Source organism: Lynx canadensis, chromosome X (assembly GCF_007474595.2).
Source record: "Lynx canadensis isolate LIC74 chromosome X, mLynCan4.pri.v2, whole genome shotgun sequence".
Classification (NCBI taxonomy): Eukaryota; Metazoa; Chordata; class Mammalia; order Carnivora; family Felidae; genus Lynx; species Lynx canadensis.
Genome location: NC_044321.2, coordinates 89,862,622 through 89,934,710, shown reverse-complemented (window position 1 = coordinate 89,934,710; position 72,089 = coordinate 89,862,622). Strand labels below are relative to the sequence as shown.

The following is a 72,089-nucleotide window of genomic DNA, read 5'->3' as shown; positions in this document are numbered from 1 at the left end:
CACCCAGTCTATGCTCTTCTGTTATAGCAGCCTTAACAAACTTAGACATACATGCAAGTGGAATATTATTCAGCCATAAAAAATAAGGAAATCCTGTCACATGCTAAAACATGGATGAACCTCGAAGACATTATGTCATGTGAAATAAGCCAGTCACAAAGGAAGACAAATACTGTATGATTCCACTTACACAAGGTATTTAAACTAGTCAAATTCATAGGAAAAGGAAGTAGATTGATGGTTAATAGGGGCTAAGTACAAGGGTTCAAAATTTTCCACTTCCTCTCCAACCCTTGATATTTTCCATGGTTACTATTATCATTGTTAATATTATAGCCATTCTACTGAATGTAAAGTGGTATTGCATTATGGTTCCGATTAGCATTTTTTTAACTACTAATGAGTTTGAGCATCTTTTCATGTGCTTATTGGCCATTTACGTATGTTCTTTGGGGAAATACTACTCAAGTCCTTTGCCCATTTTAAAATTGGGTTGCTTGTCTTTTTGTCGTTGAGTTGTAAGCGTTCTTTGCGTATTCTGGATCCTAGGTCCGTATTACATATATGACTTGTGAACATTTCCGCCTATTCCGTAGGTTGTTTTTCACTCTCCTGATAGTATTGATGCACAAGTGGTTTGAATTCTAAAACGTCCAATTTATCGACTTTCATTTTGTTGCTTGTGCTTTTGGTGTTCTATCTAAAATATTTGGCCTAATCCAAGGTCATGAAGATTTATGCTTGCGTATTTTCCCATGAGTTTTATCATTTTAGCTCTTATATTTAGGCATTTGATCCATGTGGGGGTTCATTTTTCTATATGGTGTGAGATGAAGTAGCTTCTCTCTTTTACACGTGGACACCCAGTTGCCCTCAGTCAGCTTTTAGTTTCTTAACCACTTCATGCATTTTTATGACTTGAGGGCTCTTAATTTTGTTTCTTCTGTCTGGAAGTTTCTTATCTTGGAGCTTTGTATGCCTGGCTTCTGATCTTTTATATCTCTTGTCAGATATCATCTCAGAGCCTCTCCCAACTCCTGCATCTAATCTAGAGTTGCCCTTATTCTTACCCTAACTTCTTATCTTATGACCAAATTTTATTTTGCTTTCGAACTTACCACTCTATTTTATTCATTGTTCACTTGTCTTATTGGCTTTATTCCTTACTAGGATGTGAGTTGTAGGAGAGCAGGGACCTTGTCTATCCTGTTTTGTCACTGTATCTCGAGTGCCTGACACATAATAGGCAGTCAACGGACATTGTGGAATAAACACAGTGGTCCCATCAGTAGTGCGACACTGACAAAATGTCCTCCAGATCATTTTTCAACTTAACGTACGATAGGTCTCTGCAGGATATGAGAACAGTTTTTAATTTTCTCATGTTTGCCCCTTGATAGGAAAATTAAGTTCTGGGAAGGGTAAAAGTAACTCCCCCAAGGTCAAACAGAGAATCTTTGATTTGTGGAGTGATTCCCACAGCTTAATTCAGCTTGTGGCATCCCACAAGGTAAAGACGAAAGACACAGGAGACGGTTCAAGGCCAAATCCAAGGTGCTCGAACTTGCTTTCCGCCTCCCTGCCATTCCGCAGAATTTCTTTGAATTCCATGAAGAAAATCAGGTGGTACTAGTGTTGATGGTACTTTGCCAAGTACTGCAAATGTCAGTTACTGAGTGGACCCTTAAAAGGCATTAAAATCAAAAGCAACTTGTTAGACAAGCTGGAAGCACAATTGCATGTTTGAGTGAGACTGGTTTCTCACGGCTCATCCTTGGTTACCTCCGGACGACAGTTGGTCGATAAAGCACTTAACACTGAAGGACTTTTAACCACTCTGCCCCCTTCAACCTCCATTGTCCCCACGTCCTTCCTGAGACAGTTCTTCCTGAGCCAGCTCTTATTCTTGAGAGGCTGTGGTGTGTGGGAAACAGGACGGTAAGAGGAGGATTGAGCAATCTTTGTCTCCTTCACAGATCCTTGTGGATATTTATCAGGATTGTTTCTGTCCTTGGTCCACATATTTGGTAAGAACCTTGGTCCCATCATCTACTCTTCGGGCTTATGTCTTTTACACTTGAACTTTCAGCCAGGATTACCCATAGAGCCACCTGTGTACTATATGCTAGGGATGTTCCAGAGATGCTTCTGACCTAATAGCCAAGCTGAACACAATTACCTACTGCTCTTCACTGTCCTTCACCAAAGAGAAAGAGTGTGGGGAGATCAGACCGTAATCTGCCTTTATTCTTATCTTAAAGAAGGATCTCTCTGTGCGCCCAGGGTCTCAAAGCAAAAATGTAGGAGTCACCCGTCATCTCTCCCTTTCCCTCCTACTCCTTTTGGTGCCTTCCCTCTGTGCGCACCCAGCCTGTCTTCTGTCTTCAAGTCCTTATCTGAATCTGTCACTTAGTAGACCTAAGAACTCTCTGGCTTCACGGACGCCATGTAACTTTTCTAAGTCTCAGTTTCCTGCCCTGGAAATGGAGGTAATGCCTTCTTCATAAGGCTGTCGTGAGGATCAAATTTACTATTCAAATTTAAGGGACGGTTACGTGGGAAAAAGCAGGTCCTGTTAGCAAAGATGAGGCTCTATTTGCTCTGCTCACAGTTCCCAGCAAATATCCGTGATGACAGCCTCCTGGGCAAGTCTTCCAGACAGAAGGCATTTCAGAATCACGGATGGGCCTATGATGACTCCCCAGAAAGGAGAATTACATCCCGGAGAGAGATAGAACACAGTTCTTCAGCTGCCAATTGTATTTTACTCACAGCTGTCAAGAAAACACAGTGCATACTATAGGTCATTAGGCAAATGTGCCCAAAGGTGCCATTAGGTGGTCTTACCCCAGCACCCAAACGCCTAGAGAACATAGCGGAGGTTCATAGAGCAGAGACTTTCCCATTGTGTGCTCCTTGCTCCCTGCAGCTGTTGCTTCATGGGATTCCATTGGCAAGTAGTCTGGCTCATAGTGCCGTCTCTACTGGCCAGCCATAGCCCTATCAGATTGCTCCTGTGGAAAATGCTGTTGTATGTTTCCTGAGCTCTGCATCTCATTTCCTGAGCATATTTTGGTTACCCAGTAACCCTCACTTTTCCTTCAGCTTCTTAGCCAATACCAAAATGGTAGGAGAACACACTCACCCTTTCAGCTCTTTTAATGTCCTTCTGTAGTGTGGTTGCCCAGGTCTATTTGAAGCAGTTTGACTGGTTACACCACTAAGCAAAGCTAGTAAAGTGTAGTAACGCTATAATAACCAACTGGATACCTAGAAACCAGTCTTTGTTAATGAGGTCTCCAAATTGACAAAGCTCCGTGACTTGCTTCAGGAAGCAGAGGCAAGTATAATAAGGATTTCTTGGTTCTGGAATGCTGCTTCTCTTGTTTCATGGAAACTCTTATAAGCCAGTTAGATTATCCTCTGGAAAATGAATCAGGGTAGTTTAGAAAAACAGGCCACCAGTGGTCACTCCTCCAAATTGTTTGGCTGGCTATGAAGACAGGGGTGTTAGTGCTAGAAAGGCCTCAAAAGACACCGATGGCTTTGTGGTGGAATAGGTGAAATGGGGAAGCATGGCAGAGGAAATACTGTTAAGAGACCTGGGAGGAGACCGTTTGTTCTTTCAGCTATCTGGACCATCATTTAGGACACTGCCGTAGGAATAGAATTCTAGTCAAACCTCGAATAACTGGAGTGTGAGAGAGCGGATTTTCTGTTCCTAGGCAAATCAATCTCATAATTAGTTCAGCATCAGGTACCTTGAATGCAGGGGTCAAAAGGGAAGTGAAAAGTGAAGTTTGGAAGTTGTAAATGCAAGCTCATTACCAAGAGAAGAAGAGAACCTTGAGAATGACCTAGAAATGTTAAAAATTTCTATATTTGACAAGAAGATGGTTTTCACATATGAATCAGATAATGCTTGGGGCGCCTGGGTGGCGCAGTCGGTTAAGCGTCCGACTTCAGCCAGGTCACGATCTCACGCTCCGTGAGTTCGAGCCCCGCGTCAGGCTCTGGGCTGATGGCTCAGAGCCTGGAGCCTGCTTCCGATTCTGTGTCTCCCTCTCTCTCTCTGCCCCTCCCCCGTTCATGCTCTGTCTCTCTCTGTCCCAAAAAATAAATAAACGTTGAAAAAAAAAAAAAAAAAAAAGATAATGCTTTAACCCACATGGTGGCTTCCCGTTGCTCTGACTTAGGCCAGACCAGACCTCAAGCCTGGTCAAGGGTCAAAGACTGGTGAGGATAATGACTCAGAATAGGTCACGGTAGCCTAAGAAATAAAGTAGTAAACTTCAGGCCTAAGTAGTAAACCTCGGTTTACTACTAACAAATGTGTGAACAGTAGTACCTTGGAAGCCCTCAGATAAAAACAGGAGTTGGAGGCCACTTTCTCCTGTAGCTGCTCCTGCTTTCATAGAGGTACATCGAAAATTATGTTGTATTAGAGGCCTAGAGGCCTAGAGATCAGCCACATCAACAGCCTAGGGTTTACCCCATTTTTTCACAGTTACCAACGTTTACAACCTATTTTTGCATGTGCATGCCACACTGAGTTCATGGAAGGTCTACCCATCGTCTGTTGCTCTACTTAGAAGGAAATCCTACAAATCCCTACATGATCTACCCTCTGCTTACTTCTCCAGCCTTATAGGGTACCTCTCTTTGCTTGGTTCACCAGCCCTGCTGGCCTTTCAGTTTCTTACCATGCCATGGTCTTCCCCTCCTGAAAGCCTTTGAATTTACCATCTCCCAACTTTTCCAGCTCCTCTCCTGCTTCTCATCCTTCAGGTTTCTAGCTCCATGCTGTATCAGAGAAGCCTTCCCTGTTTCTTCTATTTAAGGTAAGCCTCCCTCACTCCCCCGCCCCGGCCATTGTTCCATTAATATCACTAATTTTTAATCACTCAGTATTCATCACTGTCCATTATTATCATGTTTGCTTGCTTGTTTAATCTTTTCCATTTCTTGAATAGAATTTATACTTCATAAGGGTAGGGACCTTGTCTATCTTCTTAACCCTTGTGCTTCCAGTACTGAACACAGTGCCCGGTGCATGTTGGTGATAGGAAATTGTTTGCAGGTTGCCTTTCTCCAAGAGGGGCAAGAATCAGCATGGGTGATGCATTCTCTTCATCTGGTATATCAGACTTCTTAAGAGTTTCATTAAATATCTGAATGAAAACTTTCTCTATTTTTCTTTTTAAAAGTTTATTCATATTCAATATACACTCACAGAACACTCAACAAACACTTACAGAAAGATACTCATAGTTGCTAATATAATGCAATTTACCTTAACTTACACCATACAATTTGGATTGAAAACGCGGTATATAATTTAAGTTAAAAATGGGGGGGTATTTACAACCTGGTTTATTTTTCATCCGTTACAAATATAATAAAGAGCATCTCTCAAAAGTTGTTAAAGCTGGCAGCAACAAATCTTTTAGGACACTGCCTTAGGAATGAAATTCTATTCCTTCTATATTCACGAACAATTTATCTTTGGTTTGCTTCTGTATAATACACACATTGCACTCTAAAAGCTTACAAATTGATACAGGAGCATATTTGTTAAATGTTTTAGTGGCAGCTGACTGTGTGCAGTGGACAGCCATCTATGTGTAACATATAAAAATTATCCTATTTTGGTTTATGTTGTATATGGTTTATAAATCAACACAAACTAAGACTGAAATAATTCCTTAGATCGGAGTTCCAGTGGTGTGCTGGAACTGGCTTGTTCCAGCTTGTGACAGTAGATTGTGTATGTATCTTCCCAACTCTACTTTTATTGACTTCAAGTTGGTAGCTTGCAATTGGCCATGGTGGGAGTACTTACACCATAGGAATAATCAAATGCCACAAATCAGGGCTCTCTTGCTCCCCTGCCACCCAAATCTAGTTATTAAATACTTATGAGCACATCACATCATTAGTTAACATTATCAGTTCATCTTCTGAGGACCAAAAAAAAAAAAAAAATCCACAAAATAGTTGTCAGTTCTGAGTTTTATAGAAAAGTAACTATAGGTTTCAACTCCAGGTTTTCAGTCTAGAACTGAAACTATGGCATAGGCAAGGTGTACCTTCTATGTTCAACCTGCATGGTTGACAGGTCGTGGAGTCTATGTGGCTTTAAATTTGCAAGCACTTAGATGCGAACTCTCCAAAGTTCAAGAGCAATGGTGGTCTAGAAATGCCTCTAGAAATAAATGGCTCCTTCTTTTTTTTTTTAAATCTAGATATATTTTTAATTTTAATGATAAACTCAGCTGGGGATTTATTTCCATAATACACTTAAAATTCCAGAGCCAAGAATTCTTTCTTTCTTTTTTTTTTTTTTAATTTAAATCTAAGTAAGTTAACATATAGTGTAATAATGATTTCAGGAATAGAACTTATTGATTCGTCACTTACATACAACACCCAGAACTCATCCCAACAAATATTTAGCCCATCCCCCCACCCAACACTCGGCCATCAACCCTCGGTTTGTTCTCTGTATTTAAGAGTCTCTTACGGTTTGTCTCCTTCTCTGTTTTTATATTATTTTTGCTTCCCTTCCCTTATGTTCATCCGTTTTGTATCTTAAATTACACATATGAGTGAAATCATATGATATTTGTCTTTCACTGACTATTTTGCTTAGCATAATACACTAGTTCCATTCACGTTGTTGCAAAGGGCAAGACTTCATTCTTTTTGATCACTGAGTAATACTCCATTGTATACATATATCACATCTTCTCTATCCATTCACCAGTTGATAACATTTGGGCTCTTTCCATACTTTGGCTATTGTCAGTGGTGTTGCTATAAACATTGGGGTGTATGTACCCCTTCGAATCAGCACTACTGTATCCTTGGGATAAATATCAAGTAGTGCAATTGCTGGGTCATAGGGTAGTTCTATTTTTAATTTTTTGAGGAACCTCCATACTGTTTTCCAGAGTGGCTGCACCAATTTGCATTCCCACGAGCAATACAAAAGCATTCCTCTTTCTCTGCATCCTCGTCAACTTCTGTTGTTGCCTGAATTGTTAATTTTAGCTATTTGCGCAGGTATGAGGTGGTATCTCATCCTGATTTGATTTGTATTTCCCTGTTGATGAATGATGTTGATCACTTTTTCATGTCTGTTGGCCATCTGGGTGTCTTCTTCGGAAAAGTGTCTATTCATGTCTTTTGCCCATTTCTTCACCGGATTATTTGTTTTTTGGGTGTTGTGTTTGATAAGTTCTTTATAGATTTTGGATACTAACTCTTTATCTGATGTGTCATTTGCAAATATCTTCTCCCATTCTGTCGGTTGATTTTTAGTTTTGCTGATTGTTTCCTTCACTCTGCAGAAGCTTTTTACCTTGATGAGGTCCCAATAGTTCATTTTTTGCTTTTGTTTCCCTTGCTTCTAGAGATCTGTCAAGTAAGAAGTTGCTGTGGCTGAGATCAAAGAGGTCGTTGCCTATTTTCTCCTCTAGGATTTTGATGGTCTCCAGTCTTATGTTTAGATCTTTCATCCAGTTTGAGTTTATTTTTGTGTATGGTGTAAGTGGTTAAATGGCCTTTTCTTGTAGACTAGAAAAGAACATGCACCCATAGTAACAAAAAACTTTATTTAAAATAAAAACAAGTAGCCCCCAATTAAGAAGCAGCTCTGACAAAAGAACAAAAAATAACTTAAAGTATATGCTAATGTGTATGAGGTTTAGTCTTGGGTTAATGAAAATGTTCTAGAATTAGATAGTGGCGATGGGTTGCACAATTCGGGGAATACACCAAAAAAAAAAAAAAAAACCTGAATTCTTCATTTTAAAAGGGTGAATCTTACGGTATGTGACTTAAATCTCAATGAAGTTGTCAGTAAAAAAAAAAAAAGCTAAGGTATATTGACAAACAACATAAACACAGGTTCAAAGGATAGTTAACAGAGAAATACATTTTAATGAACTTACTGAATATTTGACGTACACTGATCTCTAGTGTGTTGTTAACTTCACAGATTCTAAAATCTGGTGAGGGTTGACTCGCACATTAAGAAAGATGAAAGCAAGCAGGATTTCTTTTTATTTCACTCCGCTGCCCTTCCTTTTCAATCAATCCCTTTCTCCTAATAATTAACATAATGTGTCTGTTGGTGTGGGTTTAAATCAGGGGTCAGCATCTTTTTGTTTGTTTGTTTGTTTCTGTAAAGCACCAGATAGTAAATATTTTAGGCTTTGTGGACCATAAGATCTTTGTCACAACTACTCAAATCTGCAATTGTAGCATGAAAACAGCCATAGATGATACATAAATGAATAAGTTGTGGCTGCATGCCAATAAAACTACAAAAACAGGCAGCCTATTAGAGTTGGCGCATAACACAGTCTCTGGCTTGCTGACCCTTTGTCTAGACTGCAAAATGTTGTGGGAGTGTTGATTTTGCTTGGGAAATTCTATTGCATAGAGTAATGTTTTGCAAACTAGGGATGGGGGTGGATAGATATCAGAATCATCCATCACCATATCTTGTCTTTGCAGGATCTCTTATTCCAGACTGACCAAAGACAAAGTTTAGGTATTCCCTGGGTCCCTGACCAATACCCATTTTAGCATTATTAAAAATACTATATATCTTCTTATCCCTTAAATAAATGCAAGAAGTGTTCCCTTCTCAATCCTGCCCATGTGATCTTATGAAAGTAGGGCTGAAGAGCATTTTATTTTATTTTGTTTTATTTTATCTTATTTTATTTTATTTATTTTTATTTAATTTATTTTTAAATTTACATCCAAGTTAGTTAGCATTTAGTGCAACAATGATTTCAGGAGTAGATTCCTATTAAAGCCCCTTACCCATTTAGCCCATTCTCCCTCCCACAACTCTTCCAGTAAACCTCTGTTTGTTCTCCATATTTAAGAGTCTCTTCTGTTATGTCCCCTTTCCTATTTTTATATTGTTTTTGTTTCCCTTCCCTTATGTTCATCTGTTTTGTATCTTAAAGTCCTCATATGAGTCAAGTCATATGATATTGTCTTTCTCTAAGTTCGCTTAGCATAATACCCTCTAGTTCCATCCATGTAGTTGCAAATGGCAAGATTTCAATCTTTTTGATTGCTGAGTAATACTCCATTGTATATATATACCACATTCTCTTTATCCATTCACCCATCGATGGACATTTGGGCTCTTTCCATACTTTGGCTGTTGTTGATAGTGCTGCTATAAACATGGGGGTGCATGTGCCCCTTCGAAACAGCACACCTGTATCCCTTGGATAAATACCTAGTAGTGCAATTGCTGGGTCATAGGGTAGTTCTATTTTTAATTGTTTGAGGAACCTCCATACTGTTTTCCAGAGTGGCTGCACCAGTTTGCATTCCCACCAACAATGCAAAAGAGATCCTCTTTCTCCGCATCCTCGCCAACATCTGTTGATGCCTGAGTTGTTAATGTTAGTCATTCTGACAGGTGTGAGGTGATATCTCATTGTGGTTTTGATTTGTATTTCCCTGATGAGTGATGTTGAGCATTTTTTCATGTGTCGGTTGGCCATCTGGATGTCTTCCTTGGAGAAGTGTCTATTCATGTAGGGCTGAAGAGCATTTTCAATGAAAAATTACCTACAGCCACAAGATGCGAGCAATTTTTTTTCCTAAGACAATTATCAACTGTTAAACTAAGAACAGGAAACAAAACTTTGCCCAATAATTTAGAGAATTGTTTAGTAAACGTTTCAGTTTTCATATTATTCCACTTAAAGGAACTGGAAGAATAGGGAAAGAGAGGATAAAAAGTGATAAGTAAAAACGATCTCTACGTAGAGTTGCGAATGGTCATCAGTTCTCCAAATGACAGGTGTAGCCACTAAGCAAAGGGCCATATTTATTGGTGGAATCAATTATTTTTCCTATGTCAAAATTTTCAGCCATATCTTATACATAGTTATGATGTGGATGTTAATATTGAGTTATTTTTAGTGATAGAGGGTGTAACATTTCTCTTTATGCAGCCCTATATCTGAAGCAGTGATTCTTAAAGAGACAACAACTGGGAGATGATAAAACTTATCTCAGGAGCTCATGCTGCCAAAAATCTGACATTCTACCTAAGAGGTCATCTGTCCCTCCCCCAGAAACTGCCTTAGTAAGCCATTATTACAGATGGGAATGTGGTTTGTCACCGATAAAAGACAGAATGCCCACTTGTATCCACAGCAGGCAGGAAAAACTTTTAACTTCATTAAATAATTGTGGTACAAGTGTGTTGAACTGTTGGTTAATTTACTCTCCTCTTTTGAATGATTGCCACAGAGTGCTAGAAAACAGGCCCGAAAACCTTGATAGCATTCTAGGAAGGCAAGTAGGACATTATAGAAGTAAAGATACTTTGGACTAGTCTAGTATGCTCTATTAAGTTAAACTGGTTAGCATTCCTCCTTACAACTCATTTTGTTTAACAAATTTCCCTATTCACACAGCATCTGGGAGGGGAAATGAGACACATATGCAAAAAAACTAACACAAGGTAGAAGGTGATAAGTTTCCCAAAATAATATGGAGCGCCAGGGACATTCACAGGTGGGAGAGATGACATCAGGCTGGATCAGACCATCAGGCAGCACTCCAACAATCTCCAGACCTCTCAGCTACCTTCCCAAGCACAAAAGCGATTATTTAGACCCTGACTTTTGCTGGTGCTGTTATTTTTAGGAAGCATTATTTAGCTTTTTCAATGTGTGATTTTAAGTTTCTTAAATGTAAACTCGTTACATCTTGGAGTCATAGATTGCTCTGTTGGAACATCAGACAGTGGAAATTGGTTTGGGAAAAGAAGATTATTGTGTCTTACTCCATTCAGGCGTGTGTTTTCTGGCGTTTCTAGACATTTAGGTCTACTACCTGACATATATGGTGGGGACTATTTCGGGCTTTTGAGGAAAGTTGAGGAGAACCTTTATTCCTCGGCAGACACACACACACTCACACACACACACACGCGCGCGCGCACGCACGCGCGCGCCCACACACACAGCTGACTTGGCAGCTGTGAGGATGGAGGTGGGGGAGTCTGTGCCAGCTAAGCTACTTCAAGTGCCTGCATGTCTGAGGCTGGATCTGAAACCTCCAGCGTGTGTGGAGTTAATTCCCATTAGGTTGGACTCCGCCCCTCTCTCCCAAAGGTAAAGCAAGATTTTCAGGCATCACTGCAAAGAGCAGCTGGGATTCCCATCCCCTTCTGACAAGCTGTGAGGAGAAGTTGTTTCTCAGATTTGAGTCTGAAGAGAGGGAACAAGTCAATCAGCTTTCGTGGTCAGAAGGTAAATTTGCAACTTGGGCCAAATGCAATTGAAACAGCTGGATAAGAAACTGCCTGGCTCTCCCCCTTGCTCAGCCCCTCTTCTCCCTTTTCTTTCTCAGGCTTCCTGTACTTTCATCTCACAGCTCAGAGAAGCTGTTTTCTTCCCAAAGAGGGCCTGGTGCATTTTTACTTCCTCAGAGCCTGTTGTTTGCACAGAGGGTAAGAGGAATCTGGGGCTGGATTCCTGTTTCATATTGACATGGTTTGAGGACCTAAGGGTTAACTGCTAGCCGGATTCCCCAGGAGAGTTGGTAACTTGAGGAGAGGAAGTGCATGTCTCTGGGAGTGGAGGGAGGGATTTTGTTCTGACCTGTCTATAGAAGGGAGAGTGGATCCGCTTTGCTCGTGTGCTGGGTTGATCTCCTAGACTTGCCTAAATTGGGATTACGGGACTGAAATGGGGTGATGGGGTTAAACTGAAGTGCAGATGTTGAAGTCAGTCAGGCTGGAAACAAAAGATTGCATTCACTCAGTAAATATTTATGAGTTCCTACTATGTGCCAAGCATGATGATTTACAGGAAAACCTGCAATAGTTTAAACTATAAATCCACTCTTGAAAAGAACACTGGGCCCAGTGGTTCCATTTTGTGATGGGAAACTGAATGCAGAAAGAAGCCGAGGGGTAAGAAGTCACTGGGAGAGCGGGGCGCCTGGGTGGCGCAGTCGGTTAAGCGTCCGACTTCAGCCAGGTCACGATCTCGCGGTCTGTGAGTTCGAGCCCCGCGTCGGGCTCTGGGCTGACGGCTCAGAGCTTGGAGCCTGTTTCCGATTCTGTGTCTCCCTCTCTCTCTGCCCCTCACCCGTTCATGCTCTGTCTCTCTCTGTCCCAAAAATAAATAAAAACGTTGGAAAAAAAAATTAAAAAAAAAAAAGAAGTCCCTGGGAGAGGGGCTGGAGGAGAAAGAGTGGGGAAAGGAGGGATGTTCTACTTCTTGGGAGACTTCAAGTCTTCTCTCTTACTTATAGGGGAATGGAATCTCTTCCAGTAGAAGAGAGAATAATTGAAACCTGTCCTGTTGGGTATACCACAAATGTTATTTCTCTTAAACTATGTTTAATCACCTCCATTTTCTATATTTTTAAGTTTATTTATTTATTATTGAGAGAGAGTGAGAGAGAGAGAGAGAGAGAGAGCACAAGCTGGGGAGAGGCAGAGAGAGGGAGACACAGAATTCGAAGCAGGCTCCAGGTTCTGAGCTGTCAGCACAGAGCCTGATGCGGGGGGCTCGAACCCATAGACTGTGAGATCATGACCTGAGCCAAAGTGAGACACTCAACTGACTGAGCCACCCAGGTGCCCCTAATCATCTCCATTTTATAGATAAAACTGAAACTGTGAGGTCTTAAGTGATCCTCCGAAGTTCATATAACCTGTAAGGGGAAGACCTTGGGGCCCTATCTCAGATCTGATGCCAAAATCCAGGCCCTTTTCCACTAAAATGGTATTTCTCAATCATTAGCTCCCATCAGAATCAATTCAGAATTTTTTAAAAATGCAAATCTCATAAATTGGAATTCAGTGACTCTGAGAAGGAGTGTCACAGTCTGCATTGAAAAACAAGCATGGAGGGTGATTCTAATGCAGAGGCGTTGGGGCCCCCATTTTGAGAAACTCTTAATATGCCACACTGCCTCTTGTGTCTGCTGAAGTGATAGAAGTATCCAGCCCACCTTCTTCCTATACTGGCTAGTTTCACTGAGTAGAGGCGATCAGCTGTGGTGGCATTCTATTCCCCATTGAGGCCACAGGTAGAGGGTCTACTGGGCAACAGCAGCAAGGCTGGGACCTTGAACCTAAGGGTTTGGGGGGAGGCAGTACCAGTTAGTCCACTTGGATAGAGCTTAACAGTGTCTTTCCAGAGCAGACTGGTAGGACTCATTTCTAACTGGTGGAAGGTGTGAAATAGGACTCATAGCTGACCAACTGATCACTGAAGGTGGTGGCATCTGTCCAGCTGGAATAAGAACTGAGATGAAGAGCTCTAATTGATACCTCACTTTCCAAAGCAGAAGACAAATGGGGAGCTCAGTGAGCAGAATTTTTTTTAGGGAAGGGAGAAGTTCATATGAAATTTAGGGAAATCATTTCAATTCTTACCTTTCCAACCTCAAACTCTGGAGAAAGGGAATAACCCAGGACCTTCCGTGGAGAGTCTTTGTAAGGGCTCTCTCTGTCTCTGCATGGCCAACTTGATTATTTAGAATTGGTCTTCCAGGCTGTCAGTGACTCAGTTGGTCTTCTGTCTCCACTTACCCTCTGACTTCCTGCCTTGAACTGCTTTACCTGCTTGTGAGCATCTCAGATGCAAATGAATGAATAAACAAAGCCAACACAGCTAGTTTTTGCTAATCTTTCTACTCCAGAATAAAAGAGGAGTGAAGGAGGGACAAGGCTTAGAAAGAGGGTCAGCAAACATCAGCTCAGGAATTTGAAAGATACAGCTTAGGTCAAAAGTGAGATATTAAGCAGAGACAAGAATGGTGGTGCTAGGGGCTGGAGGGGAGGGGGAAATGGCGACTTGTTACTCAATGGGTATACGGTTTCAGTCGTGCTAGATGAGTAAATTCTAGAGATCTTCCATACAATTTTGTGCCTATAGATAATGGGACAGTGCCGTGCACTTTAAAATACATTAAGAGGATAGATCTTACATTGTATTCTTAACATACACATACACACACACACACACACAAAACCAATACAAGGAACTTTTTGAAGGTTACAAATATGTCCTAGTACCTTGATGGTGGTGATGGTAAAACAGATATAAGGAGATTTCAAAACTCACTGAGATATGTACACATAAAGCTTAAAAATGTGAGGTCGTCTTTGAGTCACCTAGACACAAATGGGAAGCAAAGCCCTTGGAATAGCTACATCATGAGATGATTTCAGGCACAGAACTAGGAGTAACTCCCATTGTGGCGATATACAGAAGAGGAATAACGTCTACAGGACTAAGGTGGTAGAAAATGAGAGAAATGTTTGGGAAGGGGTAGTAGATCCTTTTTGAGGCTGTGTCCAAAGCAGAAAGATCTAGAATGTTCAGGTTCAGGCCGCTTATATACCTAACTTGATCCAAGGCATCCCATTGGGCAAAGATATTTCTGGAGCATGGCTCTATTTACCACTGGAAACCTATGCCTGTGTCACTTTCTACAGAAGTCTCAGCACTGGGCATGATATATTTGTAACAGGGTTGGCAGGTAGGCGATGCACACCATCTGGGGGGCATGAGGAGAAAGGCCTGTTCATATTCCTTTGCCAACACCAGTGCCAACAAAGCTGCTCCTCACAGACCAGTAGTCTTTCGGCCATGTTTTCCTTCACAGCTGCAAATCAGGGACTCTCTGACCACTTTGCATTCTGGTCATTAACTCAATGGCTGCTTTTCCTGGACCCTGTTACATTTGTAATGCAGTGCTTTCCTTAACTCAGAAGATGTATGGCAAGCTTAACCGGGAACAAAAGCATTTGAGTCTTTTTCTGTGGGGACTGGAGAGAAAGTGAAGTAAAGGAAGGATTTGGTTTCTTTTCTTTCACCCGGAAGAAATAAGAGCGGTTTTTCCAGTTCCATTGATACCAAGTGCCCACATATGAGTAGAACCCATGAGAATGAAAAGGTGAGAACGAATGATTAGAGACTTGGCAATAAGACACCAAAAGAGAGAGGTAGAATGCTCACTTGGGGCGGGGGAGGGCTAAAAGTAAGCTACCAGCAATCTGAGTTGATTAAGGACTGTCATCTGGAAGACCAGCCAAGCTCTTCTCCATTCCCTCTGAGGACATGCGACCAAAGGAATTGCCCTTGCGTTGCAGCAGAAAAGGTTTAAAATGAGACATAATAAATGATTTATCGACAGGGAGAGTTGTTAAACTACTGAGAAAGTTGTGGATTCTCCTTCTATAGAGTTCTTTAAAAGCACTGTACATGACCATTGGACATGTACGGCTTAGGTAGGTTTCCTGCCTCAAAAGGTTGAAGTGATTCCTACCCACGAGTCTGCATTAGAATGACCACCATGTCTCTAAAGATTAGTGAACATCAGCCTTCCGTAAAGAACGGTAAATGCAGAAGACACTTCACGCTTCCACTCTGGTTGTTATAACTTTCTGGCTACACTCACTGCATCTTATATGACCACGACCACTCTCAGAAACAGGCATGTGACCCATTTAGGAGATGAAGAAACTAAGGGATGAGGGACCATAGGACACCTAAAGACAGAGGGTCATTAACAATCCTATCAATGCCTGGTTACCGGGCCAGTTATCAGGAGCACCAGGGTGAGTTCTTGGTTTCTGAAATCCAGTGTAGCTATGTGGCTAGAATTCTAGGGCAGGGAAACAAAGCCATTGTGTACATGACATATACAAGAAGAATAAAGATAGAATGAAGTATAGCACTGTGTGTGTGACTTTTTTTTTTATGTCATTGCAAAGAGACTTAGCTAGTTCCTGGGAATGAACTTGGATTGCTTTGGAGGAGTGTCACGAAGGGAAGTTACTCCACTGCAGGCAATACAGGGACTGAGAGCACTTGCTTGAATGCGCTTCCCCGCCTGGCGCATGTGACCATGTAGCAGTGTGCCTGCCTAGAGTCCACATGGCCCATGACCTCTCTGTCCAGCCACAGGAGAAATCGTTCTAATTCCTGAGCTGGGTTGGGGCTTATTCTATGCTCAGAAAATATGGGGCAATTGGATCTGTGAGATCTCTTCCTTGACTGCATGAGGTCTCATCTATGATCCAGAAAGGCTTACATTCAAAACACATAGGCTTCATCTCTCCCCTGTGTAATTTCATGGTCACTTCTGACTTTGTATTGTTCTCTCTGGAGAGAGAACATTAGAGAGTTATCTGTGGCAGTGATTCTGAACTTGCTGTCCACGGACGGTGCTGGCCCACCACACCTCTAGTACTAAATAGAATGACTAACTCTCCTAGTCTTATCACTGAGAGTCCCAGGAAATGCCTCAGTCCCAGGAGAACCAGCATAATTTGTCATCCCAGTGCTGAATGAAGGACAACGAGTCTTTTCTGAAGTTAGAAGTATTTAATTTAAGTTCTGAAAGCTGATGAGTTTCCCTAAAGCTAACCATGTGTAATTTAAACTGACTTTTGTGATTCTGCCATCTTACATCTCGGGTTCTAAATTCCACTTAAAAAACAAAATTGTGGCGACAGTGGTTGGCAGTATTGTAGTTTTTTAAACTGCTGGATTTTTCACAGATGATGATACTCTTATGTCAGAGCCCCACCTCTTATTTCGAGTATAGTCTAGGTACCACTCACTGATATAGTTTCTTTCTCTGCCTTCGATTCTCTGCCCTTCTACTGGTTGTCATACTGGAACCTTGGATCTCCAGGTGATCATGTTTTGGGGCAACCTATGGGGTTGGTTCTGACTACAATTGCTGAGCTTGGAAGAGCTAATGCTTTTGTTCTGCTGGTTTACACGCCGCTTAGAGGAAGTGGCCTTTCTCCCACCTTCCCAGTCTGCGCCTCTAATTCTTTCCCCATTCTTAAACATTTTGTTGAAATCCTGGATGGGAAACCATGGAGGCTTTTAAGTGTAATACTACTGGGGCGATAAAGGAGAACAATGGGGGAAGGTTGTGGGTGAATGAGCAGTGGGAAATGATGGCTGTGCATTACATCACTGTGTCACCTTGGGCAAGCCACTTAGCTTTCTGATACTCAGTGGGCTAATTTGTAAATCGGGAGTGACGCCTTTCTTACGGAACACAGATCGTTGGGCAGGGGACGTGAAGTGAAGGCTTTGGAAGGGAATTCGATGAAGCAGTCGGCAGTCTGCGTTGGTCAGTTTGTTTCCTTTCATCCTCCCGCCTGGGCTTCTTCACCAGGAAGTGAGCCCATAACAGAGCTCTGCTTGTACTTCTCATAATCTTACAAACGCTAATATAACAAGCAGAGGCATTACCTCATTGCGGCCAAGCATACCTGTTTTCTAACAGCAATTACTTAAAACTAGTTCCACTTCTCCTGTTGGCTTTCAATCCCTCATCACATCTTCTTCTCACTGCCCACCCCCCCCGCCCCCCAATCAGGCACAAAGCCTCCTTCCCAGGGGCTCAGCTCAGGGCACTTTCTTCCCAAGCCCTAACATTCCAACGTAAGCACCTACAATTTATGATCTCCTCTCCCTTCCTGCACAAAACACATAGCACACAATACATATGTTTCAGGAGGGGAATTGCGGTGGACTGAAAACAGAGCATTATGCTAAGAATCAAATAATTGGGCTCTGGTCTGGCCAGTGTACCTCACTAGCCCTTTTCCCTTGGGTAAATCACTTCCTCTCCGGATTCCCGTCCGTAAAGTGATGGTGGGGGGAAGGGATGTTAGGACTGTGTGGTAGAAAAGTAATGGCCCAGGAATAGGCAGATCGGGTTTCTTATCTTCTTATTCTGGTGTTGCCGCTTGCTAATTTACTCTATGACTTAAGGGAAATCATTTCTCCCCTTACTGGGCCGTGCCCCCCCATACATAAAACAAGAAGGTCGAATTAGGAGATTCATTAAGGTCCCTGCCAGCCTGGAAATTGGCTGCTTCTGTGAAATGGGTTTCATGAAACAAACATGAGTTGGAGCGCCTACTCTGTGCCGGGCACTCTGTAATGGTGCTTGTGAAAGGGCCCATGGCTGGGCACGGTCCCTGAGACCCTGAAAACAGCTGCTGCCAGCTCCTGACAATGTCTCCAATTAGCAGTATGGTAGCCCATACAGCCAGTGCCTGCGCAAGTCCCCCTTACCTTGGGTCCCCACCCCTGAAACCCTCTCCCACGACCTGTAGCCTTAAGCAATCGTGATGAATCATGGAGACGTTTCTGAAACATCCTCCACCATCTGCCTGCTGGAGACATTCACAGTGCTGTCATCAAGCTGCAGTGTGGTCTCTGGCTGCCCTAATTGCGGCCAGAAAGCAATGGCAGATTAATGGAGTTGGGAGGGAAGGGGTCGATTTTCAACAGAGGGGTCTGTGAAAGCCATTTGTGAGCTGGGCCGAGGAGATGAGATCTGAAAAGGCTCTCGGGGTCTTGAATCTGAGATTGCTTGTTCCGGAAGCACCTTGAAAGGTCCTTACAGCTATATATACACGTTCCTGCTGCCAGGCAGGGGGCACCTGATCCATGTCACAGAGAAGAGAAGCTTTGGAGCAAAGGATGAGGCAGGTTTTCTTAATAGCCGGTCTAGAGTCAAACAACGCTTACTGGTTGGAAAGTTGCCTCGTATTGCTTTTGGGGAAAAAGTGACTGATCAGTGCTCACTCAGTGATAAGAATGGGGTGTGAGAGAGGAACCCCATATTTTATTCTGCACATTTTTCAACCCTGTGAACGGCTCATATTGACGCCCTATTAGACATCCTACATAGGTCGTAGGGGCACATCCTGTGACCCCCCACAGTGAGCTCTCTTTCCTTCTTCTCCCTTGTAGGAGGGGCAGCCCCCTGAGGTGTCTTCCTTCTCCCTCACTCTCTGAAAACAACTTGCTTCCTGACCCTTTTGAGATACCATCTCCTTCCAGGCCTCCAGGCCAGTAAAGCCATTCCACCGGAAGCTGAGGATTCTCTGGGCAGCCTTGGTTTCATTCAGCCTTCCCTCCTGCCACTTGCTTCATGCTAGACGTCAAGAGTTGAAAGCTGTCTGATCAGGCTGCATTCCAGCTGCTGGAGCAGCCACCAGTTCATTTCTATGGCTCTTCCATTGCAGCCTAGAGACCATAGAAATCTGAATCAGGTGGAGGGAAGGGAAGATGGGGAAAATGCTGGAAAGCAGAATCCCAGAAGGACCTAAACGGTCCTGAGGAGAATAATGTTATCCAGAAGCAAAGGCCAAGTGGTACATAAACGAGCCCTAGGACTGGCCAGCCAGATGAAACTGGCCTACTTGCTAACTTTCTGCATTTGGTGCTATGACCCAACTCATCTCCCCATCCCTGCAGAGAAACCTGGGACCATGAGGAGCAGCCTGACCCTGGTGGGGACCCTCTGGGCCTTCCTGTCCCTTGGTACTGCTGTGGCCAGTTCTACCAGTTACTTCCTGCCTTACTGGCTCTTTGGATCCCAGCTGGGGAAGCCAGTGTCATTCAGCACATTCCGGAGGTGCAACTACCCCGTGCGGGGAGAGGGGCACAGTCTGATCATGGTGGAAGAGTGTGGGCGCTATGCCAGCTTCAGTGCCATCCCAAGCCTGGCCTGGCAGATGTGCACAGTGGTGACAGGTGCCGGCTGTGCTCTGCTGCTCCTCGTGGCACTGGCTGCTGTCCTGGGCTGCTGCATGGAGGGGCTCATCTCCAGAATGATGGGACGTTGCATGGGAGCAGCACAGTTCGTGGGAGGTAAGACTGTGTCACCGGGGCTGGGCAGGTTGTGGAGCTTGGCGGTGGGGGTGGGGGTGGGACGTGTTGCCTTACGGGGAAATCCACTCTCAGCCCCTCCTGTTTGTCCAACCCGAACGCTATGAACGTGGACTCCTTTGAAACACCCAGCCCAGGACTCCCCAGAGTGCAATCTATAGCAGGGTTTTACTCACAGCAAAACGGGCTAGTAGCAAAGTTGGTATCTGGGTTTTTTGGTTTTTGTTTTTTGTTTTTAGCCTCCATTTTCATCACCTTCTTCCGCCTGAGTAGTGCCCATTGAAGACTTTTATCCAGGTCCGCTTTCCAGGGGCAGCAACATATACTCTAAATACACTTGATCTCCGAGAGCCTTGATCTCTGGTAGTGATCTCAAAGGGCAATGATCTGATAAACATGTACACGCAAGTGCTAATTACTGACAAGTTTAATGTACAGCCTTCACCAAAGGAATATATCTCTAAAAGTGAAATGCTAGGTACGAGACAGACTGTAGGTCCCTGCTTATTTGCCCTATATTTAAGGCTAGCCCTATCTGGTAGCTGTTAACAGTCTATCCCAATTTCCTATGGCCCTGACCCACCCTACTCATTTTTCCCCTCATTCAGTCTCCCTCTAAATTTAGTGCACAAGACCTGGGGTGCTGGTAGCGTGCAGATGGGCCAGGAAAGAGCAAAATGCAAATATGGCAGACTGCGGGAAGGCAATGGGGGCAGTTTAATTTGAACTTTGCGAGAAGAAAAGGCAAGTGTAGACAGGCAAATGTATGTGTTATATTTTATACCTAAATGGGGCACTGGGAAAAAGTGCTGGTAGAACATCTTGCTGAAGTTTGTGGTTGTTGTTCATGAAGTTTTAGAATCATTATTCAAGTCATCATCATTATCACCTCCATTAGCAGCACAATGTGTGTGAATGGAGCCGAGAAACTTGGTTCCCACTTCTGGCTCTTAACGCTAAGTTGCCCAGTGGCTGGGCAAGTGACAGTGACCTCTAGTATGCTCACCTCCCTTCCTTCCTTGAATTTGTTCGTTGGCAAGATGGCGCAGATGCTAAATTTCTTTATTCTCTCTAATGACTGTATTGAGATGGCCTTGGAGTAAGAGAATAGTGGTGAACAAAGACATTGTTTCTCAACAGGAGCTATTCCCGCCCTGCCCTGGACGTTTGGTAATCTCTTTGAGACACTTTTGATTATCACAACTTGGGGAGTGTGCTATTGACATCCAGTGGATAAAGATGTGGGATGATGTTAAATATCCCACAAGGCACAAAAACACGACAGCTTCCAATTTCCAACAACAAAGAAGTATCCGGCACAAAATGACAATCATGCCAAGGTCGAGAAACCCTGAACTAACGCATCATGGTTTCCTGACCTGCTTATGAAAATTGCCAGTTTCTTTGTGTTGTTCCAGTTAAGGTGATATTTTCTGGTTCCCTCTTTCTTCAGACTCACTGTAAAAGTTTTAAATGTGAATTCACGGGGCGCCTGGGTGGCGCAATCGGTTAAGCGTCCGACTTCAGCCAGGTCACGATCTCGCGGTCCGTGAGTTCGAGCCCCGCGTCAGGCTCTGGGCTGATGGCTCAGAGCCTGGAGCCTGTTTCCGATTCTGTGTCTCCCTCTCTCTCTGCCCCTCCCCCGTTCATGCTCTGTCTCTCTCTGTCCCAAAAATAAATAAACGTTGAAAAAAAAAATTAAATGTGAATTCACATTCTAGTCTCCCTTATTCCTGAAATTTTCCATTCTTTAGCTACTAATGGTTTTCTGGCCACATTGAAAGTCATTAGACTAGCTCCTTTCTTCCCCCTTGAAAACCATGGTACAGAACCAGTTACTAAGGCTGGTCTAAGCCAATGACTTTGTCTCCCTTTGGGGGCTCTATGGGTATCACAAATAAACCTTAAATAGGCTCACTTTTCACCTGAATTCTTGGGCATGCTATAGATAGCTCAGCACTTTTATGGACACGTTATTTCAGAAAATAACACTTAGCTGGCGGGAGAAAGCAACTTATATTTATAGTCTCAGGGCCCAGTTCGGTGCCTGGCACAGACCAGGTCTTCAGTAACTGTAGAAGAATGAATACACAGCTATCGCAGTGTCTAGCGTATCTTAGGATAAGTTGAACACGTGAGAGCTGGGTTCCTTCACATGCTATGCTTTTTGTTTCCCCCAGGGGACCTTAGCACCCTGAGTCCTTTTCTATTCTGATTTGAGAGTGACAGCTTAGCCTCACTTGAATTTCTAAGAGTTGCCAGCAGAGGGTGAGAGGGGCTAATTGGTAGGAATCAGAAGGCAAGTAACAACAGCTTCCACCAGAGTCCAAGCATTATTAACAGTGGCTCCTACTCCCAGCTTACTTGGGCTTGACTGAGACTTTTACAAAAACCCTTATGTTTCTCCATATGATACATTTTAGTTGATCCCACTTCCGAGGTTTAGAAACTCAGAGGAAATTCTTGAGGAGGTATGTGGGTAGGTCATGGAATTTTACAATACACTCATGGACTGAGTGGGCAAGAACTTGGGCTGAGTGGCAGGTGTCATACATAAGAAGCAAAACATTAGTACTATTTTCCTCTTATGTGGTTCCTCATATAGAATGATTCCCCATTGACCCTTGCTCATAGGCATATGGTCACAGTATTTATACCTGGGTGAGGGTCTTTAAAGTTCAAAAATAAAATGCCATTTGACAGTAGTCATAGGAGTCAAGACCCAAGGCATGGTGGTTCAAGGTTTATCCCTGGATAAGTGAATGATACTGGACAGATGGCTAAATTTCCATAGCTCTCCCATCTGTAACACCAGCCAAATAAGGGTCATTTGTACCTCCTTTTTAAAAACCGGCACCTGTCAAGGTTACATCAGATGTGAGGGAATGGTGAAGACTGCTCGGATGCATCATATTTCCTAGGAGCCCCTTGGCACATGACCATCACCCAAGGGTCTCCAGAGATCTTGTATCTGACCCCTCGGAGATATGCTCTGTCAGTGTCAGGAAGCCAAGCCTGAACAGCATGTTTAGCACCACGGATAAAAGACACAAGAGAAAGAGCTGTGGGGGTTAAGTTTAAGCTTGCTGTTCAGCTGAGGGGAATTGATTCTGTTGTTCCAGGCCTGCCTGCTTCTCGGCAGCTAGTGCATTAACCGAAATACAGCAGGGGGGTGGAGCCAATTTGTTTTAGGTCTGGTTGATCTCTGCCAGACCCCAAACCACTGAAGAGATGGAGTATCCATTAAGAACTACTCCCTCCCCCTGCCTGACTCTTGTTCCCCAGTTTGGCAGCTGCCCACAGAGATGAACAGTGGGAAGTGGGAGAGACAGGAAGAAATAAAGAGCTGCTGGCCTGAGTCAGACTTAGCAAGGTGACCTGATGGGGCCCTTGGGTCCCATTTGCTCCACCTGCAGCTGACCCAGCTGGACAAGCCTAGGGTCCAGGGAGCCTTCCACTGGGACCTTCATGCCCTGCTCCAACCGGTGAAGGAAACATCTGGCCAGGAGATTATTTCAACCCTGGGGATGCTGGGCTTTCCAAACAGCTGGCCCCCAGTCCCTGAGAACAAGGTCATTATTCACATTCCCCTGTGTATACATATGCAAGATGCTTGTGAATTGTTCTCTATCTTCAGTGCGAGCTAAACAAAGAAGAAATAGTTGAGAAGTAAATATAAGGAACTTCTTGGCAGGAAAAAGTATAAGATCTTGGATCGGGTTACATGAGGGAGGCCAAGAATCTTTCTAGAGCAGGGAATGTATCAAGATCACCTGGAGGGCTTAAAAATATGTGGACTCCCCAACTCTCTCAACCTTTTTCCCATTCTGATTTACACAGCAACAGGTGGACGTCTGCGTGTTTTGAAAAATCTCCCCAGTGACTCTGATGTGTATGCTGTGTTCCTTTTTCCCAACGCAAGTGAGAACCACCACTCTGGACATTTTTTTTTTTTTTTTTGGTTAAGGAGATATAATTCAACGTACCCAGATAGGCACCACTGTTTCTTTCCACGTAAGGTCCTAATGTTACATGCTTCAAGCTCAGTGAAAATTGCCACTAGAGACAGATCACTGAGACCTTGAATCAAGGAAAGGGGGCTATTTTTCTAAAAATAAAACAAAACAAAAACAAACTCAAAAACAAAACAAAAACAAAAAAACCCCCATTATCTTCCCTGTAAACGATGCATTTCCTGGAAAATCCCTCAATTTCACCAGGCATCATTTAGTCTATCCTTACCATGATGAACGAGGATAAAAGTGGCTTTCTGCTTGGGAAAATCATATTTAAAGAAGTTAACCTACTAGCAAATACTTAGGTACCCAATTGGAGCAGAGCAGAGAATATGGGTCAGGGCTCCTGACTCTCAGCCCTGGGCCTTATGCACTGGTGCTACTGATTTCTCCTTTTCCTCTTGAAGATGAAATGCTATCACAGTGTTTTTTTAGAGTGGCCCATGAACCGTTTGTATAAGAATTACCTGGGGTGCTTGTTAGTGCCATTCTAAGCCTACTGAATCAGAACTGATGCCTTATACTCTGTGTTTTACACAGTCTCCTTAGACTGATCTGTTCTTGACAATATAGTATAAAATAGTTGAGATGTATGCACCGGTCACCTTAAGAAATATGTTACCGATACAATTATAGTCTCCTTCATATCCCGATCATATTCCCTTGTTCCTACAGCAGAGGTAGCTATGATCTTTCATTTGTACACACCAAAATTTGAGAACCTCTGCTCAGGGTTGTTCATAATGTTGCTTTTTCCTAGAACTCCCTTTTCTTCCATCTCTGCCTGTAAACATCTGCCTCTTTCTCCAAGTTCAGGTCAAATGTAGCCTCTATGTGAAATCTCCCCTGATCTACCTTAAATATTTCTTGCAGAAGTAAACTTTCTTATAACTCCAAGAGAGAATATGGGGTCAAATGAATTAGAGAGTTGAGTGAGGAGCTCCCTGGGAAGGGAAAGCTAAGATTATAGCTAGAGGGCAGATTTATACATTTTCTAGTACGTTTGAGTTAAAGTTGCTACAAGAGCAATAAATTGAGCAAATTAATAACAAATTAACTCACACTGGACTTCTGCTCAGGTGGTAAATTCAAACTACCTAATAACCATATTTGGACAGATATTTGGGGATGGGGTGGAGAGTGCAACCAAATGGTTGCATCCTCAATATTTGCGCTTGTGGATGGCAGAAGGGGTAGCAAAGGGGATTGGTAACACCCAGGGATGGGACGTTCTCTGCCCAGAGACGAAGGTTAGGCATCTGCCTAATGGAGAATGTGCAGTTAGAAGGAGGTTATATGACTGTTGGGGTATGGGAAAGTAGTCATTCTGTCATCAAGGGAAGGTTGAGTGTAGCTGGGATGTAGCTGCAAGAAGGGTTCCACGTTCTGTCCGAGAAGGTGAGTGAGTCTGAGGGTTTGTACTGGTGTTGAGGTTGCCTGCCACAAGGGCTGAGTAAAGTGTTCAACTCCAGGCCTCTGCTTGGTCAGAGAAGGGAATTCAGACTATAGCAACAAAGTTAGGGGAGGATATTTGGTATATTTTGGGATAGGGGATTCTTGTGGAGAGAACAGTCAAAGAAGGGAAACAAGATGGCAGCCCCCTGGTCACTGTATAGTAGGGAAGTAAGGATGAGAACATACTCTCACATTCCCCTGTGTGTACATATGCGAGATGCTTGTGAATTGTTCTCTATTTTCAGTGAGAGCTAAACAAAGAAGAAATAGTTGAGAAGGAAATATAAGGAACTTCCTTCTTGGCAGGAAAAAGTATAAGATCCTTTCTAGAGACAGGTGAGAATAAGAAAGTACCCAGCTGAACAGAAGCAGTTGGGGCAGACTTTTCCAAGGGACGTATTTGGTTAGACAAAACCAGGAGTTAGCAATAACACATACAGAAGTGGGAGCCGGGGCTAGATCTCACACAGGGCTGGAGTTGGGATTTAAACTGGTTTTTTTCTGGGGCTCCTGGGTGGCTCAGTCGGTTAAGCATCTGACTTCAGCCCAGGTCATGATCTCACAGTTTGTGAGTTCGAGCCCCGTGTTGGGCTCTGTGTTGACAGCTCAGAGCCTGGAGCCTGCTCTGGATTCTGTGTCTCCCTCCCTCTCTGACTCTACCCCACTCTCTCTCTCTCTCAAAAATAATTAAACATTAAACTAGTTTTTTCTGCCATCAAAGCAGCCCAGGAATATGCTGAATATGCTGTGTTCATCATTTAAAAGGCAGGAGGGGGGCGCCTGGGTGGCGCAGTCGGTTAAGCGTCCGACTTCAGCCAGGTCACGATCTCACGGTCCGTGAGTTCGAGCCCCGCGTCGGGCTCCGGGCTGATGGCTCAGAGCCTGGAGCCTGTTTCCGATTCTGTGTCTCCCTCTCTCTCTGCCCCTCCCCCGTTCATGCTCTGTCTCTCTCTGTCCCAAAAATAAATAAACGTTGAAAAAAAAATAAAAAAAAAAAAGGCAGGAGGGAGGACAGAGGATAGGAAGAGTAGGAAGGCTGGTTGGGCAGAGTATGGGGCCACATGCACTGGGGCAGAGCACATGTCTGGCCGAGATTTCTAGTCTCTGGCTTGGTGCCTGCAAAAAATTGCAAGATAACAACTCCAACCAGGCAGCTTTTGAATCGAGCCCTATTCAGTTTTTGACTTTTCAACTGGTTTTTCTTATGAGGACAAAGAGGTGAGAAAGAAATTAGCACAGAGAATATTATATGTGAGAAGTTGAGAGAGGAGTCATAGGGGGAGGCTGCTGTTTAATAATAATATTTTTTATTGAGCACTTTCTATATGCTAGATATTTTATGAGTATTACTTTTTGAAGCAGCCCTATAGGATAGAGTACTATTCTCATTTTAAAGATGAGATAACTGCACAGAGAGATTAAGTCACTTGCCGAAAGTCACACAGCCTCTAGGTGGCAGAGCTGAAATTTGAACTTAGATCTAGACTGATTATAGAATCCATTCTCTCTCTCTCTTTTTTTCCAGCTTCTTAAAATATAACAGACATAGAACACTGTAAGTTTGAGGTGTAAAATGTGATTTCATACACATACATATTGTGAAATGATTACCACAATAAGGTTAGATAACAATCTATCACCTCATTTCATTCCTTGTGTGTGTGTGTGGTGAAAACATCTAAGATCTAGTCTCTTAATAACTTTCAAGTATATATAATCCAGTATTGTTCTCTGAAGCCATTGTGTTGTACCATGTCTCTGGATCTAATGCCTATAAGATTCCTAGTGCTTGCTAGAGATATTGTTGTCAAAAGGCAGTCATTTCTGGATAGAAGGACAGAGCTTCTAAGGGTTGATGATCTCTCTGCTTAGTGAGAAAAAGTGTTTCCAGTAACTGGCTATGTGACTATAGGTAAATCACTGTCCCTCTCTGAGTCTCAATATCCACATCTGTAATGGGGACGGATTAGAGTAGGTAATCTCCAGAGGCCTTTCCCTCTCTAGGATTCTATAGATGTACCAGGTGTCTAGGATGATCTCCCATCCATGCTAAGAAGATCCCTTCAGAAGGCTTCCCCCTTGGGTAGTGTGGGCAAAGGAAGCTGTCTGTTAGGTACCCAGAGCATACTCTGAAACAGATGCATTTATTGGGCACTTATTATGTACCAGGTACCAAGCATACATAGTCGAAGATAAATAAGGCCCCTCCCTTCAAGGAACACACACTTTTTTTTCTCAAAATATTTTATTAAGAATACATTCATTGGGAGTAGATTCCCATGGCTCATCACTTACACACAACACCCAGTGCTCATCCCAACAAGTGCCCTCCTCAATGCCCATCACCCATTTTCGCCTTCCCCTGCACCCCCAGCAACCCCCAGTTTGTTTTCTGTATTTAAGAGTCTCTTATGGTCTGACTCCCTCTCAGTTTGTAACTATTTTTCCTTTCCTTCCCTTCCCTCATGGTCTCCTGTTAAGTTTCTCAAATTCCACCTATGAGCGAGAACATATGATGTCTGTCTTTCTCTGACTGACTTATTTCACTTAGCATCATACCCTCCAGAAGGAACACACACTTCAGTGAGGGAAGCAGACCGCAATCAGTTGTAAAAGATATATATCACAGGATATTTCAGTCACGGGAGTAAGCACAAGGTGCTGTGGGAACAGAGGGGAGGAAAATGTTAACTTAGGCTGGGGGCGGGGCACCTGGGGGATTGTGAGAAAGGCTTCCTGGAGGAGATAGTTCCTGACCTGAGCTTCTCACCACGGTAAGGTCTGAGGAACAAGAGAGGGCTGAAGAAGTTCCACCCTCTTCAGCCATGGCAAGACAGACACTCGGCCAGCACTTGTTCCTGCTTGAGCACTCAGAGCTCATGCCAGTCCCAGGGCTTTGAAGGTGGAGGTTAGATAGCTGAACTGCCGTTCTTTCATAAACGTGTGTTCTTTTCTTCCTAGTTCATGTGGAAAAGCTCACTTTTTAGTAACTCTTCTCTCAAAGGATAAGTACCAGGGGCTGGAAAAGGCTTAGGATTCGTTTCCCATTTTGTCTTTAACCCATTGTGCACACTCTGGCTGATACCTCTTCATATCACAGGATTTCAGTTCATCTGTGGTAAAAACAAACGAACACGACGAAGGAATCCCTAAACAAATAGGAGTGTTGTTCCATTGCTACTGGATAAATTCCAGAGCTTAGGAAGACCTTTGAGTGACCAGTTTCGTTTCCTTTAAGACTACGAGACAGATAAGAATGCCTTCTAATTTTAAGCATTCCACTGAGGAGAATTTCTAACCTTAATTGGTCATTCTTTTAGTTTCTAAACCCTCTCTTACTGTTAGAAAGTTATCTCAGTTTTCCTATTTAAACTCTTCTTGCTACCTCATCTTTTTCTCTGGACTCGTTGAATATTAAGAAAAGCTGGCTGCCATGTTGCAGACAAGCTTAGAGTACTTTGTGGTCTTCTTCCGAAAGGATTCATCTTAAGGCAGAGTGGACTTATTAGCTTCTCAGCGTGTACGTGGAATCTTCCTCAGCGGGGAAAGGGAGGTGCAGGGGAGGCCAGCAGTCCCTGGAGTAACCTGCCTTTCACTGTCCAGCCGAGCCCTAGAGCTCTGGAACCTATAAATATGCCATTCATTCATCATTGATCAAAGCCCTGCTCCGTGGAGGTTCTGTGTTATTAGTTTCTGCATTTATATTTCTGGCACATGACCTTCCCATAACCTTTGGTGTGGCACCCAGGTATAGTGTTCTTGTAATTAGGCTCTCTTGGTCGCAAGTAGAAGAGCCTCACTTGAGCTCTCTCACTAAAAAGGGAGTTGATTATAACACAAGGAAAGTGGAACTGGAAAGCCATTGGGAAGGACTGGATTTTTCTCTAGCTCTTTCAGGGGAAGTGTGGAGTTCTTCGCCATGGCGTGTCTGCTTCACGCCGCTGTATTCTCTCTCTCTCTAGGAATCAGTTTGCTCAGCCTACCCAGAGTTGATGTCTATTCATAACTCTGGATTGAACTTGGCTTCAGCTTGACACACACTTGGTTCTACCTCTTAGGGTGTTTCTTCCCTAACCTTTGCCCCATCTGCTAACTCCCTCAGCATCTCTGTTTCTGGATTAAAATGTCCAGAAGGAAGAATCAGGCCCAGCTGATGTCTTCATGCCAGGATATGAGGTCACCCATCACTGAGCAGCCAATGAATTTGGTTGTTTTTGTGTTAGCTGTCATGTGTAGTCCACCGCACTGTCACCAAAGACATGAGGGAGGAAGAGGTCATAGGTTATAAAATGTAAACCTGGGCAGTAAGGAAGAGCTGAGGATCACATAGTTTCCTTAGAAGGAAGTGTCAGCAAGCAGACCCAGATTTGTATCTCTGGTCAGAAGAGTAAGGTTATTGCTAAGATCCCATAGTTTCTCTGTAGTGACCAAATAACCTAAACAAAATGGATGCGAAGATGGGGGGCACAGCGGAAGGTATCGGAAGCCAAATAAAGGAGAGATGCTTAGCATAAGGCTGGAACCATTTCTCAGAATGAGACAGTATTTCTGGAAGAAGGAGTGTGGTGCCCTCCTCACCAGGAGAAGCCTACCCAATGTGTATGCTTTCTGTAGATATCGGTCTGGCAGCTGAGTCTAAGTGATAGAAACCATGACCTACCTTTAACCATTAAGGACCCATTTGACTCTTAGAAAAGGCTGAGTTTTAGGAAAGAGTAACATTCTCTACATTGTTGTCTTTTGAAAATCAGACCAAGATAGAAGAAGAGTCCGACTGGAGAGGCCAAGTTAGCTTTGTGGGTCGTCGTCAAAAACATTTTGCCTGTAAAAAGTACACCGGCCTGTCTTAATTCCTAATACTGCCTTTTCTTTAGAAGTTGTTCCCTCTACTATCTACTGCAGCTCACTGCTTATGACATGGCCAAGAAATCCTGTTGAGTTGGTAGTGTCACAGACATTTAAGGTTAAAGGGGAAAGATAAACTCTGGGAACAAGAGGCAGAGTTGGAGCTGAGCTAATCCAGAGAGAAATTTGGGGTGACAGAAGACTTGTTACATTTTTTTCTACCTATGTGTATGCTTTTCTTTCCAGGGTTGCTGATAAGCTCAGGCTGTGCATTATACCCCTTAGGATGGAATAGCCCGGAGATAATGCAAACATGTGGGAATGTCTCCAATCAATTTCAGTTAGGTAAGGTGGTCTGGGCAGGATGGCAGTGATGGTTCTTTTGGGAACCTGGTTTTCCAAGTGCTTTACTTCTTGGAGGGGAGTCTTCTTGCTAATGGTGCTTGCCTGAGTCTCTGTCATCATGTTAGCTTGTGGGGAGTGGTGGCTTGGCTAGATTCATTTGGCCTTGATAACTCACAAAGGTGGGACATAAATTTCTCTTTTTCGGTTATGTCTCTCTACATCCTTAATGCGCTTTTACCCAGAGTCCTGTGACCAGTTTGGGGAAGCCCTATCTACAGGGGGATTTCAAATGTTTAGAAACTGATGATCTGTCATTCTCTGAAAAAAATCCCAGTTTCTATTACTCTTTCCTTTCCAGGCACTGATTTCCAAATATAAATCAACACTATCTCTTCTCACTCTCTATGAAGAATATAACAAGAGGTAATCTGGTTTACATCAAGCATTAGGAGCCTAGATTAAATATTGGGAATTGTTACTCACATTGTTACATTGTTAGTGGTACGTTAATGGCAAGAGCTGTCAAATATTAGGATGGGTGGCAGAGTAATTCTGGACTCTTCTATGGCTGCCAATTCTCACTGAGAATGACAAGTTCACTAATGTGAATTGGGACTAGATTAGACTCTAATTGAAAGACGTCAAAGTATTTTCCCAATATACTATCGTGGAAGAGAGTAGAAGGGGAAATGTCTAGGGTTCTTTGAGTATTCTCAATTGTAGGAGAGGATTTTGGAATAATGAGGTCACCTATTCCCTACAGCTTACGTTCCAATACTTCCCTTTCTGTCTGTTGCCTCAGCCTGTTTTTTTGAGTCTCCTCTGATTCATTTTTGGAGAAAGGAGTTGTTCACTATATAAGCATAGCATGAGGGAAGGGCTATATAGAAGATGTGACAAATGTGGGCCCTGGAATGTCTAGTGTTACTGGCTCAGGGCTGAGCTGACTGGCAAATATAATAATTTTGCCATAGGTGAAGGAATGAGTACATATTTGGGGGTGGGTTCTGAAGAAAAACGAAGCAAGCCACTATTCCAGCTAGCTGGGATAGAGACAGTTAAAGATTTACTACATTTCTCCTATTTGGTTGTTGGATATATAATTCTACTTTTTAAAATAATGGCTTTATTGATATACAACCCACATGCCATAAAGTCTGCCATTTTAAAGTGTACGATTAGTGGTTTTAAGTACATTCACAAATTTGTGCAATCATCACCACTATCTAATTCCAGAATATTTTCATAACCCCCCAAAGAAACCCCTTACCCATAAGTAGTCACTCCCCATTCCTCCCTGCATCGAGCCCCACCCCCCCCCCCCGCAACCACTTTCAATACAGATTTGCCTATTCTGGAAATTTCATATAAATGGAATCATATAATATGTGGTTTTTACGTCTAGCTTCTTTTACTTAGCACGTTCGTCCATGTTGTAGCATGTATCAGTACTTCTGTTTTTCAGTATGAAAGAGTTCCAATTTCCCAGCATCTTCACCAATACTTGTTTACTTGTTTTCCATTAATTTTTTAATGTTTATTTATTTTTGAGAGAGAGACAGAGAGAGACAGAGCATGAGCAGGGGAGGGGCAGAGAGAGAGAGGGAGACACAAGATCCCGAGCTGTCAGCACAGAGATCGACACAGGGCTAAAACTCATGAACTGCAAGATCATGACCTGAGACAAAGTCCAACGATTCACCAACTGAGACAACCAGGTGCCCCTGTTTTCAATTTTTAAAAGTCATAGCTATCCCGGGGGGTGTGAAGTGGTATCTCAATGTGATTTGAATTTGCATTTCCCTGATAACTGATGATGATGAGCTTCTTTTCATTTACTGATTGGACATATCCTTCCTATATCTTCCTTGGCGAAACGTCTATTCAAATTATTTGCCTATTTTTAACTGGGTCATTTGCCTTTTTTGTTATTGTTGTTGAGTTGTGAGAGTTCTTTATGCATTCTGGACACCAGACCCTTTTCAGATATATGATTTGAAAGTTTCCCATTCTGTGCGTTATATTTTACTTTACTGATGATGTCCTTTGAAGTACAAAGTTATTTAATTTTGATGAAACCCACATTTATCTATTTTTCTTTTGTTTCTTGTGCTTTTGGTGTCATATCTAAGAATATATTGCCAAACCCAAGGTCATGAAGACTGTTTGGGCTATTCTGGATCTCTTGCATTTCTATGTAAATTTTAGATTCAGCTTGTCAGTTTCTGCACAACAGCCAGCTGGGATTTTGATAGAGATTGTGTTGAATCTGTACATCAGTTCGGAGAGTATTGCTACTTCCACAATGTTAAGTTTTCCAATCCAAGAACACACAAGATGATGTTCCACTGAGTTAGATCATCTTTAATTTTTTTCAATGAGATTTTGTAGTTTTCAATATACAAGTCTCACTTCTTTTATTAAATATGTTCTGAAGTATTTTATTGTTTTTGATAATATTATACATAGAATTGTCTTCTTAATTTTATATTTGGATTGTTCGTTGTTAAAGTGTATAGAAATACAGATGGTTTTTCTATATTGACCTTGTATCCATCAAGCTTGCTGAACTCTTTTATTAATTTTAATGATTTTTTTTTGGTAGAGTTCTTAGGATTTTCTACATATACGATCCTGTCATCTGAGAATAGAGATAGTTTTACTTCTTCTTTTCCAATCTGGGTGTCTTTTATTTCTTTTCATTATCTAATTGTCTTGCCTAGAACCTCCACAACAATGTTGAATAGAACTGGTGAGAGCAAACATTATTGGCTTACCCCTCACCTTAGGGGTAAAGGGTCCAGTTTTCCACCACTAAATATTGATGTTAACTATTGGTTTTTTTCATAAGGCTTTTATTAGGTTGAGAAAGTTCTCTTTTATCTATTCCTAGTATGTTAAGTGGATTAATCATGAAAGTGTGATGGATTTTGTCAAATACTTTTTCTTCACTTACTGACATGATCACTTTTTTTACTGATTGATTTTCATATGTTAAGCCAACCTCGCATTTCAGGGATAAATCACAGTTGGTCATGGTGTATATAATCCATTTTATATGTTGTTGGGTTTGTTTGTTAGAATTTTATTGAGGATTTTTGCATCTATGTTCATTAGGAATATTGGTCTGTGGATTTCTTTCCTGTGATGTGTTTGTTGGATTTGGGTATGGAGGTAACATTGGCTTCATAGAATGAGTTGCTACTTTGATTAATGTAAAATGCCAAAGTAAAAGATTGCAGACATGATTTGCATATAGTCATCTGGCAGTTTTCTGCACTAATCACCACCCCAAGGGGCTAGTTCACAAATGGGCAATTTTGTGTGTGGCTGCCTTTGTTTCAAGTTGACAGCCATCAATCGTGTTTACCACAGGATCATTATTTTTCTCTTAATTTTTACTCAATATTTTATTATTGTTTCTCTCTCCATTACATTCTCCTCCTTTATTACCCTTCTCTCCTGCACCATATGTCTCCCCAAGGACTCTAGCTCCCCTGTCCACAGTGCACAGGATAGTGTAGTTCTGTAAATGCTTAGGGATAAAGGGATTGCTGAATCCTGCTTGAGTCAAGCCCTCCCAGTTCCTTTTCCGAATCACCCTTTCTAATTTTTCCAATCACCGAAGTGTCTCTCATCCATGAGCCACATTTCCTGCCCATATTCTTCAATTACAGGCCTCCATATTAGCACTTTTCTGGTTGAAAAAAAAAACCTGGTTAATGCTGAAAAGGAGAGACCATCTGTGCCACTCTTGACCCTTTTCTGGTCAGCTGCCAAAACATACATGACGGTGCCAGCTGTATTATCAGCTGTTCCCTTGTAATACAGAGGTGCCAGGAGCAGGAGCAAAACATGTAGTAGAATTTTAAAAAATATATTTTATGATATGTTGGGAATACTGAGCTTGTGGATACCAAGGTTTGGAAAAGCCAATGCTAGAAGTACAGCTTTTCCCCTTAGACTTTTGTTTAAGACTCTGGAGATTCTGGGGTGCCTTGGTGGCTCAGTCGGTTGACCATCCCACTTCGGCTCAGGTCGTGATCTCCCGGCTCATGGGTTCGAGCCCCGCGTCGGGCTCTGTGCTGACAGCTCAGAGCCTGGAGCCTGCCTCAGCTTCTGTGTCTCCCTCTCTCTCTCTGCCCCTCCCCCCTCTCACACTCTGTCTCTGTCTCTCTCTCAAAAAGGAAATAAACATTTAAAAAATAAAAGCGCATTAATGCTCTGGACATTCTGGTAGTGGGGAAGCCCCTTCGGCATACCTTAAATACTGTGTGGCTAGATGAATGAAACACAAGAAAAGTACACTCAGTATCCAGTGTACAGACTTTCGTTTCTTTTTCTTTGAAAGGCAGCCTGGTATACTGAAAGATCATAAGCTTTGGAGTCAAAGATCTCAGTTGCTATCCAGGCTCTGCCCCCTATGTATTTGTATGGGGGTACAGTCACTTAGTGTCTGTGTCTCACTTTCCTTCTCTGTAAAATGGGGGATAAAAATAATACCCATTCCAACGTTGTCACAATGACATAATAAAATATATATTAAAGTACCTAGCACAACATTTGACTTGAAGTAGATAGGGGCCTTCTTTAAAAGATAGCAGAGCAGAATGTGCTGGAGGGGAGACTATCGATTGGTGGCATTAGTTTGATTCTGCTGTAGGCTCTATTTCACGCACTCTGTATTTCGGAAAGGAAGCTTCACAGAGTCAAGAAAGACATGAGCCCTACCCGAGGAACAAAGCTTCTTACCTTGACTTGCTTGAGAGAGATGAAGGGAATGAGGAGGACAGTGGAAGCAGGCATTGTTAGTCTGCCAAGGCGATTGTGAGAACGAGTAAAATAGAATTCTACTCTGAGACTCTGGATAGCCTCCTTCATCTTCCAGTATGAAGAGGTCACACTCGTATTTTTAGCTCCTCTTTCCCTGGGTTTCCATTCCAGTTATCCTGAACCATTCACTGTTACAATTTTTAGTCCTAACCTGAATTATCAAAGATATAACTTGTATTAAGGCAGCACTCTTGGGGTATGTGTTGGATTAAAGATGAGCACAAATTCTTTGATGCCCTTCCCATAAAGAGGCTAGGTCTGTCTCTACTGCTTATGTTATAAATCTGGGCTGGCCTATAACTGCTTTAACCAATAGAGTATGGCATAAGTGACATAAAGCTTATTCTAGGCCTAGCCTCTAAAGAACGTTCAGTTTCCATGTTGGTTTCTGGGATCTCTAAGCCATCATATAAAAACTTTGACTACTCTGCGGGAGTGACCAAATGGAAAGTCCCACAGATACTTGGAAACAGAGAGAGGCCCAGCTGAGTCCAGACTTCCAGCCATTCCTGCAAAGCACCAGACATGTGTGCAAAGCAGTCCTAGGCCCTCCATTCAAGCCATCTGAATACCACTGAATGACTCTAGTTAAAGCCAATTGCAGTAGAAAAATTGCTCAGCTGAGCTCTGACCGAATTATTACCTATAGATTCATGAGATATAATAAAATGGATTTTTTTAGTTTATTTATTTATTTTTGAGGGGGGGCAGCACAGAGGGAGGGGGAGAGAAAGAATCCCAAGCAGGCTGCACGCTGAGACCTGATGCAAGGCTTGATCTCATGAACCGTGAGATCATGACCTGAGCCAAAACCAGGAGTTGGATGCTTAAACGACTGAGCCACCCAGGCACCCCAAAATGGATGTTGTTTTAATCTACGATATTCTAGAGGTAGTTTTTTATTTTTATTTTTTTAATGTTTATTTATTTTTGAGAGAGACAGAGTGCGAGTGGGGGAGGGACAGAAAGAGAAAGAGGCACTCTCAGAGAATCCGAAGCAGTCTCCAGGCTCTGAGCTGTCAGCACAGAGCCCAACCAGGGGCTTGACCTGATGGACTGTGAGATCATGACCTGAGCCGAAGTTGGATGCTTAACTGACTGAGTCATCCAGGCGACTCTCTGGGGACAGTTTGTTATACAGCAATGGATAATAAGAAAAATTCCAAATCATATACATATAAATTTAAGATTTTGATTTTTAATCAAAAGCAATTTATGAATGGGATTAAACAGTACATAAACATATAAAATGCAAAGCCAAAGTCTTTTTCCTAACCCTGACTCCATTCCCCAAAGGGACCACTAAATTTTTTATATCTCTCCAGAATTTTAATAAATATAAAAATATGAATATAAAATATAAAAAATATATAATATATATAAATATATATATATATATTTATATATATTATATATATAAATATATATATTTAAATATAAATATAAATAAATATATAAAATATATATATATAAAATATAAAATATAAAAATATAAAAAAACCATCTTTATTTTGTTCATCCAAGGTCATATTAAATATCTAGTAGCTAACTGTACCATTCTGCACCTTGCATTTTTTTACTTACCAAAATCTTTTAGAGAGCTATCAATGTTCATAGATCTCCTTTCTACATTTCCAGCATGCCATATTTTTCCATTGTAGGGGTAGCATAAACTCTGTGAAGGCAGGGATTTTTTTCTATGAAATTAAGTAACTTGCTCAGGGTCACTCAGCTGATAAACTGGCAGAGCTGGGATTCGAATTCTAGAGGTCTGGTTCTAGCTAGCACCATCCAAAGGAAGTTCCTGCAATGGTGGAAATGTTCTGTGTCTTTCTGTCCAATGTGTTTAGCCTTTAGCCATATGTTATTGTTGAGCAATTGAAAGAGTAGGTTGGTGGGACTCAATTTTTAATTTAACCAAATATTTAATCTTATTATTTTATTTAATTTTATTAATTTTATTTAATTTTATTAATTTAAATGCAATAGCCACAGTGTGACTAGTGGCTACCATATTGGAAAGCAGGGCTTGAGAGTCTGTGTTTTTAACCTCTATGCTCCTCTGTAGAGAAGGAAGAGCCTACTAAGGAGACCCAGAAAGAATAGCCAGAGAGACATATAAAGAAAAATAGGGAGGCGCCTGGCTGGCTCAGTTGGTAGAGCATGTGACTCTTGATCTTGGGGTTGTAAGTTCAAGTCCCATGTTGGGTGTTTGAGAGTACTTAAAAATAAAATCTTTATTTTATTTTATTTTATTTTATTTTATTTTTTTATTGTTTTAATAGAGAAAGAGAGTGCATGTGTGCAAGTGGGGAAGGAGCAGAGGGAGAAGGAAAGAGAATCTTAAGCTGGCTCCACACGAAGTGCAGAGCCCAACTTGGGGTGTGATCTCATGACCGTGAGATCATGACCTGAACTGAAATCAAGAGTCGGATGCTTAACCAACTGAGCCACCCAGGTGCCCCTAAAAATAAAATCTTAAAAACAAAAAAAGAATGCAGGGTCACAAAAACCAAGAGAAAGAGAATCCATCAAAGAAGGGGGTGTAGTCAATTGTGTGTAATACTGATTCAAGTTGCTAGATGAGGACAGAGAAGTGACCATTGGCATCAGCCAGCCAAAGTTGACCTAGAGAAGTTTTGCAATTACAGATATTGGAGTAGTTGTGAGATGAGGACAATGAAAGCAGCATGTGTAAACAATTCTTTCAAAAAGTTTTGCTATGAGGGAAAGCAGAGAAACTGAGCAGTAGCTGGAGGAGAGGAGGATGTAGGATTAAGAGAGGCTTTTTCTAAGATGGCCAAATACTTGAGTAATGATGATAATCATCCTGTAGTGGAGACAGATTGATGCAGAAAAGCAAGGTCCTTGAGAATGTGAAGGTACAAGAAGACCCTTGAACAGAGACTTCATTTCAGTGGGTTTCACATATTTCAGCTTCACTGTGGTTTTCTTTTTTTAATTTTTTTAATGTTTACTTATTTTTGAGACAGAGAGAGACAGAGCATGAACGGGGGAGGGGCAGAGAGAGAGGGAGACACGGAATTGGAAGCAGGCTCCAGGCTCTGAGCCATCAGCCCAGAGCCCGACGCGGGGCTCGAACTCACGGACCGCAAGATCGTGACCTGAGCTGAAGTCGGACGCTTAACCGACTGAGCCACCCAGGCGCCCCATGTGGTTTTCAAAATCCTCTTAGATCCACAAAACTACTAGGGAATTCCTTCATACCCAATGGCCTATACAGACAGTGGACACCCAACTGAGCCCCACTGAGAATTTTGAGAAGCTGAATACTTCTAATGGGACAGAGCAGTTTTCAAGCTAGCTTATAAAACCACTGTGTTACCCACAGCACTTAAATGCAAGGTAAGGTCTATCAATAGATCACATTTGCAACATGTTCTCATGAATATTATCTAATCTGATTTTCAAAAGTGCATGGATAACGGATGGTAATATGCCCATTTTATAATGAGGAAAGCCTGAGGTAGGAATAGGTAAAGTGATTTGTGTAAGGTCATACAGCAAGTTAAAGGCACAACTGTGAATGGAGCTTATCTCCAGACTCACCTTCCTATGTGCGCGCAATGACTTTTCCCCTCTCCACTGGTGAGGGTGTGTCTTGAGTCATTTGAGAATTTTTCCTTAAGATCTGCTTTAGCTCTATTGTTTCCAGAAACCAATGTCTGAAACATCATGGAAAGTACCTAGTTTTACATCTTGTCTCTCTCACTTCCACCCTCAGTCTGAGTCCCCTGTCGATCTTTTAGTGTAGTCAGGATACAAATACATCAGGCAGCAGCGGCACCTGACGGGATTCTGGAAGAGGTCGTAAGTGGAATGGATATGTGTGGGAGATTTTAAAGTGCCTCTAGATTTGACTTGCATTAATACAGACACCTAAGTTGTCTTGCTAAACTTGATCATAGAAGAAAGATATACAAAACTTTTTGTTTCATGTGTTCTAAGATCACATACAGTCTAGCTAGGGCCTCTCTCTGGTCTTCTAGCATATCTACTCTTTATGTACTACCCATCTTGGTCTCTCTTCTTTTTTTTTTTTAATTTTTTTAATGTTTATTTATTTTTGAGACAGAGAGAGACAGAGCATGAATGGGGGAGGGGCAGAGAGAGAGGGAGACACAGAATCTGAAACGGGTTCCGGGCTCTGAGCTGTTGGCACAGAGCCCGACGCGGGGCTCGAACTCACGGAACGCGAGATCATGACCTGAGCCGAAGTCGGCCACTCAACCGACTGAGCCACCCAGGCGCCCCTTGGTCTCTCTTCTTGAAAGGAAGAGATTGAGTAGAGCAGGGAAGGGAAAATAAAACATCAGAGGGTTTGGAGAAGACACAGCTCCTAAGACAAAAACACGGTTGTATAAGGAATTCCCAAACTCTTTCACCCCAAAAGTTTGGTTATCACCAGTTAGACCCCCAAGACCTGACCTTTACTGTCCTCCAGCTTGTGCTCACCGACCCTTGTCCCACATTTTTTCTTAAGCTCTTTTTTTCCAGCTTATCTATGAATTTAGGCAAAGGGAAAGTGAAACTGCCCCTGGAGCAAGTGACTGCCCTGACAAGACCTCCAGCCAGCCCAGACCATCCAGACTAATTTTAACTTAACCCCTGACCCGCACCTGCACAGATGGACCTTGGAGTGACCTCTAGAATGACTCATGACTACCTTTATTATAATACTAAATCTCCACCCAAGGTGGACCCTCAGCCTCATTACATAACACACAATGTATGTATGGGCATGTTTCCTTAAGGTGCATGTGTGACCTTATGCCTGCCTCTACATACAATGACAAGGCTTCCCTATCTAAATATTTATCCTAAACCTAAATAAAAGGGGGAGTCATGGCTTTGGAAGCTATTCCTTCGTGATCTCCTTATTTGCTGCAAATAAAGTTTACTTTGTGAGACAACTCAACCTGGTCCAGTTTCTGACTCACCGAGGAGCTAACTCACATTGATTCCATTACGTGACCACCTCCCTTCCATTGCCTCCCTTATTTCTAGGATCTTCTCTCATGTCTCCAAACCTATCTTCCAGGTCCCCTGCTGTCCCAATCCTCCCTCAGTGCCTGCTCTAACCCCCTGGAACATACCTTATCTGGCTCTCACCCACCAGGGTCATCAGTTGAGCAGTTTAAGTGATTGACTCCTTTTCTTCTTTTTCTCCCTTCAAAGAGGAAATTAACTTGTATGAAACTGTTGTAGGATTTTTTTTTACCTCAATACCCAGGGTTCATTGTCTTGCCACTTCCAAGAATGAAGATGTGGATACAAAATGAGCAGCAGGCAGAATTTTATTAGCATATAAGATCAGAAAGGAAGAATAGTAGGAAAGCTCTCCTTACAAAGAGGGGACATTTGAAAGTGAATGCCCAAGGACTATAGGCGAGGGTCCTTATTTTATAAGGTTCCAGTCACCACCCCCCTTCCCTTCCCCCTCGTTCCTTCTCATGTTCTACCCTTATTGGCTGGATAACTCTGGGTGCTGGGTTGAACATTCCTGATTGGCTCGACTCCATTGCATGAGGGGTGGTCTATGGCCATACCATTCCTTGTGGGTCATGTGTTTTATGCTCTACTACTTATTTTTAATTAGGTCTTTTGTCAAATTCCTGAAGGGAACCTGAGGGGGAGTAGGTGGTGTCTGTTACATTCTTAAGAGGAACCTTACGCCTGAGGGGCTTTGCTGTGTTCAGACACTCCCAGCATTGTTCCAAAATATGTGTTTTTCCCCACCCAGGGACCTCAGGTCCTAACCTTTCACTCTCTGCCTACTGAATCCTATCTTTTCTTATCATAAAATCACAAGAGACCCCCCCCCCCAATAGCCAAGGGAGTCTTGAGAAAGGAGAACAAAGTTGGAGGGATCATGTTCCCTGATTTCAAACTATATTACAAATCTATACTAGTCAAAACAGTATGGTATTGACATAAGAACAGACGTATAGATTAACGGAACAGACTAGAGAGCTCAGAAATAAACCCACACAAATTAATTTGCAACAAAGGAACCAGGAGTATACAATGAGAAAAGGGAAGTGTCTTTAACAAATGGTATTCAGAAAACTGAACCACTATATGCAAAAGAATGAAGCTGGACCACTATCTTATACTGTACACAAAAATTAACTCAAAATGGATTAAAGACTTAAACATAAGACCTGAAACCAAAAAACTCCTAGAAGAAAACATAGGAAGTAAGCTCCTTGACATCCGTCTTGCCGATTTTTTTTTTTTTTGGATTTGACACAAAAAGCAAAGGCAACAAAAGCAAAAATAAACAAGTGGGTCTATATTAAACTAAGAAGCTTCTGCACAGCAAAGGCAACCATCAGCAAAATGCAAAGGCAACCTATCAAATGGGAGAAAGTATATGCAAATCATATATCTGATGATAAGGGGTTAATGTCCAAAATATATAAAGAACACATACAACTCAATAGCAGAAAAACCTCAAATAATCCAATTTAAAAAATGGGCAGAGGATCTGAATAGACATTTTTTTTTTTCAAAGAAGGCATACAGATGGCCAACAGGTACATGAAAAAGTTCTCAACACCCCTAATTATCATGAAATGCAGATCCAAATCACAATGAGATATCACCTCACACTTGTTACAGTGGCTATTATCAAAAAGACAAAAAATGGTAAGTGTTGGTGAGGATGTGGAAAAAAGGGAACCCTCGTGCATTGTTGGTGGGCATGTAAATTGGTGCAGCGACTGTGGAAAACTGTGGAAATTCCTCAAAAAATTAAAAAAATAGAACTACCATATGATCCAGGAGTTTCATTTCTTGATATTTATCTGAAGGAAATGAAAACACTATCTCAAAAAGATATAGGCACTCCCCTGTTCATTGCAGCATTATTTACAATAACCAAAATATGGAAACAAACTACATATCCATTGATGGATGAATGGATAAAGAAAATATGGGATATGTATACAGTGGAATATTATTCAAGCATAAAAAAAGGAAATCTTGACATTTGCAACAACATGGATTAAACTCGAGGGCATTATGCTTTGTGAAATAAGACAGTGAAAGGTAAATACTATATGATCTATAAAACCAACCAATCCAACAACTAACCAACAAACCAAACTCATGGATACAGTGAAATGATTGGTTATTGCCAGAGGCAGACGGTAGGAGGTGGGTGAAATAGGTGAAGGGGGTCAAAAGGTTCAAATTCCCAATTATAAAATAAATAAGTCTTGGGGCCGTAATGCACAGCATGGTGACTATAGTTAGTAATACTTATCGTATATTTGAAAGTTGCTAAGAGAGTAGATTTTAAAAGTTATCACAAGAAAAATATTGTAATCATGTATAGTGATGGATGTTAAGTAGACTTATGTGATGTTAATTTCATAACATTTACAAATATTGAATTGTACATCTGAAATGAATATAATGTCATACGTCAATTATAGCTCAATAAAAATAAATAAGAAGTTAACAATCAAATATTTAATACAGGAAAACAAAACAAACACTGATCAGGAGCTTGCACTGAAACCTACAGTGGGAGGAACCTTACAGATCAATCAGCGGGTTTATTTATATCTAGTGAGACCCAATAGGGGCAGGTGACTTTCTCAAAGCCCCACAACTAGAGACCTGGGACTAGCTTCCTGACTCTCAGGCATACTACCCGTGCTGCCCAATAGCAATCCAATGAATACCTGTTTGTTGAATGAATCACTCATTCAGTACGAAGGGGAAAGTCAGACAAAGGCTCCCAGCCACAGCCTGTTAAGGGCAAACTTTCCCACACTTTAATTTGATTAACTAAATGAGAGATTTAAGCTGAGAAAGGTGTTTGGATGGTTCTTAATTAAACTCCGGCCATCAAATAGAGATTTCAACAACTTGATCCCACACAAGTGAATCCTCAGTCCAACGTCAAGTTGATGCATTTAACTCTACCACCTATTTGTCCTTCACCGAGTCTCTAATTGGCATCAACAACAGCGTGAGTCAGGGAAGAACCCAAGGGAAGATTGACTAGTGGTAAGAGTGGGCTTTAGCACAGCTACATCCTGAGCTCTGTGACCTGGGGCCAGTTTTTCAGCATTCGGGAGCTTATTGCTACCTCGTGGGGTTGTCGTGAGGATTAAATGAGCTCACATAGGCAAAACACACAGTGCAGTTGTTGAGTGCCTGGGTGGTTCAGTCGGTTGAGCGTCCGACTTCAGGTCAGTGAGAACCTATGATCTCATGGCTCATGGGTTCGAGCCCCACATCGGGCTCTGTGCTGACAGCTCAGAGCCTGGAGCCTGCTTCGGCTTCTGTGTCTCCCTCTCTCTACTCCTCCCCTGCTCACACGTGCGTGCTCTCTCTCAAAAATAAAGATTAAAAAGAAATTTTTTTAAAAACACAACAGGTTAATAGTAGAAAGACCTGCATTCAAATTTGAGCCTTGCCACTTCCTAGTTGTGAATTTGGGGGCATGCTGGTTAACCTCACTGTGTCTCCATTAATGGGGATCGATAAAAATATTTTTCTCCATAAGGATATTGAGAAGATTAAGTGAAGTGATACACACATACAAAGCATTTCACACAACAGGCTGCACTAAATGTAACTTGTGTTTGTAGGTAGTCGGCACAGCTCTCCAGAGCCTCTTTAGGGAGGACACCCCAGGCTTGACTTCTGGGAGGGAGGGAGAGACCCATTCAACTTGACAAAGGCCTGCAACAGAGGCTACCCAAAGGCCTCATGTGTGCTCCCTGTGTTTCCTCTCTCTGAGGCCCATTTCCTTTGTTCTCTCATCATTTCCTCTCATTCTTGCCAGTTCAAAGCCTTTTACGGCGACTCGGGGTTTAGACTTTATGGGTTCAGTTTCCAGGCATTTCCTGTTACCTTTCCTCTTTATCAGTTTCCTTCTTTATGGACGGTCTGTTTTCTTGTGCTCACCGCAGCACAATGAGGCAGCTTAATACATTCTCATGTCCACAGAGGGGCAGCAGAGTGTGGTAGAAACAGTCCTGGCCTGGGTATCAGGACAGCTGTGTTTTAATTTTCCTAAATTTGCTCGAGCACGTTACGCCCCCACCCTGAGCCTCAGTTTCTCTGTTTTTATAGAGAGAGCATTGAATTAGACTGAGGAGCAACCGGAGGCCCCAGATACCTACCTAGACCTCTGCCGTGACCCACCTACGTTCGTGGTGAAGCCTTTGATCCAATTTCATGTTTATCTATTGTGTTCTTAAAAAACCAGAAGGATAAACCAGTCTACTTAAGGCAGCCTTCCTAGAGGAGAGGAGCCTTTTATTATCACTCCCCCAGGGGAGTGAGGGCCAGGGATTGGCCCAGGGGATTGAGAAAAGCAACTCGTCTATGGGGCAGCATCTGCTAGAATGCCCTGGGCAGCCTGTCCTTCTGGAAAACTCCTGGCTCAGGTGTTGCTTAAGGTTTTCCAGTTGCCCTCCTAACTCACACAAAGAGGAGTCTCCATCCAGAAGAGCTGGGCTAAGCTGGAACAGACAGGAGGAAACGGGTGAGTCAGGGAGCAACTTCATTCAGCCGTATATCCCTGGTGCCTGGAACATGCTTGGCACTCTCTAAATGTTGCACTGAGTGGAATGAACCGATTGTAAGGTGGCTCTGTTGTCATCTTACTGTGGGACCATAGCTGAGTCATCTCAGCTCCTTATTTTTTGTGTTTTTTATTGAAATATATTTGATCTATAACATTGTATAAATTTAAGGTGTACAACAGGTTAATATGATACATTTAATAAACTGTAAAATGACTGCCATTGTAGTGATAATTGGCACCCCTATCATATTACATAATTATTTCTTTTTAGTGCCTGGAATAATTAAGGTCTAGTCTCTTAGCAAGTTGGATGATTATAATACATTATTATTGTTTATATTCACTATACTGTGCATTAGACCCCTAGGGTTTATTTACTCCTTGTTGCAAATTTGTACCCTTAAACGACATCTGTCCTATCTCCCCACCCCCAGCCCCTGGTAACCACCATTTTACTCTCTGCTTTGGATGACTTTGGCTTTTTTAGATTCCTCATATACATTTCATGTCTTTCTTTGTCATCATTTAAAACAAATTGTTTTAATGTTTATTTTCTTTTGAGAGACACACAGAGAGAGATAGAGAGAGCCGGGGGGGGGGGCAGAGAGAGAGGGAGACACAGAATCCGAGGCAGGCTCCAGGCTCTAAGCTGTCAGCACAGAGCCGGACACAGGGCTCAAACCCACCAACCGAGAGATCATGACCTGAGCTGAAGCTGGATGCTTAACTGACTGAGCCACCCAGGCGCCCCTGTATTTCACTTCTTTAACCCTAGCTCCCCATGACTAAAGTGAGGATGATTTTTTTTATCTACTTTCAGGGATTGTTTTGGCCATGAAATGACAAAGTGCACATAAATGTACTTTATGAAAACAATGCCCTACAGGCGTCGGGCGTCGAAGATGAGAAAGCTTATCTACTGTTAGATTCCCCCCCCCCCAGAACGTATCATTTTAGTGACTAAACTCCAGTGCCAGGTTTCTCACTGACCGTCATCTCTTAAAAATAGTGAAGAACTTTAATGAGATTCTATACATCCCATGGGATGCTAAGCTATTTTCATTTTGAATAGGAAAAAAAAAATGACGGTGCTTATAAACATTTCTGCCTTTCCTGAAATAGCCAGCATGAGAAAAGTGTGCTTACCCCTGGAAGAATCGATCCCTAAGGTGACTTCCAGCTTGACGACTCCAGAGGGAGGCAAGACTCTAAAAAGACCCCAGAGAGCAGGTTCTCAATTTACTTGGCCTTATTTCCCCACTTGGCGCTTCGCAGAGGGTCTAGCGGGCTCATTGACAGAAACAGTGAAGGCAGACTTGTGAACTGGTTGTCTGTACATCAGACCACCACGAGATGGCAGTAAAGTCAGGCGAATTCATTCTGTTCTCTGCTTCTTCGTTCAGCCTCTGGTCCTCAGGTCAAAGAATATGATTCACGTTTAATTTCCTTGCTTCCGTTTCCTCCATTCAAATATCCTTCTACAAACCTCAATATCATAGTTTTTTGTCCCCCTCAGTTTTAGTCTGTGTCTTTCCCTGGCTACTGGGGAATGAAACAGTATTGTAAGCCTTTGTTTAGAAACAGAAACCATTTGTAAATAGGGGTGTTAGTACCGTAACGCCCATTTTCACAGGGCTCTCGCAGGGATGAAATGAACTGATGTACCTAAAATTTCGTATAGGGCCCGAACTCAATAAATGTGAACAATGACTGCCATTATTAGTATTGTTATTCTTATGGCTTAGACTGACCCAGGTTATTTGATAAGTGAAACAGATTTCAAAGGCAGGAACCAGAAGGAAAACGGGGAACAATTCTTGCACACACATCCCAGGGGCAGTTCTCTGGCAAGGTTAGAGTTACAGGGGTGGAAATATATGTCTTTCTGCTGTGTTGTATGACTTTTTCAAACCGTCTTCACCAAGCCCCCCCCCCCCCGGGTGAATTTTGGGAGAAATTGCACACAAATACATCTTTCAAGAGAAAGCCCCTAGCATTGCATCGAGCGCTGTAGGTTCTCAGTGAAAGTCGGACTTTTCATCTGAAAGCTAGACCAGTTTGAGCTAATGATATGGTCTCATTCAGGTGGTTCCCCACTGGACTGTGTGTTGCAATCATCTAGGCCCTCTTCCCAAAGATAATAATTCTATATATCTGGAGCCGGGCCTAGAAATCTGTATTTTAAAGCTCTCTCCAGACATTTGTGGGAAGGAATAGACTAGTTGAAAAGTGTTTAGCGGGAAGAAAAAGGAGCCAAGATGCGTTGATCATTCTAGGTGTTGTGCTGAGTGCTTTATATGTGTCATATCATTTGACCTTCACGGCTGCTCTGTGAGGTGGGTGGCGTCACTTCCATTTTACTCACAGGAGGGCTGAAACTCAGAAGTGTTAAATCACTTGCCTACTGGTTCAGTTTGTAAATGACAGGTCATGGCTGCAGACACCGTTCTCTGTAATTCTCATCCAGGATCTTGTTCGTGCACCACTTGACTTCCGAGCACATATGGTCCTGGCCCAGTCTCTACCCTCTGGCTAAGTGTCACTCTTGGTCAAATACTTACCTGTTTACTGAATGGCTTTCTCTATAACAACATTCCTGCCTCTAGCTGGGGCTTGATGAATGAATACAACAAATAAAAGAGGATTAAATGAAATAATGGATAGAAAAAGCGCCTCGTAAATTGTAAAGTTCTATACACATATTGGGTGGTATTGCCACACATTATTTAACATATTTGTGGCATTGGTTGTTACCTAGAGGTTCCGGGCCCGATGAGAGCCTTCAGGGTCTATATCTATTGGCCAATGGAGCATGGATATGGAAATAGCTGAATGCTCAAAGCTGGCCTCACAGGTATGGGGCTAAATCAATGGCTGGAATGAGGGTGCACTTGCTCCTGAGTCGTGAGGTATGTCAGCTTGCCAGAAGAGCAGTGACATGGCACATAGCAGGTGGTGAGCACATGTGCACCCTTGCTCCTTCCTCTTTCTTGACTCTATCTTTGCAGTAGAGGCTGCGGTGGCCGTGGTTCAGTCTCACGGGAGGGGATCACTCAAGAAGGCCAAGTCTTCCTCTTGGCAGGCACTCACCTAGAGGATGAGGCCATTCCTGGTCAGTGTGGAGTTGAGGCTCTGGTCACCCTGGAAGCAGCTGGCCCCATGCTTGGAAGAAAAGTCCGTGGTTCCCTGGCCTGTGCCGGGAACATAAGAGGGCGGACTCCCAAGGTGGCCAAACAGGATAAATGGAAGAAGAAAGGCCAAGTCATATGGTTGTACTGGTTGCAGTACAACCAGCCATTTGTCAATGCTGTGCCCACCTTTGGCAGGGAGAAGGGACCCAGTTGCAACTCTTAACTCGGTTGTGATCCTGGATTTCCCCAATAAAGCCATTTAGTCCAATGAGAAAAAAAAAAGTATGTAACAGTCACTCAATAAGCATATTATGGACACTTACTGTACATAAAATACTGAATGAGACACTGTACATAATTTTAAGAATTCAAGAATATAGTCTTCAAGAAGCTTTGAGGAGATGTTATATATATAATATATGATATATGACATATATCTATATATATATATCATCCATATAGCCATTTTATATATATATATATATTATATAAACATGCATCTATTATGTCTATATATATACATATATACACATCTAACAAATTCAAACATAATAATATCAATTACAAACCATAATGACATGAATCATCAAAAGGGATAAACTGCTAAGGCTCATGAGAACTTTAGAATCTATCTTCTTTTAGTGTAAGTTGCCATCTATAGTACAGAAAACAACTCTTGACTCTCTCTCCATATTTCTCACACTTCTCCCTTGATCAGTCTCACCTCCTGTGGCCAAAGTGATTTTGAAAAATGCAAATCTGATGTCATTCCCATTCTTTAGCAATGGTCCCCATTGTCTACAGGATAAAGACTCCTTAAGAATGGCCTATATGGACCTTGGCCGTCACGTCCATTAACACTCAAGATCTTCCTCTTGCCCGACCACCCTCAAAATACCACGTTCTTTCAAACCTTTGCAACCTTGCATGTGCTGTGTCCATTGTTAGGAACACCCTTCTCCCCCTTACTCAGCTAGTTAACTTCCTACTTTTTCTTGAAAACTCCTTGCCCTCTTTGAGCTGGATTTGATGCCCTACATCTATATCTTTGTTTCATCTATATAATAGCACTCGTCACACTAATATTCTCTTCACTTGTTCCACTTCTCTCTCTGGCTCCCTTTCCCTCAATCTAGTTTGTTGATCTTACCTATGTGAGAACAACATATTTAAAGAGCTCACCACAGTGACTATGAGCTGAAAAAGTTCAAGTGGATACAATCAGAAATCTATTGAGCAGATGCTAGATGAGAGAGGCCAATTTCTTAGAGAGCTCATGCTGAATCGAGCAGGTACAAACACTTGGTTGGCTGGTTTTTGACCAGTCTCTTTGGGGGCAAAGTACCTGTCTTGGTCCATTTGGACTGCTGTGAGAGATGCCAAAAACTAGGTGGCTTATAAACAACAGAAATGCTTTTCTCACAGTTCTGGAGGCTAAGAAGTCCAAGATCAAGGTGCCAGCAGATTTAGTGTCTGGTGAATTCTTTCTTTCTGCTTCACATGTGGCAATCTTCTCGCTGTGTCCTCACATGGCAGGAGGGGGCATGGGAGCTCATTGGGGGGTCTCTTTCATAAGGGCACTAATCCCATTTATTAAGCTCCACCCTCATGACCTAGTCAATTCCCAAAGGCTCCACCTCCAAATACCATCACGTTGGGCATTAAGATTTAACATATAAATTTGGGGGTTCACAAACATTCAGTCTACGACAATTCCCAAAGCTCTTCTGAAAAGCTGCTTCAAGTGTCGTTTGATGGTCTATATAAAGAATAACAGAGTGACACGAAGGTTTCTTCAGGGGCGGGTGGGGGTCAATCTTAAGAAAGATCCAGAAGCGCAATTTAAGTTGGCCTGAGACATGATTCCTCTCATTTATCCCCTAATGAAGAAAAAGATGAGCAGATTAGCTAAAACTTGGGATAGCTATGCAGGAAATAATATAAATAGGAAAGACTGGTTGGCAACATATGTGGATGGGTCAGAAGCAGATGTTTAATAGTGCTGTGGAAGATTTCAATGGAAGGACTCTTTTTTTTTTTTTTTTTTTTGGCAGAACTATAAGAGAAAGAAAATCAACCATATCAGGGCATCTCTGTCACCATGAGGATTTGAGTCTTTACTGAGTGCTACCCTGACTTTCTGGAAGTGGTTAGAAATAGTGACTACTAACAAAAACATGTTTTCCTGAACTACTGAAGTTTTTTCAAAGGATTTTTTTTTGCCTTTGTCTCTGGCAAGAGAGCCTGACAGACTTCTGGAATCTTTAGTAGGTTCTTGGCCTCCAATCTAGAGTCTGGTTGATAGTTATGCCCAGCCTGGAGAGTAAGAAGAAAGCTGTCCTCATGGCTTTGGCTATCTTTTTACTGGGGGCTGTGGTAGGGTGTTGGAGGGTAGGGTGTTTGGCAATTGCCCTTGAATTCATTGGCTTTGCTTTATATTTTACAATTATTCATCTATGCTGAACCTAGCAGAGAAAGTTCTCTCCTCATGTAGCTTGGCTGCATTGAAAATATTTTTATGCTGCTACCTATGGAGACCCTATAGTTAGCAGTGTCTCTCTGAACAGATGGGACCACCAACTTCTTCCAAACCCTTGCTGCCTGCTTAACACAAAATGCAAGTTCCTATGGCAAAAAATATGTTGAATAAGCAAATAGCAACCCTAGCCCTGCCCACCCCCAACCATGAACCCAACCAGGTGGGTTGCAGCCCTCGTTTCATAAGTTGAGATGGTGGGTGAAGGGAGGAGCAGCTGATTTTCCTGAGCTGGGTATGCTTTGGGGAAAACTCCACTTTTATTAGGAAGAGGTCTGTTGAAGAGCTCAACCCCTCCACTCGGTCCCTATGTTCTCTAGTGTTCTAATTTTATACTAATGTTTTCTAAACTCCCCCCATCTTTCTTTTCTTCCTCTTCTACCTATCTATCCCATTGACTCTCCTTTAGACTCTTTCCTTTCTTTAATCTCTCTCTAATTCTTTCCCTTTCCCTCCACAGAGTTCCAAAGGAATCTCTTTTTTTAATTTTTTTAACATTTGTGCATATTTTGAGAGACAGAGACAGAGCACGACTGAGGGAGGGGCAGAGACAGAGGGAGACACAGAATCCGAAGCAGGCTCTAGGCTCTGAGCTATCAGCACAGGGCCCGATGCGGGGCTCTGAACTCATGAACCGTGAGATCATGACCTGAACTGAAGTCAGACGTGTAACCGACTGAGCCACCCAGGCGCCCCAGAATGCCAACGGAATCTTAAATATCTCTCTGTAGCTGAGGTGATTGTTCTCAGGGCCAGTGCGGGCAGCCTGGTTTGCTATGAAGGCTGCGATGGCCCCACAGGTGGCTCCTAGACAGACATCCTGCATATCTGTTCTGTCTTTCTGCTCTGGATGGTGAGGTTGAGGGCAATATGCTTGTTCCCATTGCAGGTCCCCCTCTACCTTGGGGTCACTTCTTCCATCATTTTGCCTATAAGGCTCAAGCAGTGTCTCTCAAGTTCCCTGGTTATGGGAGTAGATTTGATGATAAAAAAGATGTCAATATTGTTCTCATTGCATTCTACCTGAACCCCCTCCCTGAATCCTGACTTCATGAGTTCCTAGAATTTGGATGTCATCTTTGTATAGGACTATAGTCCCCCGTCCATACCCCTAAGCTGCTTACATTGGTAAACAGCTCTATACCTTCTTGCCCTACCCCAAAGCTCCAAGCTACTTCATAGATCTTATCCCTTCCATTAGTCCCTTCCTCACCACATATCTGGGGCGCCTTACCTCTGATTCTGGGTCATAAGCATGCCTTTTTCTGGAGTGTTAGCTCCCAGAACTAGGCTTTTGGCAACACTTGCATCAAATCAAAACTTCATATATCTGAAAGTTCCATTTCATTTCGTCTAGCCCTTCATCAGTGTTGGAAGTGTCAGTGGTCATTAGGTACTTGCTATATTCTTGCTTCCCTGTCTTTTCCTCCAAACTTTCAGGGGCCAAGACTTCCATCAGATGATTTTGTAAAAGAGAAGGCTTGAGAAACCCAAAAGACAGACTTAGCTCACTCTTTTTAAATGAAGACTTCGATAATGCAGTTTAAGATTCACAGCAAAATTGAAGGGAATGTGCAAAGATTTTCCTATATTCCCCCATGCATGCATAGCCTCTACCATTATCAACACCCCCGCCCCAGAGTGGTATACTTATTACAACTGATAAGCCTACATTGCCACACCATAGTCACCTGAAGTCCATAGTTTACATTATGGTTCACTCTTGGTGGTATACATTCTATGCATTTGCACAAATGTATATTGATGTGTATCCACCATTATACTATCAAACCGAGTATTTTCACTGCTCTACCAACACTCCATGACCTGCCTATTCATCCATCCCCAAGCCTACCAACTCATGGCAACCTTTGATCATTTTACCATCTCCATAGTTGGAATACTAGAGTAAGTAGCCTTTTCAGATTGACCTTTCACTTAGTAATATATACTTAAGTTTACTCCATGTTTTTCATAGCTTGGTAGCTCACTTCTTTTTAGTGTTGAATCATATTCCATTGTCTGGATGGACCACAGTTACTCTATCCATTCACCTACTGAAGGACTTCTTGCTTCCAAGAATGGGCAGTTATGAATAAAGTTGCTATAAAAATCCTTGTGCAGGTTTTTGTGTGGACATAAGTTTTAAACTTCTTTGGGTAAATACAAAGGAGCATGATTTCTTAATCATATGGTATAAGTATCTTTAGTTTTACAAGAAATTGTCAAACTGTCTTCCAAAGTGGGTTCACTCTCTTTTATGCCTTTTCCCTCTTTCTCCAAGCAGGACTCTTTTCTTCGGATTAGTTCTCTAGCATCCTTGGCTTCTAAGCTGGCATTCTGAGCATGTTAGCTGCAGAGAGAGCCTCTCTGTTACTCTTTCCTCCTCTGATTCCCAATCCTGACGCCCACACCAATGCTAGGCCCTACCAAAAGCATCAGCGTGTGGCTAACACCTCCCAGTAGTTCATAATGACCCATTTGTAGTTGGCCAGACACCATGTCCCTTAAGTACATAGGACTGGGGTTCTATGGAGGGCAGTCAGTTTAAGTAGCAGCCAGTGACAGTTTGTTCTCTAAACAGCAGAGATGTAATAATATAACTTAATGCTGAATCAAAGAAAATAGCGTCAAACTCCAAACCAATTTGATTTGCAACTTGGAATAAAAGCAACGTGTCTTGATTTAAATGTCAGGCCCACTGCTGAGTGATGATTTAATAACTTTTATGAGGGATCTTGTCATAGCAAATTCAACACTGGAATTCAATGACTCACAGATAGAGTGTTAGAAATTGTACAGAAGAGCACAAAAAGGAACAGGCTTATCTCAGGGCCCCTCTAGAACTTTGCATGCAGCGAATTTGCAGTTAGGACCTCTTTTCTCCCTCTCTCCTGCCACCTAATCTTTCTTTTCACAGATACATATGCATGTGTGTAGAGACAATCCCCCAGTGTGATGCCAGCTTACTGCATTATTTTCTGAGCACACAGGTCCCTGAACAATTGTAGCATGGAGGCTCAGAATTGGTGCAATCTGAGAGGTGAGGCAGCAGCGATCCTGGCTACTTCTGAAAAAGACCTCACGAACTCATCTGGTCTTTATTGCTCTGTCTTTAGACGGGTACTTAATTGCTTTCTCCCATTTAGGAGTGAGATAGCTGAATTCCAGTGGGGTTAAGAGGTTCCTTCAAAGACTCCAGTCTCCTGACTGCCAGGGTATTCCTCCTGAATACCTTGTGAGATCTCTCTCCTTGGCCTTCCCCAGCTTCCCTGAGCTAGCATACTAGAATACTCAAAGCTGACCATGCTGCAGTTCCAGCCAGCTCCCCAGGTCAATAGGGAACCATGCACAGATGTTCTTAAGGGAAAAGCTTCCATTCTGTTGGGCTAATTGTTCAGTCATCAAGATTCATTTTGGAGGTCATTCAAAGTGTAAATATCTGGTGTTTTGCCTAGATGAGGGTTGCTTAACATCAAAAATATTAACATTTTTGGCCAGATCATTTTTTGTTGTGGGAGGCTGCTTTATGTATCGTTGGATGTGTACCAGCATTCCTGTCCTCTGGTTAACCGGTCTCTTCCTACAGTGTACAACTGCCTCCAGTCTCTTTTATAGAGAGATTTTAGGTTAATCTTCCCAAACTATACCTCTAACTCAGTCGTTCTTAACGGAAAGCAATCCACCACGCCCCCACTCCCAAGGATGCTTGACAATGTTTGTGGATATTTTTGGTTTCCACCACTCAGGGGGGGAGGGATAAGTTGCAGACATCTAGTCGGTAGAGGCCAGGGTGCAACAATACACAAGACAACCCTCCCCACCCCACCCCACTTCACCCCCGTACAACAAAGATTTGTTTGGCCCAAAATATCAATAGTGCCGAGGCTGAGACACTGTTTTCTATCATGCCATCCTCTGGTCAGAAAATTTCCATTGCTCCCCATTGCTTGTGGGAAAGATGCCACATTCCATGGTTCCTCCTGGTCTCGATTCAGCTTATTATTTGCCAACTACATCTTCTTTACCGAAGCAATTCTGAATAGAGTACTGTTTCTGGAGCGTGTGGTCAACCTTCTCACTCACGTACTTTGCTCACACCAACCATTCCCACTTCCTAGAATGCCCACTTCCCGCTACTGAAGTCAAGTTGCAATGCTATGTTCTTTATAAAGCATTACCTGAGCACTTGTTGCGAGGAGCACTGGGTATCATTTGTAAGTGATGAATCACTGCATTTTGAATTCTACTCCTGAAACCAATCTTTTTGCACTGTATATTAACTAACTAAAATTTAAGTAAACACACACACACCATACACACACAAACATTTCCTGAGCCTGAATTCTCCCAGATGGAAATAATTCTTTTTTCCCTAGGTTTTCCTGTAGAATTTCTTGCATGTCTCTTAAAACATTGATCACATTCAGAGTAGAATGGACATTCTGAGTTGGAAGGGGATTTTTAAAATCTCTCCAGCAAAAATTCCCTTCACTTAAAAAAAAAAAAAAAAAGGAAATTGAGATCCAGAAAGTTGAAGTGATTAGTTGAAGGCATTATACTTTGGATTATAGTAACTTGTATCCTTGGCTCCATTCTTCTGGCATGGAAATAGATGACCATGGACGTTCCGTGCTGGCACTCACATCTGAACACTTGTAAGTTGGTAAAGTAATTTATCTTTCTGAGACTCCATTTTCTCAGCTGTTAAGGAAAATAATCATGGCTGTTGTGAGAGTCAAATGAGATGGTGTATTCAAAACGTATGGCACATAGTAGGAACTTAATATGTATTTGTCAGATGAATAGAAGAATCAACAGTGCTTCAAGGAGTAGGATTTAGGGATTGGTGATGGTTCATGGGACTTCACTAAAAGGCGATTGGAGGAAAAAGGCGGTAGCTCATCGTCACTGCTCCCTATTTTGCACCCTTTCATAGAAAGCACAAGGTCCTCTACAGGGCATCAGACCAGTGTCCAAGGTTTCTGTGGAGTAGGTGAATATTGACATCAGCTCTCAACCTGAAGCTGCGCTTCTTTAAAGGTTTGCTTCCCCTGCCTCCCCTCTGCAATGTTAGTGATGTAACCTCTTTATTTCCTCAAGCAGATAACAGGGAGGGTTGTGGGGAGAGGTTTGGATAGAAGGTGTATTTCCTCTATTTCTCCTTGGCTCCCTGTGTGGCAGCAGCCTGTAGCTTAGGTGCTGTTCAGTTACCTAATAGGAGTGTCTGTGCCTCAGTGACGCTGTGACTCCGTGACTCTGTGACTCTGTGAATGGAAACTCTGAGTGCATTTGGTGTGGCAATGGGAGCGTTTTGGTGCTGAATCCTCGCCCGGTGGTACCCGGTTCTGACTGACTTCAATAAGATTTATTGAAGTCCTTCTAGCCAGGTCTTCACTCCGGAGTTGCCCGCTCTGTCAACTTTCTTCCTGCCTAGAGCTTAGAGGTAATGGCATGCTATGCATCTATTCCTTTCATTTACAGAAACAAGTCTTTCCCTGCTCCCTGGGTGCATATATCTAATAAAAATGTCCCTGCTACTTTAATGGGAGGATGAGCTGACAAGCAACTGAAGAAACAGAATGAGACTTCAGATGCCTTGTCTGGACTAGATTGGGAGCATTCCAGAGAGGAGGAAGTTGCCTGACAGTTAGTCCACCTCAGAGCTGGCGCCTGTCTACTCTACCATGTGAGCACAGGAGATTTCGGTTAGAGGGGTCACAGGGGAAGCTCAGGTGGATCTATTACAAATTAATTTAGGAGCCCGTCTTTAGGGCTTATAGGTCAAGGGTCCTATAAGAGGAAAATGGCTTTTGAGAAGATGAAAAAAAAAAAAACAGTAGAAGACAGAGTACCAGATTGAGAGTAGAGAGACTTGGTCTGGATCCTTGCCTCTACCTCTCTGTTTCGGAGAGAGTTCCTAAGGCTATCAACTGAGCCTCACGATTCCTGTCTGTGAACTGGGCACAATAAAACCTGCAGCCTTCTTCCTAGGGATGGCAGAAGTTGAAGATTTGCCCGTCTCTACAGTTTTCACCTTGTGAAACCCAAAGCATTATATAAAACCTCCTACTTTTAGTAAGAGAGGGAGTATGTATGTATGTCTAAGGGGAGGCGTGACAAGGTGGTTAAGGAACAAATTTATTGTTTGCTTGCCTCAATGTGGTATTCTTCAGTTTACTCTTCCCAGAGTCCCACCCATCATTGTTCATGTTGAGGCCAGTCTGTAGATAGTTAGATTATTTTCCCTAAGAATGGTTCTCTTTCAAATTCACTCCATCTATCTAAGGATTGCATTGTTTCCATTATCTACTGTAGTCTGGCTTTCGCTATAATTTTCAGTGGGGCCATGTGACTTCAGGGAGTTATATGACTGCCTCCATCTATGGTAAAGCAGTATCTCTGCTGAAGAACTGAAGTTTGACATTTGCCATGGGAAGGGATAAGGGATCCATTCATTCATTCAAGTATAGAAGGAAATATACACAGTACTCATGAGGGCCTCTGATGAAGGAATTTGACTTAGGGAGGTCAGGGAGGGCTTCACTAAGGAATTAATGATTGGGTTGAGCTTTGAAGAATGATTGAAAATTCACTAGGCAAAAAGAGTGGTGGGAAGTATATGTGCACATGCCTACATGCAGTAAGCATTTTAGGGAGTAGAATATGCATAGGCCTTATGGTGACAAGGATCGTAGCACATTCCAGAAACAAACAGAACAATACTATGGCCGGTTTTGTAACTTTAATAAAAAAATTAAGTCATAAGTTTGGCTGTTGAGGGTTAAAAAATGTAAGTGTACCCACCTTTGGAGTATTGTCAGGCTAAATCATGCACACTGAGCACCCACTGTTGACACAATATGGGAGCTATTATCAAGAAAGAAGCTAATGCATCTGCACTGTTGAGCCAATCTAGAAGGGGGTAAAGGGTAGATGAAAAATATTTGATATGCAAATTTTCCTCCCAAAATTTTGACCAACAGGTACACCCATGTAAGGGATGTATGGACAAACTCCTGGTAGGATACTTGTTGAGGTGACTTGAGCCGACTGGGGTTAATCTAGGAAAGTTTCTTGGAAGTCCTGGATAGAGTTCCAAGGTAGATATGAGTTGGTGAATAAGAGGAAAGAAGCTGTTTCTGGCAGGAGAGACAGCATGAGTGATAATTTGGTGGTAGAAGGAACACTATTTCTGAGGTGAGAATTTCAGGATATATAAGGCTGTCCCGAATAGAGGAGCAAAGCAGCCTAACTTGGGACCATCTTAGACTCTTTATATGACATGCCAACTAGTCAATTAGAAGAAGTAAAATTAACATTCACCGGGCACCATGTGAACAGAAGAAATTGGTTATTAAAAAGTAAATTGTCATGAAGATCAGTCTTGACATCTCCAACTGACTGTAGTTAGACCTAGCTTTCTGCAAGACTGTGAGGTAGGTGAAGGTCACTACCTATGTCTTTTCTCAGGATCCCTCTGCAGTTTCCTATCACTGGCATCCATTCCAATTGCTGGAGTCTTGTTTGCTTAGGCACTTGATTTTTAGTAATTAGTTGTTAGTCTGTTCCCTTATAAATTAATAGCTCTCTTTTCTTTGGGCACTGACATTTTCTGAGGGAAAATTCTCAGAGAAAGCACAAATACTTCAAAGGACAGTATCTACTTCTGATAGGATGGCAGGTGGTAGAGTGGAATTTTTTGAACAGGTGACCTTTCCTATTACCCTTCAAACTTAAACTGCTGCCTCACAAGCTTGGCCTTGATTCCAACGCATGTTTCTTCCCTCGATGATGCAAGGGTAGGTTAAGACAAAGACATGTCGTAAACAGCAAGGGATTTTTATTGATTTTTTGCCTGTCAAATCTCCTGATGATGCAGAATATGATTCTTTGGAAATAGTCTATGCACATCAGTGTGGTGAAAAACGTGGAGCTTTAGAGTCAAGATTAGCCAGTGTTTATACCCTGACTCTATCGCTGTTCATCTGTGTGATTTTTCACAATTAACTGAACCTGTGCCTCAGTTACCTCATCTAATACAAAACGGGGACAATAAGAGTGTCTATCTCATATAGTTACTGTAATGGTCAATGAGATATATGTCCAAGGAGTTTAGCATAGTTCTTGACACGTGATTAAGTGGCTCTTGTCATCATTCTCATTAGCATCACCACCACCATTACCACCCACACCACCCCCAGGTTCCTACTGTAACAGAATAAAATTCTGTAACTTCTTTCTAAAGCAAATACCAGCCATAAGCCCAAGAGGAAAAGGAGGAAACAGGAAGCCAAGTTGTATTTGCTGTTTCATATTATCACATGAACCCTAACACCCCAAAGAGAATGTATGAGAAGACAACCCAACCTTTATATCTCTGTCCCTATTTCTACAGGTACCTGTCGGCTTGGCTGGGCCTATTACTGTGCTGGAGGTGCAGCAGCTGCAGCCATGTTGATCTGCACCTGGCTCTCTTGTTTTGCTGGAAGAAACCCCAAGCCTGTCATGTTGGCGGAGAGCATCATGAGGACCACCAATTCTTATGCCATGGAGCTTGACCACTGCCTCAAACCTTGAGTTTTGGCAGAAGATTGGAAAGGGTGGGAAAGAGAAGGGAAGGGAGCCTTGAAAAGAGACACTAAGGGGCGCCTGGGTGGCTCAGTCGGTGAGGCGTCCGACTTCGGCTCAGGTCATGATCCCACAGTTCATGAGTTCGAGCCCCGCGTCAGGCTCTGTGCTGACATCTCAGAGCCTGGAGCCTGCTTCGGATTCTGTGTCTCCCTCTCTCTCTCTGTCCTCTCCCCACTCGTACTGTTTCTCAAAAAAGGAATAAATGATAAACGTCCAAAAACTTAAAAAAAAAAAAAAAAGAGACACTAAGACAAGGCCACTTGCTACCCACCTGCTAGGAGTATAGCCTAGTGTTTGCATGCTTTTTAACTTACCAGTCATTCGTTTTCTCTTTTGTTTAAGCCAGCGGGTCAGCGGCTATTTACAGAATTCGTCAAGAACCATGATTCTCTCAAATGTTTACCTAGCTGGTGAGTACCCACTAGCCCTCAAGTCCCAAAGTGCTCCTTTATGCAAAATAAGGAGAAGATCCTCACCTGAAAAGCAACTTCACAATCAAGCAGCTCTTCAGAGTCCTACAGCTCCTCTCTATCACTTAAAGGCTGTGTAAGAACCTGTGTGCAGGGAAGGACTAGGAGACAGACAGGGCTGGTTCCCACCACTCCACGCATACGGCCCTCCCCCTGGGACTTATTGCTATCTCCGAACATCTATGGAGTGCCACTGCTCAAATTTTTGTCACCTTCTCAGGACTATACCTTGACTCTTCCTATTTTCTCCTGCCTCTCTTCCTTTCCGGTTGCGGGGAAGCTTACGGGCGGGTGACTCCCAGTGGGGAAAACACGAATCAAGTATGTTTGCATATAGTCTAAGACCCCTTCCTTATTATGCTTTACAATACTCATAACATTTCATTTTGTGTTTTGCCTGGGTGACTGGCATCAAAATAGTGGCACGAATTCTCTAGTCCCTTATAAGTTCAGAAATTGTGGTCCATCCAATGTTCTGAGCAGAGACTATAGCATTTGTTGTACCCTCAATAAACATGGATTCACAATGATGATGACAAGGATGTTTCTGCTGGCTCCTTATTGAAACTTCTATTAGAGTTCATTTTTATCAACCAGGAAATCCACAGTGGCCTTTTGCCCCTATAGTCATTCGGAACATGATATAAGTTTCTCTGCCTGTTTCAAAGACTGCTCATCAAATGCTTCCTCTCCATCTGGGATGAATTAGACATGAAAGAACATAGCTCTGCTGTCACCTAGGGCTGATGTATTTTTAGGGTTGGCCTCCATCCCATCTGTGCTCAAGGTTGACGGATGGTGTAGAAGAACTTGGTGTCTCCCAAGGACAGAATTTGTCTACCGCTCCCCCCACCCCCACCAACGGCCATTAATTCAGGCCAGCTCTATTGTTCCCTAACTGTAGCTTTAGGGATTAGGGAAAGCCCGTGACCTAAAAGGCCAGCTCATCTGTTTCTATTGTTAATCACTCCAGAGTGGTTTGGGTACGGCCTTACCTGGAAGGAGAGAAATGGCAAAGATTGGCTGATTAGTTATATGCCATTTCAAGAAGGTTAGGTCCTGATGTTGATCTTACGGAGGTGAGTGAATTCAAGCATATTCTTCCCTCATGGGCTCATTCACTCATTTATTCACTCATTCAGGACACATCTCTTGAGCATCCTACTACATGCCACATTCTGTGCTAAGTGCTGAGGATAAGAGGAAGAAGAAACAGTTTCACATCTTAAGAGTTAGTTGTGGGCTCTGACAGACATGAAGATAAATAATTGCCAGTGTGTTGAGTGCTAGTAAGTGAACAAGAGGGGGCTAAAGGATCATGCAGAGAAGCTATTAAAACAACTTGGGGTAAAGAGGTTCATGAGAAAACTTCGTAGGAAAGATGATGCCTAAGATAAATCTGAGAGATGAGTAGGGAGAGTTAGTCAGCAAAGGCAAGAGTGAATGAGACAAAAGAGCGGGGAACCAAGAGGCATGGAGACATGAAAAGAATATGGCACCATCATGAAAGCAATGAATAGGTTTGTAAAAATGGAAGTGGCAACAACAACAAAAAAATGAAGCTGACAAGGGAAATACTACCCAGAATCCATGGGGCTTTCTACACCAAGATAAGTAGTTTGGATTTTATCCTAAAGGAGCACCATTGAAAGGGAAGTGACATAAACCTGTTTGTGTTTGTTTCAAAGGTCAGTTTGACAAAAGTGAGGACAATCGGGAGAAACTAGAAATATTTCCATAATCTAGGTGTAAAAGGATCCAGTCCTGACTAAGGTAGTTAACTGTGGGGCTTGAGCAGATGGGTGAATCTGAAAGAAGGTATTTAGGAATTAGATCCCACAGCACTTAGCCTAATGGATAATGTATAGGTGAGGGCAAGTGAGAATTTGGGGATGACCACTTTGAGATATGAGTGGTCTCTATCACCGAGATGGGGATACTGGAGGAATAACATAGTGAGGAACTGGTGATTGAATCCGTGTCAAGAACTATCTTCCTCATGGAGCTGGATTAAGTGTTTAAGGTAAGGCAAGCTGAAAATAGCTCAATGGGAGGGAAGCAGTGTAACTGAGTTTGCAATTACAGGAAAGATGACTAACAAGAGGCAAAACAAAGTGGAACCAGCTCAAACCTCCGTTTTATTATATAGACAAAATAATGCAACTTTAATTTAGGAAACTCCAAGATATGGAGAGTATGTCAGGCATTTGAGAAAAGGCAGGCCACTCCCCTTAAAAAAGATCAGGGGATCTCTCTTCTCAGGATAGGGAACATTCATGAATTCTGTAGCATGGAATTTACGGAAGGGGCAGAAGTCTTTAAGTCAAGGTCTTGGCAGGAAACAGATGGCATACTCAGTAAGGTATACTTAGCTGAGATGAGCTTAATGCAGGGACTATTTATGGTGGTGTGGGTAGGATTAAAGGGACCTACAATACTGGTGAGGCATACAGACACTATGAACAGTGGGGAGCCGTCAACACCCCTACGACTGAAAGGGCAAAGGGAAGAAACTGTGTTATTGGAACCCATCGAGAGCTACACCAGTGCACACTGGGGGCTGCTGTGTAACAGCTGTGGCTTTAGGTTGCACGATGTGGGCTCTGCTTAAATGCCACACAGCTGGGAGGGATACAGGGGCATGAAATCTATATATCTCACTCTCTTACCACTCTGATCTCCTGCCAGTGCCCACCATTAGCCAGACCCAGCCAGATGCCAGCTGGCAAGGAAGCCTATTGCTACAGTCCATTGAGGTCAGCTTTGGCACAGAACGTGGCAGAGAAGGGCAGAGAATGGACCTTGGGGGAGCAAGGGGCAAATGGAAAATCACAGCTCAGTGGTGAGTATACTTAGACCTGACACTGTCATCTTCTTACACGTGGCTCTCCAGGAAGCCTACGCTTTGCTGCCCTACATGGCCCAGACACCCAAAGACACTGGGAAGCAGTCACACCCTAAACAGGAGACTGAGCAGGAAGGAGTTAATTCGAAAGAACTGTTTTACATGACTGTCGCCCTGTATAAGGTACTAGTTAGTTGGAATGTTTCCTCTCCTTTTCCAGGGAAAGGGGATAGGAATTAAAAGGGATTTTTTTTTGTTCTTTGAGGAAATCAGGCCTTCAGGGGGCTTATACTGAATAAAGGATCCAGCCCCTTGTTCAATTTGAATTTAAATTCCTTTCTGCCTGTGTCTGGTTTCTTTGCTGCCAAGCCTTGTTTTTGCAGAGATGTCTGAGTAGCCTGGGTTTTTTTTTCCCCTGTGGCCTGGAGCGGGCTCTTGAAAGCTAAGCCTGCCTTCTCCGGCTGCTGTTGAGCAGAGAGGAAGGAGAGCCATTCTGTCAGGAGGAGGGCCAAATGAGTTAGGTGAGGACCTTAGAGACTATGGTTTGTTCCGTGCCTGGCTGGCTGTCGTGCTCCCCACCTGTGTACACAGATGGAGTGGCAAGCCATGGGTCCTTTACGAATCCTGGAAACACTTAGATCTTCTGGGGGGGGGGGTGACAGGTGGGAGGGTATTCACCTGGACAAGCTCGCAATCCACTGACTGTTTCATAAGAGCCCATTTAGCAGGACATTCTTTCAGGAGAGAATGCCAGATTGGGAGTAACTGCCCCACGAACATGCCTTCATGTCTGTAGGGTTATAGTTTCTACACCTGGAGTGGTCTTTGGTTTCCTGCAAGTGTTTAGTCACCCAGGTGTGTCTTAGGCAATGTCCTCTCCCGAATGTTGTTCCTCGTTATCCCTGTTCCCAGAGGAATAGCTGCCTCTGTTCGCTTCCAGGCACTGGGATCCTGCCTTGCCAAGATGGAAAGGAAACGAAGATGGAAAGGCTCTGGCCTCTGGGAAAGGGGTTTCTGGCTTCTGCAAGAATAGGTGGCAATAAAAGATTTTTGCTGGATGAGGGGAAACCCTGGGAAGATGTGGGGATGAGGAAGCTACTGAGATGCACATGCTTTATAAACTGTTAAACAACTTGCACTAAGAGGGAGGGCCTGGCCCCTTCAAAATGTGATAAGAGACGCTCTCCAGTCTGGCAGTCACTTTTGGTAGAAGTACTAATGTGGAGAAACTTCAGGATTGTATCTGGTCCCAAGGCAGCCTGTTGGTGGTGGTGGTGGGGGGGGGTTGGGGGTAAAAAAGGAAGTTTCAAGAAAACTAATAGTGAACGCATGTTGTAAAATATGGAAGGCATCCCACTTGGTGGCTTGAGGGGAAAGGTATGCTATTTCTAGAACTGACAACGATCTCTCACCAGGCCCAGGAAAACTTTCCTAGCAGACAGGAGGCGGGACCCTTTCAAGGAGTCATCTCCCCTCCATGTCCTTGGTCGAAAAGCATTTCCTGAGCTGGAGAGAGGGCTGAAGTTGAAAGATATTTTTACTGGCCTCCCTTTCAGATGTAGAGATAATGTATTTTCAGCTTGAATTTTCATTTTGTCTACTTATGAGATTAGGCTTTCCCAGTGTTGATCTCTTCTCTAAACGCATCGAACCCCCACTGAGTCCTCAAAGCTAACAGCAAAATAAACAGTTGCTATGTATGCACACAAATGATTTAGATTTTCATTATACAGAGCTGCTGACATGTCAGGAGGCAGAAGTAGGGGGAGACAAAATGCTTGGTTTTGGCTGCAGCGCTGCATCCTATTTCTTCCTCCCTGTGTAGAAAGGAGGCCCTAGAGAACAGTACTTGGGGAAAGGGGGCATTGAGGCCAGCTGGCATCCATGAGGGCAGCCCACAAAGCTGGCTCCCTTTCCCTCTACCTCCTGGGAAGATGGTTGCAAATCCAGAAAGGAAACAAAGCTGGTAGAAAGGTCAAGCAGGATAAAAAGGGGTAAAGACATAAATACTTGAATCATTCCAGAGACACGTTGTCTCTTCCCACTGTGGCCTATTAGAATCTCATTTGTGGAATTTTGGACTGCTTTCCAAGACATCTCTTTGTATCTTGTGAGCTAAAATATTGACCCCCTAGACAACATGGTAAAGTGAAGGCCTCTAGGCTGTGGAATCAGGCTGATCAAGTTTTGAATCCAAGCCCAAACATTTCCAAGCTGTGTCTCCCTGGGCAAGTTACTTAACTTCTCTTTGTTTACTAAGCTTTCTAAGACAGCATCTCCTATTTGCTGTTGGCCTTCACATTCCCCGGGAGCTATGGTAGGTATTTACCATTCAGCAGCTCCATACCTTTCACTTCACAATAATTATTCTAACACAGTGATTTGTATTTCTGGGTCACATTAGAATCCTCTGAGAAGCTTTGAAAAATGTTGGATGCCTATGTTCCACCCCAGTTTAACTGAGTCAGAATCTCTGGGGGCCAGTAGACCATACCATTCCATTTTCATTGTTGATATAATCTGCTGGCCTCTTACTCATCTGTCATTCATTGAGGACTTCAGCACATGGCTTGCTTCTTGACTGCCATACTTTTGTAAATTTCAACATCCATGTGAACTTATGTGCCGACTTCTTGCCCTCCAAGTTCTTTGGCTTCCTTACCTCCAATTATATTTTCTTTCACTTAATCTCAGCCACTCCCACTCTTGAAATCAACAATAAATGCTCCATCACCAAAATCTTGATTTTAAGCCTTCTATTCCTGACCAACACCTCTTATCCTTTCAGTTCATGGTCTTAATATCTCCAGTCTACCAATTCTTTTTTTTTTTAATTTTTTAATGTTTATTTAGTTTTGAGAGAGAGAGAGAGACAGAGCATGAGCGGGGAAGGGGCAGAGAGAAAGGAAGACACAGAATCTGAAGAAGGCTCCAGGCTCTGAGCTTTCAACACAGAGCTGGACACGGAGCTCAAACCCATGAATTGTGAGATCATGATCTGAGCCGAAGTTGGAGGCTCAAGCAACTGAGCCACCCAGGCTCCTTTGGTCTACCAACTCTTTGATCTCATCCTACTTACCCAATCTAGAGTCCCATAGTTCATCAATGTAATCACCTCTTGAATAAACGTTCCTCTCTTTTGCCCCTCACTCAACCTGTTATATATTTGTCACACAAAGCTTTAATCCTGTTTAAATTTAATAGTCTGCCTGGTCTGTGCATGGATCAATTTCTGTACCTTTGAGGAAAAAAACCAGTAACTATTCTTGTACCTTTTCTCTGTCTACACCCACTCCCCTGATGAGTTAATCTAATCTCATGGCTTTATTTTTTTTAATTTTATTTATTTATTTTTATTTTATAATTTAATTTAATTTTATTTTATTTTATTATTTTTATTATTTTTATTTTTTTAATGAAATTTATTGTCAAATTGGTTTCCATACAACACCCAGTGCTCATCCCAAAAGATGCCCTCTTCAATACCCATCACCTACCCTCCCCTCCCTCCCACCCCCCATCAACCCTCAGTTTGTTCTCAGTTTTTAACAGTCTCTTATGCTTTGGCTCTCTCCCACTCTAACCTCTTTTTTTTTTTCCTTCCCCTCCCCCATGGGTTTCTGTCAAGTTTCTCAGGATCCACATAAGAGTGAAAACATATGGTATCTGTCTTTCTCTGTATGGCTTATTTCACTTAGCATCACACTCTCCAGTTCCATCCACGTTGCTACAAAGGACCATATTTCATTCTTTCTCATTGCCATGTAGTACCTCATTGTGTATATAAACCACAATTTCTTTATCCATTCATCAGTTGATGGACATTTTGGCTCTTTCCACAATTTGGCTATTGTTGAGAGTGCTGCTATAAACATTGGGGTACAAGTGCCCCTATGCATCAGCACTCCTGTATCCCTTGGGTAAATTCCTAGCAGTGCTACTGCTGGGTCATAGGGTAGGTCTATTCTTAATTTTTTGAGGAAGCTCCACACTGTTTTCCAGAGTGGCTGCACCAGTTTGCATTCCCACCAACAGTGCAAGAGGGTTCCCGTTTCTCCACATCCTCTCCAGCATCTACAGTCTCCTGATTTGTTCATTCTGGCCACTCTGACTGGCACGAGGTGATATCTGAGTGTGGTTTTGATTTGTATTTCCCTGATGAGGAGCGACGTTGAGCATCTTTTCATGTGCCTGTTGGCCCTCCGGATGCCTTCTTTAGAGAAGTGTCTATTCATGTTTTTTTCCCATTTCTTCACGGGATTATTTGTTTTTCGGGTGTGGAGTTTGGTGAGCTCTTTATAGATTTTGGATACTAGTCTAATCTCATGGCTTTAAATATTATCCCTATCTTTGCTACTCAAAGTTTGAGGCATAGTCCCAAAACATAGGAGTTCGTTAGAAATTTAGAATCTTGGTTTTCACCCCAGACCCACTGAATCATAATCTGCATTTTAGCTAGATTCCCAAGTGCATTAACGTTTGAAAGGCAAAGATCTATAAGAGTGGTCCTCAGCTCTGATTTGAAACTGGAATCAGGTGGAAAGTTAAAACTCTGCTAATGCCCAGGACCACTTTCAGAGGTTCTAATTTAATGCTCTAGGGTAGGGCCTGCACACACATAAATTTTATAAATCACTATGTGATTTTAATGTATAGCCATGATTGAGAACCACCGACTTAAATATTGATGGCTCTCAAATTATTATCTCTAGGCCAAATTTCTCCCATGAATTCCAGGCTCATAAGTCTAACTACATACTCTACATATCTACTTGGGTGTCTAATGGGCTTTACAAATTGTACATATCCACACCCAAGATCCAAATCTTCCTCCCTAAACCTGCTTTATCTTAGTAAGTAAATGGAACTGTACTTATTTGGTTATCTGCCTACCACCTTTGGTGACCCTTCTCATCCTTTTCTGGCTCTTCTGCCCCTGTTCTACCTTTTTTTTTTTTATTTTTAAAATTTTTTTTTTCAACGTTTATTTATTTTTGGGACAGAGAGAGACAGAGCATGAACGGGGGAGGGGCAGAGAGAGAGGGAGACACAGAATCGGAAACAGGCTCCAGGCTCTGAGCTGTCAGCCCAGAGCCCGATGCGGGGCTCGAACTCACGGAACGCGAGATCGTGACCTGGCTGAAGTCGGACGCTTAACCGACTGCACCACCCAGGCGCCCCGCCTGTTCTACCTTTTAATGTTGAAATATTCCAGGACACATTGCTCCTCTCAAGATGCAGAATCTCTCCAGGTGATTGCATCTATATGATGATGATTTAAACATGATTAGGTTGTTCAAATCTAACCTACACAAAATAAAATTACTAGTTTTCTTCATCCTTCTGTAACCATTGCTTCTGCCAAAAATTTGGAAGTAATCTCTGATTCTTTTTCTTTCTTTGGTCCCTACCTCCAATCCATGTGCAAGTTCTATCAATTCTACCTACAAACTATATTCTTTATCTGCTTATTTCTCTTATCTTTGTTGGTACTATCCTAAGACATTAATGATAAAAAAGTATTAGAAAACCAATGATAAAAAAGTATTAGAAAACTTGGACTAAAAGAGGGATACCCTAATCTGATAACAGATACCAAGCCTTCAGCAAAAATCATACTAAATAATAAATTTTAGAAACATTCTAATTTAAGTCAGAAAAAAGGCAATGAAAAGTATTTTAGTCTACAATAGCAACCAAAAATATAAGGTACTTAACACTAAATCTAACAAAAGAAGCAGAGAAAGTTACAAAACATTACCAAAGGGTATGGGAAAAGACTAAAAAGAGAGGTAAATATGTTTCACAAATTAAAAAAAAAAAAAAACTTGATGTCTCAGTGTGTCAGTTCTCTCTAAATGAATCTGTAAATTCCATGAAGTTCCAATAAATATTCCATCTGTTTTAAAAAACATAACTTTACTTGCTGATTTTATTTATTTATTTACTTATTTAATATAATTTATTGTAGAATTGGCTAACATACAGTGTGTAAAGTATGCTCTTGGTTTTTGTGGTAGATTTGCATGGTTCATTGCTTACATACAACACCCAGTGCTCATCCCAAGTGCCCTCAATGCCCATCACCTATTTTCCCCTCCCCCCATCCACCCACAGGTTGTTCTCTGTATTTAAGAGTCTCTTATGGTTTGTCTTCCTCCCTCTCTGTAACTATTTTTCCCCTTCCTTTCCCCCATGGTCTTCTGTTAAGTTTCTCAAGATCCACATATGAGTGAAAACATATATCTGTCTTTCATATTTGGATTATTCAGATATCAGGACTTCACGCAAAGGTATAATGGTTGAGAACTGTAACATTAACACAGGGATCAACACATAGACCAATGGAATAGAATAGAGGATTGCTATAGACTGAATTGTGTACCCTCAAAATTCATATGTTGGAGCTCTGACAATGTGATAGTATTTAGAGATGGACCTTTGGGAGGTAATTAGGCTTGATGAGGTCATCAGGGTGGGACCCTCATGACAAGATTAGTGCCCTTCCAAGCAGAGATACCAGAGAATTTGTTTTCTCTCTCTCAACCATGTGGGAACACATCATGTTCCCTAAAACTACCCTTTCAGTATCAGCCTCAGAGTGAAAACACATGGAGAAAAGCTGCCCCAACTGATACACAAACCAGGGGAGTAAAGGAAGCAAGCTTGTTGTTACATGACACTAGATTTGATATACAGTAAAAACTGAAAGGTCTAGGGGCGCCTGGGTGGCTCAGTCGGTTAAGCGGCCGACTTCGGCTCAGGTCATGATCTCGCGGTCCGTGAGCTCGAGCCCCGCGTCGGGCTCTGTGCTGACAGCTCAGAGCCTGGAGCCTGTTTCGGATTCTGTGTCTCCCTCTCTCTGACCCTCCCCTGTTCATGCTCTGTCTCTCTCTGTCTCAAAAATAAATAAACGTTAAAAAAAACCCCTGAAAAGTCTAATGTTGTTTTATATATATATATATACACACACATATAAATATACACATAAATATATATACATAAATATATGTATAAAATATAACATAACATATATGTAACATAACATATATACACACACATACATTGCATAAATACATATACACATATCACCAAGTCCATGCATATATATAATATTGTGCATGTGTAATAAAAACAGGAATAATAAGCACTAAATTTAAGAGAGTGGTATTTTTCAGATCGGCAACGAGGAATCCTTATTATTTTTTATTCTGCTTCTTTTCCCTCATAGCATGTGTTTACCTATTTTTTCCCCTTTCCCTCCCACTAAAATGTAAATTCCACAAAAGCAAACAACTTTTCTTATTTGCTGGCTGCCGTGGTCCAAGCGTCCAGCACATTGCCTAGCACACAATAAAAACTCAATAAACACTTGTTGAAAAAACAGAATTGCTTCCACATCTGTAAGTAGGGATAATACTACTGGCCTTGCATGGCTATACTGAGGGTTAAAGGAGCATAGGTCTGTGAGCATGCATAGATGTTGAGCCTATCATCTAGGTTCTCAGTTATGTCAGTCTCCTTGCTTGCTCTAGTCTGGATCTGCAGTTTCTCTGTTGTACTATCTCAATAATGTATAGACACTCAAGGTGTAGATTCCACTACTTCTTAGCTGGACAATCTTAAACAAGTTATGTAACCACTCCATGTCTTCGTTTCCTGATCTACAGACTGGGGATAATCATACCCACTTCATGGGTTGGTTGAAAGTGTTAAATGTTATAATGATGTTAAGCACTTAGCACAGGGTGTGACACATATTAAATCGTTCAGTAAATATTAGCTGTTTTACTACTGCTGCTACGACCACCACCGCCTCTACTACAAAACAGGCCGTTGCTTGTGGAGTGTAAGTTCAAGATTATTTGGACGTTTTCTTTAGTAAAATAATATCTTCTACACCAATCTGCCATTTATATTTTATATTTCACCATACAGAATTAGTCTTTTGTTTTCTGTCTTGTCCATTCCAGCTGCCTCTTATAAACTTCATTGGAAATATGCTGCCAACAGTTTTGCATCATCAGTTTTATGCGATAACTTATTTTCCTCCGGTCCCGGGAATAGGGGGAACCTGAGGGCCTTGGGTACAAATTTGGGATGATAAGTGAAGGGAAAAGTTCCAGAGACAACCTTGGGTTATTTACCCCTCCTTTTTAGGATGGTTCTGTTCAAAAATGCTCCTGGTCATCATTTTCTTTCTCAGCAGGAACCAACTCTCTAGCGTCTGTTACTTATCATGTGGGTGAGAAGTTCGAAGTCTGTGAGACATGTTTCTTCTGTCAAAGTTCCCAAGTGTTCCATGTTCTGAGAATGATTTCTGGATGTTTTATGTCTCATCATCTCTTTACTCATTGTAGATCTGCCAAGAGAAACCAATGCCAAACTCACTACACAGGTGCTATTGGCCTGACTTCTTCCTGGGCCTGGGAATATTGTCCTTAGCTCTCCTGATTATAAGGCTGCATTATTTAGCTCATATCTTATTTTATGGGCATATCCTTAGGACTCTTTGAAGTGAATTCTGGAATGATTATAATTGGTGTGCAAATATGTGCAAAGGCTTTTGATAATATCTGTACTTAGTTGACCTCTTTTTGAAACAACCTTGTTAAAGTATCATTTAAACATCACAAAATTCACCTGTTTGTGTGTATGATTTATCTATTCTTAGTACATTTATAGAGTTCTGCAACCATCACCACAATCCAGTTTTAGAACGGTTATCATTGCCTCCTTATGCCATTACTTAGTATTCTTGATGGGAACCCCAGAAAATATCTAAAGTTTAGCTACATAGCTTTATGGAATAGATGGCTTCCAACAAAGTGGTACAAAACAAATTTCTGTAGAATTAATACAATTTTATTTTTTTTTTATTTTTTTTTTTTTTAGAATTTTTTTTTTCAACGTTTATTTATTTTTGGGACAGAGAGAGACAGAGCATGAACGGGGGAGGGGCAGAGAGAGAGGGAGACACAGAATCGGAAACAGGCTCCAGGCTCTGAGCCATCAGCCCAGAGCCTGACGCGGGGCTCGAACTCACGGACCGCGAGATCGTGACCTGGCTGAAGTCGGACGCTTAACCGACTGCGCCACCCAGGCGCCCCAAATTAATACAATTTTAAATGACCAAACGGTTTTATACTTCTTACACAAGTAAAAATGTATTTAGTGACATGTGTGTGAGAAATATGGAAATCATGCAAAAGACTGACTGATTTGGGTATTCTCATAAGGACAGTATTGCATTAGGACTTGTAACCACTAACTGCCTTAGAAGATAAATAAAAATTCCAGCATCTCAACACAACAAAAGTTTATTTTACCAAGTCTAATGCAAGTTGGTGGGAATTTTCCTCCAAGCAGTGACTCAAGGATTCAGGTTCCACCTATTTGGTGACACCACCATCTCAAGATATAGCTTCCAAAATCCTGAGAGGAGGAGATAAAGATGGAGAAGGAACACCATCTCTTAACCCATTTGACCTAGAAGTAGTACACATGACTTCCACTTCGATTCCATTGGTCAGAACTAGCTACATGGCCCCAATCTGACTGCAAGGGAGTTTGGGAAAGTAGGTTAACACATAGATAATTATATGATCAAGCTATCGTGGCCAAGCCTTTGGTGCTTTATTCTCCTCCTTCTGCCCCTTCCTCAAGCCTTCATAATGA

At 42.4% G+C, this 72,089-nt stretch overlaps 1 protein-coding gene across 1 annotated transcript; it reads left to right on the top strand.

Moving 5' to 3' along the window:
• Positions 1–19,243: 19,243 nt before the first annotated feature.
• Positions 19,244–59,042, top strand: LHFPL1 (LHFPL tetraspan subfamily member 1). The gene is made up of 3 exons (XM_030306261.2): positions 19,244–19,709; positions 30,290–30,388; positions 58,861–59,042. Exons 1-3 carry the CDS (start codon positions 19,244–19,246, stop codon positions 59,040–59,042), a joined length of 747 nt encoding a protein of 248 aa, XP_030162121.2.
• Positions 59,043–72,089: the final 13,047 nt, after the last annotated feature.

Coding starts and splice junctions, on each gene's coding strand:
- LHFPL1 (XM_030306261.2), top strand. CDS start 19,244: ATGAAACTGGCCTACTTGCTAACTTTCTGCATTTGGTGCTATGACCCA. Junction 19,710..30,289: donor AGCAGCACAGTTCGTGGGAG/GTAAGACTGTGT, acceptor TTTTCTTTCCAG/GGTTGCTGATAAGCTCAGGC. Junction 30,389..58,860: donor CTCCAATCAATTTCAGTTAG/GTAAGGTGGTCT, acceptor CTATTTCTACAG/GTACCTGTCGGCTTGGCTGG.